The sequence below is a fragment of the Nicotiana tabacum genome, chromosome 12, assembly GCF_000715075.1.
Source record: "Nicotiana tabacum cultivar K326 chromosome 12, ASM71507v2, whole genome shotgun sequence".
NCBI lineage: Eukaryota > Viridiplantae > Streptophyta > Magnoliopsida > Solanales > Solanaceae > Nicotiana > Nicotiana tabacum.
This window is the reverse complement of record NC_134091.1, coordinates 1705896-1774451: the sequence shown is the minus strand read 5'-3', so window position 1 is coordinate 1774451 and position 68556 is coordinate 1705896. Positions and strand designations below refer to the sequence as shown.

General features: G+C 37.2%; 2 protein-coding genes across 2 annotated transcripts; both read right to left on the bottom strand.

Annotated features, from left to right (window-relative positions):
- Positions 1-28939: 28939 nt before the first annotated feature.
- LOC107830857 (glycosyltransferase family 92 protein RCOM_0530710-like) lies at positions 28940-30991 on the bottom strand. Its single transcript, XM_016658527.2, has one exon. It carries the CDS (start codon positions 30968-30970, stop codon positions 29270-29272), a length of 1701 nt encoding a protein of 566 aa, XP_016514013.2. The 5' UTR covers positions 30971-30991; the 3' UTR covers positions 28940-29269.
- Positions 30992-32230: 1239 nt separating this feature from the next.
- On the bottom strand, positions 32231-37192 carry LOC107824075 (uncharacterized). The gene is made up of 9 exons (XM_016650793.2): positions 36740-37192; positions 36088-36124; positions 35881-35959; positions 35726-35771; positions 35554-35652; positions 34537-34605; positions 34130-34460; positions 33902-34056; positions 32231-33361 (listed from the first exon to the last, which is right to left on the bottom strand). The coding sequence occupies exons 1-9, from the start codon at positions 37082-37084 to the stop codon at positions 32492-32494; spliced, it is 2031 nt and encodes a 676-aa protein (XP_016506279.2). The 5' UTR covers positions 37085-37192; the 3' UTR covers positions 32231-32491.
- Positions 37193-68556: the final 31364 nt, after the last annotated feature.

The following is a 68556-nucleotide window of genomic DNA, read 5'->3' as shown; positions in this document are numbered from 1 at the left end:
ATAACATAAAACTTACATACAAATTTTATACAAAATTTATACAATATGTCTTTTGTATATTTTGTATCTGATTTATACATAGTAAAAACAAATTTCATACAACTAATTATATATTATACAATTTATCTACAATTTTCGTATATTATTTCTACTAAGTTATATACAACTACAATATAATACCACTTAAATACAATTTTTATACAATGTTGTTCAACTTTCATACAATAGGTAAATGAATAAAAGAAAAATAAATAAACAACAGTCTACAATTTTTCTACAATTTCTGCAATATAATGTATGTCATGTCTTCTTCTTCGAGTTTCAATTTGAAATTCAGCCAAAACCAAGTTTAATCTTCACCAAAACCCCTCAAAATTGAAATATAAACTCCAAACCATATTCTCAATTATTTTCAACAACACTCAATCCAAACAAATAATGATTTTTGAAAACCCAAATTTGAATTCAAAGCTTCAAAGCTTTTAAATGGCTGTCAATGGTGGAATTACTGCTCTCTTTTCCTTTGCTTTGTATTACTGAAATTTGGGATTGAGAGATAGAGAGAGACGTAGAGAAAATTCTCAATTCTTTGTAACAACATCCAATCCAAACAAACAAATGTCTTTTGAAAACCCAAATTCGAATTCAAATTTCAAATCTTTTTAATGACTGTCAATGGTGCAGATTTTCGCTGGTTTAAAAGAGGAAATTGTGGGGTGTGGTTTAATATGTGAGTGAGATAGTTGTAAAATATCTGAAAGAATATTTAATTCCCCGATATTAGCGCCCCTAAATAAGGAAGCCTACAGCTACAATGATTCCTTGTTTAATAAATTGTCTATATTTTGTAGAAATACTATTAGCATGGCGGGTAATATACAAACTATGAACATATTTGGTAATATAGTTTTCTATATGGTACAGGAACGAAAATTTCCCGCTAAAAAATCATTTTCCATTGATTGCCAATGCTTGAGGTTGGCCCAAAAATAACTTGGGAAACTTACACGAATGTCCCAAATAAATCTCAACTTACCAACCTCTAGCCATTAGTCATAAACTTACTAAAACTAGTCAACAAAAATTAAAAACCAAATAATAGGGTTCTTTCTCTCAAAAAATCACATACAAAAATCGCCTTCCATATTTTTAAGCGTGATTAGCAACACTAGATACAAGACGGAAAGAAAATTTCATGGATGAGGTAGCAAATAAGGTGATGAAATACAAAAATATATACAATATTCCAAAAATCTAAACAAAAAAGGAACTTTTTCAATGGGTATAGTTGAAATTCATTGAAAATATATAGATAAGTCAATATACAAAATTTGAGGAAGATTGGAGGTGATTTGGACTGGTTTTGTATTAAAATTCATAATTAAATCGAGTTTAAAAAAGTCTTCTGCGACACATGTATCAAACATGTATCACGCATGTATCTCACACACAGGTATACATGGATATACATGTGATACATAATTGATACAAATATGATACATATGATACACAAATGATACACAACGTGATACACATATCATTTTTTCATGTTCAGTTTTTACTTCGAATTTTCAATTCAAACCACCTCAAAACTTCACCAAATCATCCCAAAACAGAAATTCAAGCTCCTTAAGTTGTCCCCAATCTATTCTAATAGCACCCACTCAAAACAAAGCAAAAATTTGATATTTTTTTGCTACAAATCGCTAATTTGGCTAATATTAGTAATATTTTATGAATTGGCCAATTTTTGTAATGAACTACTTATAAATGGACGGTAATTTCCCATATAAATTTAGTTTGGATCTTTGAACCAATAAGAGCAAAAGATCGAGCTAATTGGCCCAAATACTTATTATTTTGCAGCACAATCTCCTTTAAGTAAGGGCCCATTTGGGAATGTTGGAAAACAGGAAGGCGTATCAATCCACACTGTATTGCGTATTGACAATATAGCCTTTTTTCACTATATAGCCTTTTTTTAAGGCTGTTCTCTAAATTCTGTCTTATTTGCAACAACAACCACAATACACCCAGTGTAATCACATAAGTGGAGTCTAGGGAGGGATTGAAAAAAAAAAGAACTTAATGGATCGAACTTGAACTCCGGGTAACTGGATCGCCCCGGCGGGGTCACTCTGACGCAGAGGGGCAACAAGGAGCGCTAGCCGGAACTGGACAATGGGTGGGTGTCCAGCAAACATTCCTTAGCTAAGAAGGATTCATTCACCGCAGCTTAATTGAGTGATTCCTTCTTTCTTCCAACTTTGAAAGTACCGATAGATAGGTTCTGTGACATGGACGCCCAGCCCAACTCGGTCGGTCGGTTGGCCCACCTAATAGATGATGAGATTCTCGATCGATTTGATCGAATAATCGCAGACCTTACCTTTATATTGTAAAAGATAAAAATGCTATTTTCCATAGACGCAGTTTTATTTTGTCTTAATAGAATTGGTCAATTGGACGGATCTTTCATTCTGCAGACAAATTTAGTCCACTAGATTAACGGGAGACAAAATTGAAATACTAGCCTCAAAAAGGCCATTTGTCGGAATGCCTCAATAAGCTAGTAGTCCTTTTTTGTATGTTAGGAAACAATTGATTTTTATTTAATATTTACATTAAATTAATAGATTCTTATAAGACGTCTCTTATATGTAAGTTATCACTTAATCATAATTAAATGATATGTAATATCTTCACAATGTAATTTATGCCCCAAATAGGAGTTAAATTTACTTGGTTTAGCGCAAATAGGGGCATAGATAAGTGCTTTCATGTCTCCAAACGGAACTAAACGGAAGAGATAGATAGACTATTGTGTTTTTGCCCTAATAGTTCTTCACCTTGTGAGCAGAGGCGGAGCTAGAAGCCCGAGCCGAATCTAACAATTTTTGTTCAAATAATATATTTGTATTAAAAAGTTCATTGTATTATTTGTGTTAAAAAGTTCATTAAATATGTACAAATACTAATTTTATAATACAATTATTAATATTTGAAATCGTTATTTGAAAATTAAGAATCCATAATATTGAAATCCTAGCTCCATATATGTTGGGCTGAGTGGAATTTCTCCCAATAGTCGAGACTTGAGGGAAATTAACTTTTTGTGCAATCAAAGGATAGTATCCACTTTTGAGAGAGTGAAGTGATCTAAGGAGGAAAAAGTTACTACAATATTTATTTTATTCCTACAAGTTAGCACAAAGTTAGTAGGAATTTGCAACTTTGTGTGCAATTGAAGTACCCTTGTATTGCATTATATACCTTTTGTTCTTTGACTTCTTTCCTTCACAAAACTATATTGTTCAAATCATCAGCCATTCCTCGTGGTCTTCCTTAACTTTGTTGACATATTTCTTGTAATTTTCTTTTGTCATATACAATTATGCATTATAAAAATCCGATGTATGTTACATTAAGAAATATGCTTTTATTTAATTAGAACCAAGCTTCTTGTCAACTACTACAACTTACTGAGTGGCAAAAATAGTTTCTAATTTGACTTTTAAATATGTACAATAACAATAATAACTACGTCTCAGTCCCAAATAGGTTGAGGGTCAATGATATAAATCCTCATTATTTTCATTTAACTTAACTCATAACATCATGTTTACCCTTAAAAACGAATAACAATTGAATTTATATGTGGTTTTAAGGATATGTAATTTAATTCAATACAAGTAATTAGTGGCGTTAGATTAAGCAAGTGAAAGATGTAATAAATGGCCAAATTAATGATAAGAGTGATCCCGGGCTCGGTTAATGGCTCAATGAAGAACCTGCCTTCGATCCCGAGCTTGCACTTATGAAGAACTTATGAACAAAAATAAGAACTTTAAATAGAGAATGGAGATAAATTGCCTTGGTATACGTGTTACAATGTGTCCCGTGAATAATAAGTTTTTTTCTTTATATAGTAGGGGAGTTTCACCCTAAGTACAATTTTAAGAAAGATAAAAATCATATGTTTCACCAATCACTAATTTTCTGCCATACAAGACGAGATTCACGACGTGATATCCAGTTGGGCACGGATATCATGGCCCTTTGTTAGTCGTGTGCAGCTGTTTGGTTATGTTCTCCGAAGTCTTGAGGCTCAAACCGGACCCGGGGGACGTGGTCCCGGTGCTCCCTATGCTCCCAAGGGCAGGCGTTCTGCTCGAGCCCCGATATGAGGAGCTCCTCGCTTTGACTCTGATTCCTTACGGTTACGTTCCTGCTCCATTTGTCTCACTGGGAAACTGGGGTGTTCAGAGGGCACGGTTTTACCCGTATACAGATAATCCCTTTGTTTCTTAGAGAGTAGGTTTACCGAAACGATGAGAAACGACATATGCTTTTCCGATTCCTTCTTCAATACGTCGTAATAGAAATGACAAAGAAGTCAAAACGTCTCGTCAGTCGTGTTGTTCTGACTTGAAACACGTGTCAGCCATCGGCAAGTTACCTCTGAATGCGAAGCGACACGAAATTTCTATAAAAGCTTCCATCCTTCGTTCTTTTTTCACCTTTTGACGAAGCTTCTACCTTCGAGTTTTCAAGATATGATCAACATTCTTCAAATTTTCATATCTTTACCCCAGTTCTTCAAGATTTCTCAGTAATTTTAAGGTTTTTGTTCTTCATCTTCAAAACCCATTTTTCCACGACTTTGCATTCTTTCCTCAAATTTTCAGACACTCCCCTAGATGACTGTGATGACCCAAAAGGTCATCACTTGTTTTTTAAAGTAAATTATGTATTCCGAGGCTTTAAAAACCTCTTTCAGCATCACCTCGATTCGGACGCGTAGCCGTAAAGCTATTATGTAAAAATCTGTGAAAAATATTGAAATTTTAACTTAAAATGCATTTGAGTTGACTTCAGTCAACATTTTGAGTAAACGGACCCGGACCCGTGATTTGACTGTCCCGGACGGTCCATGATTTGACTTTTTCAACTTACGTATTTTTCTAAGACCCATGAACAGATGATCGAATAATATGACATATGGAGAATCAAGAACATAAGCATCTCTAGCATTTCTATGAATAATCATTTATGGAAATTGTGCATTTTCTCGTTTCGTTTGTATTGTATGGATCATGCCAAAAGGAAAGAAGGGATAGCCTTAATATACCTGAGCAGATTCTCTAGACAATCCCTCTAACCTACGTCAATTGTAGCAAAAACATAACGGCAGATCGAAGTAGGGGAGAATCCGTATGATATTTTTGAGAAATATTGCACCGTATTCCCTTAGAACCGCAAAATCCCATTGCTATTATGCTAAATAGTTTTGTATGAATTTATTTTTATTGAAGAACTCGCATTACATGTATATACATGTTCTTGCTGAAGCAAACTCACGTTACTTCATCTCACTATGGAAAAGAGTCAAAATGAATCTTGTTTTTGAATTCCATCCGTACTTAGCAAACCAATCTATACCATTTCATATTGTGGGAAAAACCTTTAAGATCATGGTTTGTGGTCCCAATTTCTTTGGGATGACTTAGCCACCAAAATCCCTTAAATTTTGCCACCTAATTATATGATGTAAGAGTTACACTTTGGCTTTGATGAAGACTCATTTTGCTGCCACGTTGGTTAATGTAACATCCACCCTAATAATTATCCACCAATATCTTGATTAACTTGTTAAGCTCCCACTAACCAATAATTAATCAATTATCCACATAATTAAAAATTATCTTAAATTATTTATAATACTACTCACTTTTAACACACTTCATGCACCTTACTATCATGGTCATATGGTACCTTGTATGACACTAGTCCATAAATATATGGTATTAACGCTCGGCCCGTATTTTATCCTAACATGCCAAATTTGGACAAAAATTTATTTTCTTTGACTTGCTTCCCCTCTTACCTTCACGAATTTACTCATCACTTGTTTGAAATAACGTAATCCTTATAATATCCAAATAACTTTTCCTTGGACTAATGTCAATTACCTTACGACAAATTCAACGTACAATACTACATGGTACAACATCATCGTAATTTAATACTATGAAGCATAACATCATCGTAATATAATACTGCAAGGCGTAATATCATCGTAATATAATACTACAGGACATAATATTGATGTAATACTAATATTGCGGGGCGTAACAGTTCCTACCATCCCGAAGGATGCCCGAGTTTTTTATGCTCCCGTGGGAGTAGCAAGCTACCTCCGATGCTTGTGACGGAGAAGGACCAGACAAAGATGAATGAGGTGGACGTGCCATGACTTTTCAATGAGGCACAACAGGCGCTAAATTGGGTAAGTCATCATTATGCTCCTTTGAACTTTTACTTAGGTTTTGATATTTCTCTTGTTTTTTCACCCTTTTGCAAGCCGAGTACATCATCAGGAGAACTTCCTTCAATACTGGGCTGAGGTTAACCAGCTCGAGCTTGAGGTTAAGAAGCTTGCCCAGAAAAAGGGATATGTACAAATATCACAACGAGCAGCAAGAAGGGGCCATTATGAACCTTCAGGCCAAGATGGACGGGGCCCAGAAAGAGGAAACGAATCTTAGGTGGGAGCATGCCGACTTGGTCGAAAAGGTAAAGGTTTTCGAAGTTAGAAACGAGGAATTAGTCGAAGTGGCTAACAACCAAACTTCGTAAGTCCAACAAAAGATCGACTAGATTAAACAGCTCCAAATAGAGATGGGTGAGGTCCAAGCCATGGCCGACGGGTGGAAAAACAAGATGGGTATGTTGGCTCGGAGAAGGAAACCGCATAGGCGAAGCTTTCTTCGGTAGAAGTTCAACTTCGGGTGGCGAAGGAGAAGGCTAATACACGGGCTCAGCAAAATGAGGACCTCCCAGCGTGACTGGGCTCGGCCATCACTGAACAGGATTCCCTTAGTAAGGAGCTCGAAATAACAAGGTCCAGGTTGGAAGCAACCTCGACTGATGCTGACGAGATGGTGGCTCAATACAAGGTCAATGTTGAAGCAGTCGAGGCTCGCTTGAAGACTACTGTAGAGTACGTAAGGCGGCTATCCCGAAGCGAGACCCTCGAAGAAATTCATGCCCGAGGCTTCGACCTATTTGTCGAGATCAAGGAGGCAAAAAGACTTGAGGTTGAGGCCAATAAGCTAGTTGAACCCCGATATGAAGAGGGCTCCAAAGAATCCGAAGGCCCCAACGGTTCTGGTGACGAGTCGGGTCTAGTGAAGATCAGGCATAGATTCCTTAGGATTTTTTTGTTTTTGTATCATGTACATATATTTTGTTGAGGCTGTTTTTGTTGGGCCTTTGTAAAGATATTCCGGAATATATAAAAAATTTCCCTTTTGGCAATTTTCAAGTTTATTATCTTAGCATCTTTTTACAAAACCAAATATTTCTAATGCCTTAGCACAGAATCAAACGTAGTAATAAATTATTTTTCAGGGTTCCGAACAAAACCTGTCCTAGATGCAATTTTTGCTCGAAAACTTGTGAAAACTCGGAGTTGCCTTTTACAAAGGGCAACCTTTGAGCAAGTTTAGAATTTTGTTGAAGGCCTTATGAAAGATTACGGGTTTTGGACGTCTCCGAAGCATTTTTAGGGTGGCCGTAGCCTTTTAGGTTTAGGCACTGCCTAATAGGCTTTGTGCCTCCGGGTTTCGATAACCCGAGCTGCCTGTACTAATTTCAGATAATATTCCCCGGATGGGGTAGCCCTTGGGCTCGATAGTCCCCGGGTAGGGATAGCCCTTAGGCTCGATACTTTTAAGAAGCAAAAGCATGTATTACCAAGGCACAAACATTCTTTTATTTATGTGTGTAATGTATAAGATTGTATGTGTGTAAAAGCTTGTATTATGGCTAAGGTGGCCTACGCGGGCATAGTTCACTTGACCGTTTGGCCCTTACAATAAATCCTAACCACCGAGCCTAGACTGTTCAAGCACAAAGCTTCCTTCCTTGTTGAAAATTTTGACCCGATGGTGATGGCCTCCATTATTCAAGGTCGATCTCGGGAGGGCTCAGATACTGTTGATGTGATCATTGATTCCGATTTAAAACCAGTCTTCGATTCTAAGTTAGCACAATTTATTGTTGCCTCGTTAAAAACCTTGTTAGAAAACCCATTTGGGACAAAACCGGTTCAAGGAAAAAAGAGTGAAATGCGTACTTTTAGAACTAACGACCACATTCTCCTTTGGTCATTGCCTGAAAGTGTTAGTCCGACTTGAAATATTTATAAAAAAAGTGAATGAGATCGTACCTTAGCAGTAGTACTGTTTTAAATGTGTCACGTTCCAGTTGTTCGGCAGTTGTGCACCATTTCCTGATTCGAGTTTGTATGAACCTTTACCGGTAATACCGATGACTCGATATGGTCCTTCCTAATTCGGTCCCAGGTTCCCTTTGTTCGGGTTCTAGGTGTTCATTGTTACTTTTCTTAACACCAAGTCCTCGATATTGAAATGTCGGAAGTTGGCTTTTTAGTTGTAATATCTTTTTATCCGATGTTTCTGGGAAGCCAACCGGACTAGGGCCGTCTCGCGCCCCTCATCCAATAGTTCCAAGCTCGTGTTCATGGCCTTGCCGTTTGATTCTTTGGTCGCATTTTGGAACCTGAGGCTTGGGTCTCCCACTTCGATCGGTATTAGCATTTTGGCACCGTAAACAATGATAACGGGGTGGCTCCGATGTTGGATTTCAAAGTTGTACCATAAGTTTCCTCTGGCATCGGTCAACCTTTTCTTTAAATTTTGAAGTATGGTCTTATTTGTAGACTCTCCTTGTCCTTTTTCGCTAGGGTGATATGGTGTGGATAGAATTTTTTTGATCTTATGGTCTTTGAAAAACTATCTTACCTTGTTGTCGATGAACTATTTCACGTTATCACATACGATCTCGGCCGGTATCCCGAACCAACATACTATGTGGTCCCAAATAAAATCAATGACTTCTTTTTATCGGACTTTCTCGAACGCTTGAGCTTCAACCCACTTAGAAAAATAGTCAATCATAAACAATATGAATTGAACCTTACTAGGTGCCCATGTAAGGGGGCCGACAATGTCCATTCCCCACTTCATGAATGGCTAAGGTGACAAGACCAAATGTAGTAGCTCTTCGGGCTGATGGATCATCGGTGCAGGCCTCTGACAGCCGTCACATCTTCGTACAAAGTCCCTTGCATCTTTCTCCATGTCGATCTAGTAATAGCCGACCCTGATTATCTTCCGAACCAAAGACTTTGCCCCTGAATAGTTTCCGCAGGTTCCCTCATGAACTTCTTTCAAGACATATTCGATGTCTCCCGGCCCCAAGCATACAACGAATGGGCCATCGAATGTTCTTCTGTACAAAGTACCTTCTGACAAGCTAAACCTGGCCACCTTCATGCACAGAGCTCTCGATTCTTTAGGATCCGATGGCAACTTCCCAGTTTTCAAGTAGTCTTATTTCTTCAGTCCCAAGTCAAACTTGTTGAGTTTATTTCAGCATGGCCTTCTTCCACTACTGATTTCATGAGTGTACGACCGTTCCTAAGATGAATTCATTTTCATCAACCGATGCCTCCAAAATAGTCAAAGCATCGGCTTTGCTATTTTGATCCCAGGGCACGTGCTGTAGGGTCCATTCCTTGAATCGAGGTAGCGTTACCTGTAATTTGTCCAAATGCTTTGCATTCATTCCTCTTTTACTTCGAATGTCCCATTGACTTGATTACCACAAGGAGGGAGTCGCACTTAGCTTCGACCACTTCGGCCCCTAGGCTTTTGGCCAGTTCGAGACCTGCAATCATGGCCTCATACTCGGCCTTATTGTTAGTCAATTTTACAATTCTAATAGATTGCCTAACTACGTTACCCGTAGGCAGCTTCAACATGTTGCCGAGTCCGGACCCCTTTGCATTCAAGGCACCATCCATAAATAGGGTCCAGATTCCTGAGGAAGTTCCCGAGGTTAACAACAATTCCTTTTCAACTTCGGGTATTAAGGCTCACGTGAAGTCGGCCACGAAGCCTACTAAAATTTGAGATTTGATGGCAGTCTGGGGTTGATATTTGATATAGTACCTACTAATTTCTACAACCCATTTGGCCAATCGGACTGAGAGCTCGGGTTTGTGCATTATGTTCCTTAGTGGGTGTGAAGTTACGACACATATGGGATGGAATTGAAAGTACGACTTCAACTTTCTGGAGGCGCTTAGCAAAGTGAGCGCTTATTTTTCTAGGTGAGGGTACCTTGTTTTTGCCTCGCCTAGAGTTCTCCGAACGTAATAGATAGGATATTGCGTGCCTTCCTCTTCCGGCACTAAAACTCCACTTACCGTTATCTCGAATACTACTAAGTACAGGTACAACTACTCGTCTTCCTTCGGAGTATGGAGCAAGGGTTAACTCGAAAGGTAGCGTTCGAGTTCTTCCAAAGGTTGCTGGCACTCCGGGGTCCATGAAAAGTTATTCTTTTTCTTCAATAACGAGAAGAACCAATGTCTTTTATCGGATGACCTCAATATGAATCGGCCTAGGGCGACAATGCGTCCGGTCAGCCTCTGAACGACCTTGACACTATCCACCACGGTGATATCTTCTATAGCTTTGATTTTGTCAGGGTTGATCTCGATCCTTCGATTGGACACCATGAATCATGGACCCGATTTCAAATGCGCATTTCTCCAGGTTCTACTTCATATTTTATTTCTTCAGTATGTTGAAAGTTTCCTACAAATGTTTCAAATGGCCCTCTGCTCGCAGGGACTTAACTAACATGTCGTCAATGTAAACTTCCATTAATTTTCCTATTTGTTCATTGAACTAGTTTACTAAGCGTTGATAAGTGGAACCAGTGTTTTTTAGTCTAAACATCATTACGTTATAACAATAGGTGCCAAATTTAGTGATAAAGGAAGTTTTTTCTTGATCGCCTGGGTCCATCCAGATTTTGTTATACCCGGAATAGGCGTCGAGAAAGTTGAGTACCTCATGCCCACCCATTGTATCGATCATGCGATCTATGTTAGGCAAAGAAAAAGAATCCTTGGGGCAAACCTTGTTCAAGTCTTTGTAATCTACAAACATTCTTAATTTATTTCCCTTTTAGGCACTAGTACTATGTTAGCCAAACAATCGGGGTACTTAACTTCCTAGATGGAACCTATTCTAAGGAGTTTGGATATCTCGTCTTTGATGAATGTATGATTTCGGACTGAGGCCTCCTCTACTGTTTAACCGTGTGGAACTTCGGATCCAAGCTTAACTTATGAGTGGTTACTTCTAGCGAGATCCCTGTCATGTCTAGATGGGACCAAGAGAAACAATCTAAGTTAGCTAAAAGGAAACTAATGAGTTTTTTCCTATGCTTGGGAGTTAAACCCGTGCCCAGGTATACCTTCCGATCGGGCAAGTGTTCGATCAGCGTGACTTGCTCCAGCTCCTCGACCATCGATTCAGTGGCATTGGAATCGTCAGGGGTGATGAACGACTTAGGAATTCCGTAATCATCTTCCTCGCCCGCTTATTGCTTCTATGGTTCGGTCGGGGCCGGTGTCGGTGATTGCTATTTAGTTTCTTCCTAACCGGCTCAGGGTTCTTCGATGTCAAGAGTGCTTAAATTAGGATCACTTCATCGACTGCGAAAATTTCTTTTGCAGTCGTCTATCCTCCGTAAACCGTCTTAATCCCTCCTGGTGTAGGAACTTCAGTTCCTAGTGTAGTGTCGAGGGTATTTCCCTCATGTTGTGAATCCATTGTCACGCCCCGGCCTCGGGGAGCTCGATCGGAGCTCAACCGAGATAACCCGACCGAGCAAGACTGTACAATACCTCCTACCCGAACTCCCTCATAATTAAGGAGAAGATCTATTTCATTAGTTAGATAATGAGGAGGATCATGTGAACATCATCAATTCATTAATATTAGTTGCATCATTTTAAGTCTCAATATATATATATATATATATATATATATATATATATATATATATATATATATATATATATATATACATTCATAGTTTGAAGTAGTACAAATATAACATTACTAGTTTGACCTTCCTAACGCACACATACTACCCATACTATGTCTACGGATCCTCTAATACATATACAAAGGAGTACAATGACAGTGCCGACAACAAGGCCGCAGCTATACCTCAAAACTAAATGCACAAGGAGCAAAAGATATATGAACCTGAAATAAAGGGGGCTCACCAAGTCAGTTGGGAAGAGAATGCACCGCTATCACTGATCAAAGCCGCCTGTTGTGGAACCGCTTGCATCCATTAAAGATGTAGCGCCCCCGGCAAAAGGGGCGTTAGTACATGTCGAACAGTACTAGTTTTAAAATCAAACACCCTCTTCAAGGATTGGAAGTGCAACATGAATGTGAAGAATCATGGAAACAATAGTAGATCTTAAATAGCCGTTAAAAACCATAGAAAATTAATTTAAAGCTTTCAATAAAATTTATAAATTTCAAGTTGGGAATCCTCTATATGACTTCTACCACAATGCCACAATATCTACACAAAGCGGCCCCGTCGCCTCACCCCAATGTGTGGGGGTGGAGGTGTATTCACAATCCCAATCTCTACATAAAGCGGCCTTACCTCAATGTGTGTAGGTGAAGGTGTATTCATAATCACAATCTCTACACAAAGCGGCCCCGACGCCTCACCCCAGTGCGTGCGGGTGGAGGTCTGTTCATAATGCTACACTTTAGATTCCCAAAACGATAATAGTTTATACAAAATATTTCTCTTCCAATCAACCGTTTGGCACCTTTGGCCTTAACAGTGTAAGTTCATAAGATTTCACAATATGAGAAATAATAATTTGATCACATTGATTTCGTACAAAATTTTCTTCCCAAAAGGGGTATAACATAATTAAGTCAAAATAGAAAATCATTAACACATGAGGGTTCAGACATGTTATGCAATTTGAGAATCAATTTACTAGCTTGAATATACCGCCTCAATAGTGTTTCAAGTTTGAACTACACGATGGAGTTTTGTATGAATTTGGGAATTCCGATACTAGAAGAAGAGTTTAGCCTTCATACCTCGAAAGAGCCTTCCATGGTGTAACAACAACGTCCCGACACTCCTAACGATGCCAATCTATAGAAAATGGGAGAATTACAAGCATGAATTGAGGAATTCGAATGGCAAGTGTTGTTACAATGATAACCCACCCTTTCCTCAACCAATTCAACAACAAAACCACCCAAGGTTGTCCAACAAATTCCCCACCATCCCTATTAGATCATGCATGTGATATGTCTACTCTCATCACTCATAATCAACCCAAAATTCAAAATTGGAATTGGGGGAAGAAATTCTTACCTTATAGAAACCCTAGAAAGTTCCTTTTGATGAAATTCCAAGGCTTGATCCAAGTTGAGTAGTGAAATCCTTGAATCCCCCCTTTCTCTCTCTAAAATAGCCCTCTCATCTCTCTGAATATCAGATAAACCCTAAAAAATGACCCATATGGCTAAATAAAATGAAATGATGTTAGGTTATAAAATTAGAAAAATGAAGCCCCAATATAGATCTGCGGTTGCATGTGCGACCACATAACACTTCTACGGTATGCAAAATGGACCGCAAATGGTCCTCCGGAACTAGGCACTTCTGTGCAGGTCTGCGGTCCATAGACCAATTTTGTGGTTGCATAATGGACCGCCGAACCTCCATATGAAATTCCTCATGCTGGATCTGCGACCGATGTCCGGCCCAAGAAATGATAATGCAATGAATTATTGACCGTAAAATAACTTCCAAAATTCGCCCATTTCTCTGCTTCACTTTGCGACGGATGTGCAGTCCACACATCAATTCTGCGATCCGCAGAACAATTCTGCGGTCGCATAATAGACCGCAGAATCGCCCTGTTCTGCAATCATATTGCTTCAACTCCGAACGCCTTATTCAAGCATCAAATACATTACTCTACCTCGGCACCACGAAACCCCAAATTTTCGGTAAAATTCTTACGGGGCCTTACATCCATGGCCTTCCGAATAGAGCATTATATCTCATATCCCCTTCAATCACACAGAACTTTGTTTCCTGAATGGTCCTAGCAGTGTTCACCAGCAGGGTTGTCTCCCATTTAGTAGTTTCGCATAACATGTTGAATCCGTTTAAAACTCGGACTATAGGCACTATTTGGTCTTATAGACACAGTTGTTCCACGACCCTCGATCTAAGGATATTGGCCGAGCTACCTAGATCAATTAATACACGCTTAACTCGAGCTTTATTATGAGTACAAATATTACCAGCCTATCATTATGTGGTTGTATGATGCCTTCAGCGTCCTCGTCATTGAAAGATACGGTCCCCTCCAGTATGTAATCTCGAGTTCGCTTTTCCCTTGTAATGGACACCTTAGTGCGTTTTAGCATTGGCCCCTAGGGGACGTCGACTCCAATAATGATCATGTTAATGACGTGTTGAGTTCCTCTTGCTTGGTCTACTTGTTGGAGATCATATTCCAGAAGTGATTTTTGGCTCGATCATTCAGAAATTCTTGGAGGTTTCCGTTATTGAGTAGCCGGACCATTTCTTCCCTAATTGTCGGCAGTCTGCGGTCTTGTGGCTGTGAGTTCCATGATATTTACACATTAGGCTGGGGTCCCTTTGGGCAGGATCGGATTGCAATGGCCGAGGCCATTTGGTATCTTTAATGCGTCCAATGGCAGATATGATGCTAGCGACATCGACACTGAAATTATATTCCAATAATCTTGGTGCCTCCCTGGCCCCGAATGGCCTGCTAAAACCGTGTTTATTTATGACTACCCGACTATTGTGGCCTCGATCGTTCCTTGTTTCACTCATCGCAAGATTACGTCCGGACCAGCCAAATGGTTTCCAAATACTCCATATTTCATTTAAAACTTAAGTTAAACTATGTTTTTAACATAAAGCTGATAAAAGGTATAAAGTAAAAAATCAAAACAAAGCGGAAAATACAAGCCCGACTGCGGGTGTCACTAAGTCATGAGCAAAATACTTAGAGGAATATAAGGAAGGAGAAGGTGGGACTGCGATCGCCAGGCACCTACCTCGCTATCTCCAAAGAAATTCCACAACTGGAATGATTAGCAACCGCTACCGTGGCCCGAGATACCTGGATATACACACAAGGTGCAGGGGATAACGTGAGTATACCAACTCAGTAAGTAACAAGTCCAAATTATGAACAGACAGGTAGTGACAAACCAAACCTAACAGGTAGTACCATTTAACTATACAAAAAAGTAGGCATGCTTGCAGTTCAACTAAAAACTCAACGGTAAATAAATACAGTCTGAATAATACAGAGTATAAAACTCAGGAATACTCTATGTACCAGTGCACATCTAGCATGATCAATGTTCCATGTACCTCCACTCACAAGTGCTCAACCACTCGATACTGTATATGGTCATCCGGCCCAGGGAAGATCCATCCCGAAATATATATATCACTGGCCGCAGTCATCCAGTACTGAGGAAGGCCATTCCAGCCCTATGTAGAAGATCCATCTCCATGTATAAATACTTCGGACAAGATCCATGTCCAGGGACGATCCATCCCTCAATATCATTAACTACGTTCACTGGGGGCGTGTTACAAACTCTGGAGGGGCTCCTACAACCCAAAAGCTATCATAATCAAGGCTAAGGCATGATAAATAATGCAAGAACAAGACTAAGTATAGAATATCAATGAAGATAATGATATGACAACAAAAAATGACCTCTCGGGTCTCAACAGTATCAAAGTGAAGCCCTAACAGGATATCTAGCGTGTTTTCACAGCACATTTACTTAGGCACATGATAGAAACATAGATATCAACAAGAAAGAGTCACTAAGCGGTGCCATGGAATGATCCAGGCCACATTTATCACGGTGCACGCCCACATGCCCGTCAATTGGCATTTGCGTCATCTCAATAATAATCATAGAACACATAGTTTGGGGTTTTGAACCCTCAGAACCAAGTTTGGAAGCGTTACTTACCTCAAGCCAAGCCAAACTCTAGCCCGCGACACCCTTGCCTCTCGATTCGGCCTCCAAATGCCCCGAATCTAACCAAAAATAGTACATAACCATCAATATATGCTAAAGGAATGAAACCCATATGAAAATTATCAAATTAACTCAAAAACCCCGAAATTGTCCAAACCCGACCCCCGAGCCCACATCTCAAAATTCGATAAAAATCACATCACAAGAATCCTCATCCTCCCACGAGTCTATACATACCAAAAACATTAAAATTAGACCTCAAATGATCGCTCAAATCCCCAATTTAAACTCTCCAAATTCCAAGCCCTAATTCCCCAATTTTTAGCCTTTAAATCCTACAAATTCCATGTCTAATTAGTTAGAAATTACCATAGAATTAAGTATTGAGTTCAAAAACCTAACGCCCAAGTGTTTCCCTTCAAATCCCTCATCAATCACTCTCAAAAAGCTTCAAAACCGTTCAAAAATGGTGAGAAATAAGTTGAAAATCGCGAAGGTGATCTTTTATACTTTCTTCCCAGGCATCTTGCACCTGCAGCTCCAATTTTGCATCTGCGGACCGCACCTGCGATTTTTCACTTATGGGCCAACCATCCGCACCTGCCCCCAAGACTTCGCACCTACAGACTCGCAGGTGCGGTAAATATTCCGCTCCTACGGCTGCCTCCATGCACATGCGATACTCGCACCTGCAGTCCCCAATCCGCAGGTGCGGAAACAACAGAAGCAGCAATTTCTGCAACACAACTCCAAGTCCAAACTTTTCAACAACCATCCACCATCCTGAGGCCCTCGGGACCTCAAACAAACATGCCAACAAGCCACATATCACCATTCAAACTCGTACCAACCCTCGGAACATTCAAAACAACACCGAAACACCAAATCACCCTCGGATTCAAGCCTAAGGATTCCAAAACTTCCGAATTCCGCAATCGATCAAAAAGTCTATCAAACCTCATCCGAATGATCTGAAAATTTGCACACACGTCCCAAATGACACAACGGACCTACTCCAATTTCCGAAATTTCATTCTGACCCCAATATCAAAATTTCCACTACCAACCGAAAAACGCCAAAATTTTTATTTCGCCAGTTCAAGCCTAAATCTACCACGGACCTCCAAAATACATTTCGATCATGTTCCTAAGTCCCAAATCATCTCATGAAACTATGTGAACCATAAAAACCAAGTTCCAAGATCATTTACTCACAAGTCAACTTCCAGTTGACTTTTCCAACTAAAGCTTCTCAAAAAGAGACTAAGTGTCTCATACCTCTCCAAAACTACTCCGAACCCAAACCCACCAACCCAATACTACATAATACAGCTGAACAAGACATGAAAAAGCAAAAATGGGGGAAATAGAACGGTAACTCATGAAACGACTGACCGGGTCGTTACATCCTCCCCAACTTAAACAAATGTTCGCCCTCGAACGAGTCAAGAAACATACGTGAAGTCTCAAATAGGTGAGGATATCTGCTCCGTATCTCTCGCTCGGTCTCCCAGGTAGCCTCCTCTACAGGCCGACCTCTCCACTGCACTTTCACTGAAGCTATATCCTTTGATCTCAACTTTCGAACCTGACGCTCCAAAATAGCCACTATCTCCACATCATAAGTCAGATCACCATCTAACTGAACCGTGCTGAAATCCAAAACATGAGACAGATCGCCAATATACTTTCGGAGCATAGAAATATGAAATACCGGATGCACACTCGATAAGCTGGGTGGTAAAGCAAGCTCATAAGCCATCCTCCCCAATCCTCCGAAGCACCTCAAAAGGCCCAATAAACTGAGGACTCAATTTACCCTTCTTCCCAAATCTCATAACAACCTTTATGGGCGAAACCTTCAGTAGAACCTTCTCCCTAACCATGTAAGACACATCACGGACCTTCCTATTAGCATAACTCTTTTTTTTCGACTGTGCTGTACGAAGCCGCTCCTGAATCACCTTCACCTTGTCCAAAGCATCATGTACCAAAGCTGTACCCAAAAGCCTAACCTCACCCGGCTCAAACCAACCAACTGGAGATCTACATTGTCTCACATATAAAACCTCATATGGAGCCATCTGAATACTCAACTGATAACTGTTTTTATATGCAAACTCTGTGAGCGATAGAAACTGATCCCATGACCCTCCAAAAATAATGACACAAGCGCGCAACATGTCCTCCAATATCTGGATAGTGCGCTTGGACTGGTCGTCTGTCTGAGGGTGAAAAGATGTGCTCAACTCAACTTGAATATCCAACTCTCGCATCATGGCTCTCCAAAACTATGAGGTAAACTGAGTACCTCTATGTGAAATGATAAAAACTGGGACACCATGCAAGCAAACAATCTCTCGGATATAAATCTCTGCTAATCGCTATGAAGAATAGGTAGTACACATAGGAATGAAGTGCGCAAACTTAGTCAGCCGATCCACAATCACCCAAATAGCATCGAACTTCTTCAAAGTCCATGGGAGTCCAACTATAAATCCATGGTGATCCGCTCCCACTTCCACTCTAGAATATCTATCTGCTGAAGCAAGTCACCCGGTCTCTGATGCTCATATTTCACCTGCTGACAATTGAGACACCGAGCTACAAATCCTATAATATCCTTCTTCATTCTTCTCTACCAATAATGTTGTCTCAAATCCTGATACATCTTCGCGGCACCTGGATGGATAGAATACCGCGAGCAATAGGCATCCTCCAGAATCAACACCCGAAACCCATATACATTGGGCACACATATCCAGCCCTACATCCTCAATACTCCATCATCACCAATAGTGATGCTATAGATGAAAATCCCTGAACTAACCGATGGTAATAACCCGCCAACCCAAGAAAGTTATGAATCTCTATAGTTGAGGATGGTCTGGGCCAACTCTAAACCGCCTCTATCTTCTTCGAATCAACTTGAATACCCCCATTGGACACTATGCGCCCCAAGAAAGCCACCGAACTAAGCCAACACTCACATTTGGAGAACCTTTGCATAAAGCTTCTCTTCCCTCAATCTCTGCAATACAACTCTCAAATGCTCTGCGTGCTCCTCTTGTCTATATGAGTACACCAGAGTATCATCAATGAATACAATGACAAATGAGTCGAGATAAGGCCGAAACATGCTGTTCATCAAATGCATGAATGCTGCTGGGGCATTGGTCAACCCAAAAGACATCACAAGGAACTCATAATGACCATATCGGGTCCTAAAAGTTATCTGAGTCCCTAATCTTCAACTGGTGATACCTTGAACGGAGATCAATCTTGGAGAACACCCTCGCTCCCTAAAGCTAGTCGAATAAATCATCAATACGAGGCAAAGGATACTTGTTCTTGATTGTGACCTTGTTTAACTGCCTATAATCAATGCACATCCTCATAATTCTATCCTTCTTCTTCACAAATAGAACAGGCGCACCCTACGGCGACACACTAGGCCGAATAAACCCCTTATCAAGGAGTTCCTGAAGCTGCTCCTTCAACTCCGCCTGTGCCATATGATACGGTGGAATAGAAATGGGCTGAGTGCCCGGCACCAAATCAATACCAAAAATAATATCCCTGTCTAGTGGCATACCCGACAGGTTTGCAGGAAACACATCCGGAAAGTCCCTCACTACCGGAACTGAATCAATGGTAGGAGTCTCTGCACTAACATCCCTCACGAAGGCCAGATAAGAAAGACAACCCTTCCCAACTATCCGTTGGGCCTTCAAAAATGAAATCACTCTACCAGGTACATAATCCATCGAACCTCGCCACTCAATCTGTAGCAACCCCGACATAGCCAATGTCACTGTCTTAGTATGACAGTCCAAAATAGCACGGCACAGAGTTAACCAATCCATGCCCAATATCACATCAAATTCAACTATACTGAGCAACAAGAGATCCACTCGGGTATCCAAACCCCCAATAGTCACCACACACGATCAATATACACGGTCCACAACAATAGTATCGCCCACCCAAATAGATACATGAACAGATGAAACAAGAGACTCGCGGGGCGTATCCAAATAATGAGCAAACTATGATAACATATATGAAAAAAGTGGAACCAGGATCAAATAATGTAGAGGCATCTCTGTGGCAGACTGAGACAATACCTGTAATCACAGCATCTAAAGCAATAATATCTAGTCTAGTTGGGAGGGCATAGAAATGGGCCTGACCACCACCTGATCGACCTCTCCCTCTAGGGGGGCCCCTAGCTGACTAACCTTTACCCTAAGCTGACTGAGCGGGTGGGGAAGTAACTTGTGCTAAAGTCGAAGGCTGATTCTCTACTGAGATGAACCTCCCGTAAGACGGGGATCAAACCTCTTAATATGACCCAAATCTCCACACTCAAAGCAACCTCTCCCGGCAAATGGCGGTGGGGACTGAAGGGAGCCCCGCGCACCGGGATGCCCACTAGAAGAACCAGGCATAGATGAGCCCTGAACTGATGGTGCCTGAGTCGAACTCTGAGCTGGAAGGGCACTGAGAGATGAGTGACCCTGATGTGAACTGTGAGAACTGTGGCCAGATGATCTACCACGGTGGCCCAAATGGGTTGGCTGAGCATGACTGAATGGACGGCCTCTACCGCGCTGAAATTAACCTCCCGAAGGAACACCACCAAAACTACCAGATCCTCGAGGCCTCTCTCTCAACTCGCCCCTGGCGGTGAACCGACTCTATCTTTCGAGCAATGTCAACCACCTCCTCAAAAGAAGCACTAGACACCCTCCCTCTAGTCATAAGAATCCATAGCTGATAACCGAGGCCATCCACGAATCTCGTGATCCTCCCCCTGTCTATAGGAACCAACCAAAAAGCATGACGGGCTAACTTAGAGAACCTCATCTCATATTGCGTCACAGTCATATCATCCTGATGCAACTTCTCGAACTGCCTGCGCAGCTCCTCTCTGCGGGACTGTGGCACATACTTCTCCAGGAAGAGAGCGGAGAACTGCTGCTAGGTAAGAGGCGCTGCACCAACAGGCCTACGTCTCTCATAAGCCTCCCACCAAGTGAAGGCAACTCCAGAAAACTGAAAAGTAGTAAATGAGACCCCACTAGTCTCCAGAATACCCATTGTACGTAACATCCTCTGACATTTATACAAGAAACCCTGGGTATCCTCGCCTTCTGCACTACTGAAAGTCAGAGGCTAAAGTCTACCAAACCTCTCTAATCAACGCTGCTCGTCATCAGGCATAACTGGAATTACATAATCCTGAGCAGGTGCAACCGGCTGGGTTGGTGGTGCTTCCGGTGTCTGCAGTCGTTGAACAACCTGCTCGGGTGTATGGGTAGCGGGAGTCTGAGTGCCTCCCCCGGCTTGAGAAGTAGCTACTGTAGTAGTAACTTCTCTGAGTAAGACTGGTGCACACGGTCAGAATCTGAGCCATGGTCTCCTAGAGACCCGGAATAAAAATAGGCACCATCGGTGCCTAAGCTAGTGCTGCTGGAGCATCCGCCGCTGGAGCTTGATCATGAACTAGGGCATCGGGTGGATCTGCAAGTGCTGTCCTAGCTGTTTTACGGGCAACACCCCTGCCCCTGCCCCTACCACGGCCTCGACCGCGTCCTCGGCCTCTAGGGGCCCCAACTGGTGGTACTAGTGGTTGTTCTCCTGACCGGTAGCACGTGTCCTCACCATCTGTGAGAGAATAGAATAACAGAAGATTAGTATCAGAATCAACAGATTCGCACGATGAGAATTCAAGAATGTGAAGTTTTTCCTAAAGGTTCTACAGCCTCCAGAGGATAAGTACAGACATCTCCGTACCGATCCGCGAGACTCTACTAAACCTGCTCATGACTCGTGAGACCTATGTAACCTAGGCTTTGATTCTAACATGTCACGACCCAAAAAATGACCCTGTCGTGATGGAGCCTATCGTGAAACTAGGCTAGCCAATTGGTTTCCAAATACTCTATATTTCATTTAAAACTTAAGTAAAACCATGTTTTTAACAGAAAGCCGATAAAAGGTATAAAGTAAAAATCAAAACAAAGTGAAAAATACAAGCCCGACCTCGGGTGTCACTAAGTCATGAGCAAAATACTACAACTATTCGAAATAAACAAGACTAACATAGTATAAGAGTAGCCAAAAAGTACACTAAGAGGAAGATAAGGAAGGAAAAGGCGGGACTGTAATTGCCAGGCGGCTACCTCGCTATCTCTAAAGAAAGTCCACAACTGGAATGATCAGCAACCGCTACCGTGGCCCGAGATACCTGTATCTGCACACAAGGTGCAGAGGGTAATGTGAGTACACCAACTCAGAAAGTAACAAGTCCAAACTATGGACTGACAGGTAGTGACAAACTAAACCTCAACAGGTAATACTATTTAATTGTACAGAAAAGTAGGCATGTTTGCAGTTCAACTAAAAACTCAACGGTAAATAAATACAGTCTGAACAATACGGAGTATAAAACTCAGGAATACTCTATGTACCAATGCACAACTAGCATGATCAATGTTCCATGTACCTTCACTCACAAGTGCCCAACCACTCGATACTGTATATGGCCATCCGGCCTAGGGAAGATCCATCCCGGAATATATATATATCATTGACTGCAATCATCTAGTACCGGGGAAGGCTATTCTAGCCCTATAGAGAAGATCCATCTCTAGATATAAATACTTCGGGCAAGATCCATGTCCAGGGAATATCTATCCCTCAATATCATCAATTACGCTTACTAGGGGTGTGTTACAAACTCCGTAGGGGCTCCTACAGCCCAAACGCTATCATAATCATCAACATAACCGCTGCGGCGTGCAGCCCGATCCCATATACTATCACTCACAACCAGGCTCTCGGCCTCACTCAGTCATCACTCTCCAATCTCACACACACGGGATCACAATGTCATGATACTAGCCTAAACAATGATATGATGTGCCAAATAACAATAATCTAGACTGAGGCATGATATATAATGCATGAACAGGACTGAGTACAGAAAATCAATGAAGATAATGATATGACAGCAAGAAACGACCTCTCGAGTCTCAACAGTATCGGCGTGAAGCCCTAACAGGATATCTAGCATGTTTTCACAGCACATTTATTTAGTCACATGATAGAAACACGGATATCAACAAGAAAGAGTCATTAAGCGGTGCCATGGAATGATCCATGTCGCATTTCTCACGGTGCATGCCCACACGCCCGTCACTTGGCATTTGCGTTACCTCAATAGTAATCATAGAACACATAGTTCGGGGTTTCGAACCCTCAGAACCAAGTTTGGAAGCGTTACTTACCTCAAGCCAAGCCAAACTCTAGCCCGCGACGCCCTTGCCTCTCGATTCGGCCTCCAAATGCCCCAAATCTAACCAAAATCAGTATATAACCATCAATATACGCTAAAGGAATGAAACCCATACAAAAATTATCAAATTAACTCAAAAATCCCGAAATTGTCCCAACCCGACCCCCGGGCCCACATCTCGGAATTCGATAAAAATCACATCACAAGAATCCTCATCCTCCAAGAGTCTATACATACCAAGAACATAAAAAATTGGACCTCAAATGGCCCCTCAAATCCCCAATTTAAACTCTCCAAATTCCAAGCCCTAATTCCCCAATTTTTAGCCTTTAAATCCTACAAATTTCATGTCTAATTAGTTAGAAATTACCATAGAATCGAGTATTGAGTTCAAAAACCTTACCCCCAAGTGTTTCCCTCTTCAATCCCTTTCAAAAGCTTCAAAATCGTTCAAAAATGGTGAGAAATAAGCTGAAAATCGCGAAGGTGACCTTTTATACTTTCTGCCTAAGCATCTCGCACCTGTGGCTCCAATTCCGCATCTGCGACAAAATAGCTGCACCTGCAGTTTTTCACTTAAGGGCCAAACATCCACACCTCCGATTTTTCACTAGGGCCAAACATCCGCACCTCCGGTTTTTCACTAGGGCCAAACATCCGCACCTGCGGTTTTTCACTAGGGCCAAACATCCGCACCTGCGCCCCAGGCTTCACACCTGCGGACTCGTAGGTGCGGTAAATCATCCACTCATGCCCATGCACCTTCGATCATCGCACCTACGGTCCCCAATCTGCAGGTGCGGAAACAACAGAAGCAACAATTTCTGCAACACAACTCCAAGTCCAAACTTTTTGACAACCATCCAAAACCATCCCGAGGCCCTCGGAACCTCAACCAAACATGCCAACAAGTCACATATCACCATTCAAACTCATACCAACCCTCGAAACACTCAAAACAATGTCGAAACACCAAATCAACCTCAGATTCAAGCCTATGAATTCCAAAACTTCCGAATTCCGCAATCGATCAAAAAGTCTATCAAACCTCATTCAAATAATCTAAAATTTTGCACACACATCCCAAATGACACATCGGACCTACTCCAATTTCTGAAATTCCATTTTGACCCCGATATCATAATTTACACTACCAACCGGAAAACGCTAAAATTCTTATTTTGCCAATTCAAGCCTAAATCTACCACGAACCTCTAAAATACATTCCGATCACGCTTCTAAGTCCCAAATCACCTCATGAAGTTATCCGAACCATAAAAACCAAGTTCCGAGATCATTTACTTACAAGTCAACTTCCGATTGACTTTTCCAACTAAAGCTTCTCAAAAAGAGACTAAGTGTCTCATACCTCTCCAAATCACTCCGAACCCGAACCAACCAACCCGATACTATATAATACAGTTGAACAAGACATAAAAAAGCAGAAATGGGGGAAAAGGAGCGGTTGGTCCTTCGATCTTTGCTATATTGTTGATACCGATCTCTGTTCGGTCTTGGTTTATGATCGATGACTATTTTAGATCTGTCTCAAATTTTGACAGGATACACTGATCTGGTGGGGGGCCGAGTTGATCATCTTCGACTCTAATTTTTAATTGGTACGTATTATGGACGTCGGCCCAAGTTATCTCCAGGTATTCTATATAATTCTATTTCACCTGTTGCGAAGCCAATGAGCTTTGGGGGTTAAGTCCTTGGGTGAATGCCCGAACGGCTCAATCATCTGCGATCGGAGGCAGATCCATTCATTCTACTTGAAACCTCGACACGAATTCCCTGAGCATCTCGTTATCTCTTTGCTTTACTTTGAAAAGGTTTGATTTCCCGGTCTCGGCCTTGATGGCCCCGGCATGTGCCTTTACAAAAGCACCTGTAAGAATAGCAAACAAATAAATAGAAGTAGGGGGTAAGTTGTGATACCATATCATAACTCATTTTGACAAGGTTTCTCCGAACTTTTTCAGCAAAACATATTTGATTTCGTCATCTTCTAAGTCGTTCCCCTTGATAGCACACATGTAGGAGGTCACATGTTCAGTTGGATCTGTTGTTCCATTATACTTCAGAATTGCGAGAATACAAAACTTCTTTGGGATAAGCTTCGGCGCCGCGCTCAAAGGGAAAGGCTTTTGGATAAATTTCTTTGAATCCAAGTCTTTCAATATTGGGGGTGCTCCTGGGATCTGATCAACCCTGGAGTTATAGGTCTCCACTTTTTTGTCATTGGTTTCGATCTTCTTTTCCCCCGATTCCACCCGATTCGTCAGTTCCTCGAGCATCTTTATGATTTAGGGATTGGTTCTGAGTTCAACTTCACCTAGACTTTTCGAGGTTCGTTCATTTCTTCGGGTGTTTTCTCGTGATGGCTCGGTCTCAACTCTGCTGGGGGCGCATCTTTGGTTCTGTTATTGGGCTATCGCCAACTGTTGAGCTTGTAACATTTCGAAGATCACTCGCAGATTGATCCCATCACCTTCATCGTCGTGCGTACCCTAGGCTACCAATCGGGCTCCTCGACAAACGTTGTTTTCTGGGTCGGTAGGCAAGTTAGCGTCGATGGCCACATGGAAGTTGGCATCGATTGGGTCCACGACCAGGACTTTGTTGGGATCAGCAGGGAGAAACTCATTGCTGGGCACTATATATTATTGTTCTCGCCATGGTGTCCACACTCATCATCAATGTTCAAGTGAGCAGATTGAAAGTTTGATATTCTTAAATTTATCTGAAATTAAAATCTCAAAAAATTAGCGTATAGCAGAGTATGTTACAAAAATTTGTATCAAATTGCCAGTATTATTCTTAGCGCCACGGTGGGCGCCAAACTGTTTAACCTTAAAAACGGATAATAATTGAATTTATATGTAATTTTAAAGATATGTGGTTTAATTCAATACAAGCGATTAATGGTGTTAGATTAAGTAAGTGAAAGGCGTAATAAATGGTCAAACCAATGATAAGAGTGATCCCGGGCTCGGTTAATGGCTTAATGAAGAACCTACCTTCGATCCCGATCTTGCACTTATGAAGAACTGATGAACAAAAATTTGAATAACAGAGATAAATTGCCTTGGTATACGTGCTACAATGTGTCCCATGAATTATAAGTTTCTCCCTGTATATAGTATGAGAGTTTTACCCAAAGTACAATTCTAAGAAAATATATTTTTTTTATAATTAATATACGAATTGAGTGCAGTAGTTTAAGTTGGAAAGCATAACATATTTTTTTTAAAATGCGGTTTAATTTAAAAAATAGAAGCATAAACATACTTGAATTATATATATAAATAATTTAGGGATTGGTTCCGGGTTCAACTTCACATGGACTTTCCGAGGTTCGTTCATTTCTTGGGTGTTTTCCCAGGATGGCTCGGTCTCAACTCTGCTGGGGGCACGTCTTTGGTTCTGTTACTGGGCTATCGCCACCTGTTTAGCTTGTAACATTTCAAAGATCACGCGCAGATTGATCCCATCACCTTCATCGTCGTGCGTACCCCATGCTACCAATCGGGCTCCTCGAGTGTGTTAAAGTTACTATTGAAATAATTTTTAGTTTTTATCTGTATTATATTAGAATGGGTTTGATAGGAATGGATAAACTAAATTTAAACAAGCAAATGAAAAGCAACATGACAATATAATAATATTTAATTTGAATAATATAATAGCAAAAATAAGGTTCAAATAAAGAAAAAAATCAAAGAAAAACTAATGATAAAACTTATTTAAATTGCGATGAGAAAGTTTTTTTTAATGATAAATAAGTCACAATGTGGATAAGGCCACATAACTCAAGTCTAATAGATAAAATATAAATTAAAAATATTAATAATGAAAATATGTTAGAGATAATGTGAAATTATTTATAAATAATTAGTTTAGAAAACAAAATAAAGTAAATATAAAATACCTAAAAATATGACTAATAAATTTTAAAAAAAAATAGAGAGAAATATTTTTTAATGACATAAATATATATTTCAAGATTTAAAAACTTAAATATCTATTTATATTATATTAAAGGATAGTAATAGATAACAATATTAAATAAAGTGACAAGTTAATGAAAAACTACATAAAACCTGATAATACTACATATTAGATAACATAATAGCAAAATTAAAAATATTTAAAATTTAAATATTATAATTAAAAAGAAAAGATTATTTCAATTTGAGATCAGAAGTTTTTAAAATCCCGGTAAAATAATAATAATGGAAAAATACCCGGTTAAATCTCATTAATGGAAAAATTATGATAAGAACGCTCAAATACGGATAAGACCGTGAAATTGAAGTCTTATTAAAAAAAATAAGAATCTGAGAATAAATTAAAATTTTAAAATACAAATTAAATGTCTAATACAAGTAATTTTACTGAAGGAAATTAAAAATTAAATTTGTATCTTAAATATAAAAGAGAGAAAATTCAAGTGCATGTAATACAAAATATAATTATAAGAAGACTAAATAGAATTTGGAACATAATAATCAAAGAGGTTTTGTATTAAAATTTTAGACTTAAAGGTTAAAATAAAATGTGATATTATTTTTGGTTATAGGTAAAACATTGATGTAAAAAACTAATTAAAATTTTGTAGTTGGGAAGAGAATGTATATAAACAAAAATAGAGATAGTGTGAGGATACTTATACTTTAAGTTAATTTAAGATAAATAAATTAAATAATTAAATATTACTTAAGAATATTAGTGATAGATTTAAATGATAAAAGAGTTTAGAGTAAGAGGATAAAAGTGTAAAAATACATTAAATTTCAAGAATAGAAGAATTTATATTTATTGATGACTATTAAAAGGATAAGCAAGACATTAAGACAACTGGTAAGCTAATAAAAGATCGTATAATAGTATAATAATAGTAAACAATGAATAATATAATAACTATAAATAAAGAACAAAAGAAAAAGGAATTTGTATAGAAATGTGATGAATAAGACTTATTTGATTTTGAGATAAAATAAAGTAATAGTAAGAATTTTGTTCAAATAATATGAAATCTAATGTGGTCAAATAAGGCAGATCATTATATGATATGTTTTGTATTCTTTACTATTTGACAGCAAAATAAAATGCAAGTACTAAAATCAAGGGGCTGAGTTGTTACAAATATAGAAAAAAACAAGTTGTCCACTCCGAGAAATAATTTCATGTCTTGCTTCTTAATTAATAGTAAATACAACAACAACAACAACAACAACAACAACAACAACAACAACAACAACAACAACAACATACCTAGTATTATCTCACACCGTAGGATCTGGGGAGGGTAGTGTGTATGCAGACCTTACTCCTACTTTGTGAGGATAGAAAGACTGTTTTCAGTAGACCCTCGGCTCAAGAGAACATAAGCGCCACAATAATTAATTAATATTTAATGATTACATATAATTTTTATTTGAAAAGTTTATATTTCAAGATTCTTTGCACATCATTCTAATAACTCAAATTACAATTTGATATATTTTGTGTCCGCGCATTGCTCGAGTACCAATACTAGTTTAGTATAATCTCACAAGTATGATTTAAAAAGAGTAGTGTATACGTAGACTATCCATATCTTTAAAAGATAGAGAGGCTGTTTTCGATTAACCCTCGGCTCAAGAGAGATATATACTACATTATAGCAATCTAACATTAATCTTATGCTCTTGAAGAATTCAAGAACAAGTGGTCTCTCCTATCTATCCCACTAACTACATCTAAACAAATATATATCAACCTACACTAAAAGAATCAAAAGAACAAAAATTGCAGAGAAAAAAATTAAGAATCAAAGAAAATCTCAATTTGAATCAAAGAAATATTACAGTTCTCTGCTACCTTCTATCTGGTAAATTCTAAAGTCATAGCTAGACAAGACGTATTGTAACAACTCAATCCACTAGTAATATTGTTCGCTGCATTCGTCGATTCCCCATATGGTTCATCTTTGCCAAGGCAAACTGTACTCAGATGGAGCAAGGGATTCAACTGCAAACCATCTCCATGTCAAATCTTTTAAACCATTATCATATACCTCACAGAACTTCCTCTGCCATCCTTTTGGCTCAACTGGACTATACCCTAACCCGGGGGTTCGATCATTCGAACCAAGGTTCAATGGTTTAGTCCAATCCACAACATAAGCTGACACCCTTCTCCTAAATTTAGCCTTAAATTCAGGCCAAGCTTGATACTTATAATGATTCACCACCATCTCAACAACATTCAATTTCTTCACATTGTACCCTGGCTTCAACTTAAAATGATGTATCACATTAAGCAAAGAATAATCTACAGCATCCAAAAATACTATAGACTTGTGCCTATTCTCCATTTTCCTCCTACAATTATACCCTTGTACCACTCCCTTTACTGGATGTACCTTCTGTTTCGACGGTCCAAATTCATAACAAGGAATGCTAATTTGTGCAACATTTTTCTCGGTCGATTTTCTAGACCCCACTTGTGCGATTACACTGAGTCCTTCTGAATTCAGTAATGTAGAAGGTAATAGTAATTGTGATGGTTGAGTTAAATTTGACCAAGATGGAGAGTACACAAATTCATCTACATCAATGTACATAATCCATGAGCATGAATCCTTAGCAAAAATGGCACTATGGGAAAAACCAGCTTCTTGCGTTTTTGGCCATAGCCAAAAATAAGTTTGCACATTATAGCCATCTTCAACTAGCTCTTCAACAACTGGAGCTAAATCATCATCACTTCCATTATCATATAATATAAATTTCTCAACTCCAATTTTAGAATGGTATAAAACCCATTCTCTTAAGAATTTAGCCACGTTGTACACCATAGTGCAAAAACAGAGGTTAGCTTTTTCAGGGCTAGCAAGTTTCCGTTGTGGCGAATAATAGGCTACTGTAGGGACCACAATAGGAGTGGGTCCTACAATTTCAATTGACACTTTGATTGGCATATTAACGGCGAAATCCGGCCGTTTACAACGGAAAACTTCTTGTACTGAACTTGTCACGGCGGTTTTAACGCCGTCGCCGAAAATACAGGTGAATTCTGTGGGTTCTCTGTTAATGCCTTGATGATTATTTAACCCTTTAACGAATAAAACGACATCGTCATCGGTTGTGAGAGAGTCGTAGACGAGAAAACTCCACCGTAACAGCTCCGGCGAAGGTGAATTCCGATAAGAAACATTAGCAGAAGAGCTCGTCAAAATGGGTTGCGTAAACGGCAATCTCCGACGAGCCCGGCTAGGAAGTTTGCAGTTGAAAATGGACCGGACCGGAAATGGAAGCTCACCGGCGGGAACAACCGGAGATTCCTCTCCGGTATCAAAAACACAGAGAAAACTAGAATTATTATAATGGGTTTGTAGAGGGGAAAAATCAGGTGAAACGATGACGTAGACTTCCCAATCCGGCATGAGAATGGAAACAGAGGGAATTATAGGGAATTTTCGAGAAGGGGTATTAGGGGAAGAAAAATTTTCATGAAAAAGAAAATTGGGTGTGGTGGATTTGATAGTAGTATTGTGAGGATTAATAATTTCGTTGTGATATGCAGAGAAATCATGGCGAAGAAAATGGTGATAGAAAGTAGCGAAGAAGAGGAAGCAAGTGAAAATGTAAAGGAAGCTGGAGCGAATTACTTTTCTGGCCATAGTTTGTTAATGATGAAAATGATGGTGGGATTTTATAATTGAAGAATATATAGTAATTAGTATTAATTAAATACATTAATAATGGTGGAATATGTGTTAACATACTTGAGTATAAGTTGATGAACTCGATTAAGTTACCAACATTCCTGTTTAGGTTAGTAATCTCTTTTGAATTCAAAGTTATAGGAGTTGCAGAATGGTATTTCTTGAGGTCTCTTTTTTTTTTTTTTTTTTCTTGGTCTGTAATTAACATATCACTTAATTGACAAGAGGGGTTGCTCTGACGGTAAGCAACCCCCACTTCCAACCGAGAGGTTGTGAGTTCGAGTCTCCCCAAGAGCAAGGTGGGAAGTTCTTGGAGGGAAGGATGCCGGGGGTCTATTTGGAAACAGTCTCTCTACCCTAGAGTAGGGGTAAGGTCTGCGTACACACTACCCTCCCCAGACCCCACTAAGTGGGATTATACTGGGTTGTTGTTGTTGTTGTTGTTGTTAATCTGTCTCACTTAACCATTGGTTAATTATGTTGTGTTTGGATATAGATTTTGGCAATTTTTTTCAAAAACAAATTGAAAACGTTCATGAAATTTGATCAATTTTTGAAAAAAAAAAAATTAAGTTCCAAAAACTGGTTTCGACCAGTTTGAAATTTTTTCTTCCACTAAGAAAACTTCAATATTTTTTCAAGTAAAATGCATTTCCAAACACAACTTCAACTTTCAAAAACTATTATTTAACACAACTTCAAAAACTCTTTTTTCCAAGTTTCAACTAAAACTAATTTCAAACGCTAGCTTAATTACTCTATATATTGCAACCTTAAAAATGTCACTTAACTATAATTAATTATAATTTGATTTTAGTGTGAATTCTAAGTAAGTTTTCCATATATTGAGTGAGGGAGGGATGTACTTAATATAATGTGGATTTGGGTAGAAAGGTTGTTTCCTCCAATGCCCCGAAAATTTAAGGGTTCCTCCGCAAGGTTCGGCCACGGAGGGTGAGTCAGGGCCTAAAATCAGGCCGAAAGGCGTAGTCGATGGACAACAGGTGAATATTCCTGTACTGCCCCTTGTTGGTCCCGAGGGACGGAGGAGGCTAGGTTAGCCGAAGAACGTAAGGTGTCCCTGCTTTGTCAGGGTAAAGGGGGTAGAGAAAATGCCTCGAGCCAATGTTCGAATACCAGGCGATAAAAGCTCAGCTCAAGAAAAACTACTACTACTATTTTGAGTAACATAATTCAGTAAATGACAACAGAAAAAGAAAAAAGGAAACTTGATTCCTTTATGAACAAATTAAATGTGAACGTCTGAGTATCAATTTGTAACTATTAAAAATGTACCAAGGACTAATTTCTGTCTTAAAGGAGCGAGCAGCCCCCATGTTACTCTAAAAAATTGGAAACATAATCTGTACAAACTTTTTCCTCAAGTTCCTAATACAATGAAGCCCTCATTCCAGGTCACTGTCAATCATAGCGACCTGTGTTTTCTGGTTCACAACCAACAGGGCTAAACAAAAATTAGAGTTGTAACGCTAAATCTGGCTGCTGTGAGGAACCGATTTGTAAACTAGCGCTAGGGGAGCCCGGAGGCTGAACTCTTACATTCAGGTCAGGGGGAACTGACATTTTGCTCCTCTGCTGACCCAAAGATGCAGGCCATGATTCACCGGAAACCCTCCCATTCTGTTCTGTACAAAATTCAGGATTTTTACCTTGTGGTAATGAATTTCCAGAGTACAATGTTGCCCAGCTTTCTAACAACTTATTTTCTGCTGAAGTGACATGGTTAGAAAGTGCAGAATGAAAAGATGGATTATCTCTTACAGGAAGCGTTCTGAGCACTTGATTAGGCCTAGATGCCTCTTGTAGGCCTGACTCTCCTTTACACATGGAAAACCTTGACAGCTCCGCCTGCTGTGACGAGTCATGCCCAAACACGTCAGTGAAACCGTTTCTTGGCTGAAGAAGAGCTTTCTGCGGAGCTGGGCAGGAGGTAGACACAGGATTTGCCCACGAAAATCCCCCATCACCACAACCCTGTCTGGTTAGCTCATTTTGACTATTCAATCTCTTGACAGCTTCAAAGATTTCGGCAGAAGGCTTGCACATTACAGCAGAACTTAATCCAGGAGGTGACGGTGTAACGGGTCTACTAGAATGGCGATCAGCTGCTGAGCTATCTAACAATGATTTCTGGATCTCAGCTGAAGAAGTCAATGGCTCTATTGGACCTCCACCTTCTCCCACCCATCCAGGACCAAACTTTACTCCAGCAGGCAAAATATGATCCAACTTCTTAGAAGCCACTTTCCAAACAACAGGCCCAAGATTTGCAGCAAATCTAGCAAGGCTTCTCGCATAAGCATGTTGCTCGAAGTGAATACCAACCTGTAATTATAATCAGATGACACTGTTGGTCTTGGTAAAGTAAGACAAATGTAACATCTCAGCATGCATAAGGGTTGGGTTGGCGGGCAGGATTTTCTTTTCATTTGGGGGGGGGGGGGGGGGGGTAGGCAGATGATGAAAAACAGAGACACAAAAGAACAATAAGAAATCAGGTAAGAAATTGGTCAAAACCCTGTCACACCAGATCAAGTATTGGAATCTTTAAAGTTGTTTTAACTTATCCAGACCTATCCTATATAGTGTAATGGAAACACGACATGTCGATGGCAACGTAGTCTATGTAAAAGCAATCTAAAAATGAGACAAATAGAATGGAACAGTATGTAGAGAATATTGTACTGCCTTTCTTGATTTTCATCAACAACTTTATCTTTGTGTAAGTTGGTTCTCATTAAATTTAGTCCTAAAATGTAAGTTTTAACAGAAATAGAAATGAATAATTTGAATACAGCCCTGTATTCCCTTCTCATTGACAGCCATGAAAAAAAAAAGGAAGCAAGGTAAGCTCTCTGTACATACAGCCATTAACCGTTTCATATCTCCGTCAATATTCGACAAGAGAGATGGTTCACTACAAGTAGCCGAAGGATGGAATTGCTGGTATGTGTCCCGCCTGTTCTCATCAATAGAAAAATGTTTCTTTCCATACTTCATGTCAGCCCTCAAGATATTAGCTGCACGAAACAAGATAATTAGTCGTTTTTCATTAAAAAATGGTGTAGAGAAGTGACTGTGTTAGGTTTAAACCTGGAAACTCAGTATTCCAATCAGTTTCAGAATAACTTTCGCCATTACGAGAGCGATGAGCCAAGAATGCATCAGAGGAATGAAACTTTGAAGGCATAGGCCCCTTTCTTACGTTATAAGAATTAGATCCCATAGCTTTGTCATCCCCACTAGCAAGAGTAGCACCCGAAGAAATCTCAGTGAAAACACGATCTAGAGGTGAATTTTCAACCGACTTCTTTAGGTTTTTGCCTGGAGGACGACCTCTACGAACTACCTTAGGCTCGCCATCCTCTCCTTCATGCCTCAAGTTTTCGAAATCTCTTCTTGCCAGCTCTTGAATGGTTCTTGCCTACAAAAGGAAGAGTTAAGGACAAAGTGGAGACAATGAAGAAATAACAGAAGGGCTAGGGAGATGCTAAAGATACCTGCCGGTGGTAAACAGTATCTGGGGCGTTATACTGCATTGCATTTGAGCATATCAAGAAAACATCAACCTACATGAATTACAATAATGTTGGAGATCAGAGTTATATTCAATTATACTCCAATAGCAATTTTTGAGAGGTGCAAACAGGAAGAAAATCCCACCGCACCGACCAAAATCACAGCTGAATGATATTTAAAATGAAAGAGACAATTACCACAAATGAGACTATGACACAAGAAATATGAAAAGATCTCTGCATAAACTACACGAACTTTACTTTATCCAGCGAATGTGAAATTATTTTTACTACAACATAAATTTCCAAACACTTCAAAACTTCCTGCATTGAGACTTGTGTATATGCCATGTTATTTGACCTTCTTATACTTTTCTCTTGACCTTTTTTTTTCCTTTTTAGATAAGGGTAAAATTTTATTGAAGATGAAAAGAAAACTAAATGAAGAGAAAGAAAAAGAAACGAGTTCATTCAGGTTCAGTTTTTACCAAGGGCATCGCAACAAACACAAAATCTCTAAAAAATAAAGTTTTCCTGCTCTAAGAGAACACTGAGCGACACTAAACTTAGCCATCAAAATCTAAAAATAAGTATCTCTGCCGTATCTTTATAAAAACTCACCTAGCCCTCCATCTTCTCCTATTACAAATGTTAAAAATAAATGCCCACTACTCCTACTCTTCCCTAAAACTTTAAAATCCAAATATTATGCCCACAACAGTGCAACATCGAACTGAGATATAAAAGATCCTTACTCCTCATTTAGCTACTATACTTTTCTTTGGTTTTCAACAAATTCACCAACCATTTAATAATACTCAAGATAACCGAATCAAATTCTACTAACAGGAAAGTTAAGGGTGCTGTTCTCAGCTCAAGCTGCATTTGCAGGTACTTCATATCAGTAGACAATAAAAGGTCTCATCCAAACTGAATCCATTATAATCCAAATACAAGGAACTGTGACTACAAATTCCAGTGTGGCAATCCGTAACTTACCTCCAACTCTTCCAGGTTTGAGTAGAGTCCTCCATCAAGTTTCTTCCTCACGGTTCCGAAATCCATTGGATGCTCAATAATCTCATGATAATCAGGTAGCTGCAAATAAATTATTTCAATATCTACAGAGGATATAATTACCATCATACAATTCACCTCTACAGAAATGTACCTCATTTGGATCAACTGGCTCGGAGAATACGCCATAAGTATCCTTCCTGCATTTTAGTATTGAAATAAACTAATGCTTAAGTGTACCACGGAACCAAAAAAAACAGCCCAAGTACAAGAAATATAAAGATATCCACTTAAGTAGAAAAAACATACTTTTGAAGCCTGTCAAGAATGAACACCAACAACTTTTTGTCTGGCAAAGGTGTTGTGGGGCCTGACACCAATGGTGACCCTGACCACAGAATAATTGTCAGCAATTAGATATATATAAAAATCCAATCTTTACTAAGAATTCCCAACAATTTCTTTTTCCTTTTCCATCAATTTTGAAGAATGGAAAAAAAAGGCTTGGAATTGAACCATGTCCAGTGTCCGTCGCTATCAAAAGCTTCTCTTCCTGAAAATTTAACACAAGCATATGGTTGTTAGCTCAATTATTATAAACTTAAATTGGAGTATATTTAAAAGATGGGACATAAAAATTGAAAGTTACAGTAAAGGGGTCGCCTTGAAGTTGATGATGGAGCTAAATAGCTCCACAAAAAGCACATCAAGTACAAGTGAAATACACAAACAACTGAAACTAACTAAAAAGGACAAAACTTGCAACTTTCCCAAAAACTGATGCATATCTAGTTTGCACTTATAAAGTTTGATTGAGCATAAAGAATAAAAAAACTGCAGAGAAAAACAAATAAAAGAAGCAAAACAAGAAAAGACCATAATTCAAAATTTTAAAATAGAAAAAATTACTACTACTTTTTATGGAGAAAAATAGAAGATAAAAATGCATAAAGGGTCGGTGACTGAGTCAAAAAAAATGCAGATCTTGAAAGTCATGAAAAAAAAAAAAGGAACGTTGTACTTACGCGCCAAATTCCCAAAAAAAATAATTATAGAATCACATCGAGAAACAGAAACCTCAAAAATAAAATCCCTCCAGCTTCTTCTTTTTCCCAAAATAGAAATACATTAAATAACTCAGCTTGAACTTTAAACGAAAATTGAGCACCTGATCAGAAACGACGTCGTTAGATCTAAGATCAACGGAGCTGATTTTACTTGTGTTAATAACAGAGGCTTCGCGTTCTTCAGGTTCGGAATCAGAATCTGAATTGGAAGAAGAATTATCCAAATGTTGTTGATTATTATTCGATTGGGGCAAACGAACAACGAGCTTGACTTTCTTCTCTTTCCTTTCATCCTCATCGTCGTCAAATTCCGGTGGCGGAGAATTCGAATTTGAATTAGGGTTCCGTCGAGAAGAACGGCGAATAACAGAGGATTTATTAATTTCCCTTTTGGAAAGATCTGATAAAGATGGCCTACCTTTCTTCTTCTTTCTCTTCATTTCCATTGTTGTTGTTGTTGTTGTCTCCGTTTGTTGTTTCTATGGGTACTGCTCCTCTTGTTGGTATTTTTACCTTACCCGTTTCCAACTTCTTCTTATTTTCTCTCTCTTCAAATAGTATTTGGATTTTCTCTTTTTCTTTTTCTTTTTCTTTTTCTAATTTAATTTTTTTTTTGTCTTGTATTTTCTTGGCGAAATGGCTTCCTAGCAACTTAAACTTGTCGGGTTTTTTAAAGCCGATACATAAACTTATAACTTTCCCATTTGAACACTCGAACTCGTTTTTTCCATAACTAATAAACACATCTGACCATTGACGATGTGCGCGTGTATTACACATACGCATACATGTCCATCCAGTCAGCAAATGACCAATGGATGTCTTACACGTAAGGGCGCGAAAAGTCAAGCAGCAACTCCTTCTCTTTGACTGCTTTAGCGTTCTTCTTCATCAACAATGGCTATCTGCTTTTCATTATTTTGTTTCACAGGTGGCTTAGCTTGATCCTTTTCCATGTTACTCTTTCGTTCCTTTTCCTTCTTTTCTTCCAGCTTTTTTATTTCAAAGATTCAACAGTTAACAAGATAGTGCCCAATTTCCTACAATGTTTGCAGAATTTGGGTATGTTTGCAGACCTTCAATTTCAATCACTCGCTTATATAGAATAAAATTGTAATCTTCATCAGTGAAGCTGAGAAACACATTTAATTTATCATAAACTCCAATTTTTGCAGATCCCTTCAAAGGGAATTTTTTAGAGAATCTTGGCCTATAATTCGGGGTCGGGTCTTCAGAAATCGACCAACAATTGTCCTCTTACATTGAGCCGCCATGATGACATAGTAGTCTCTTGTTTTGAAGATCACTGCCGGCATACCGTTGTGTGTCGTCTTTCTAGCTTGGAATTTCAGAGAGAATCTGAAGGCCCTCCTTATTGAAACTTGAAATCCCCCAGAATCTCTTCTTCTATGCATAATGAAAACATGGAAGAAAACATTGCAGAATTAGGCCCTCCTAATTTCCCTACTTTCCACCATTTTCACGGTCTGAAAAATGAAAAAAAAAATTGAAAATGGAGCTTCAGATTTTTAAAAATGGAGGAAGGGGGTATTTTGTACAATTGGGCGTTGGGAAGGGGGTTTTCACGCTCATGTGCGTCGTGTTCCTCACGCGGGTCTGCTGATTAGGACCAACTGACGCCACATGGGCATGGTCAATGGTCAAATGTGTTTATTAGTTATGAAAAAAACGAGTTCGAGTGTTCAAATGGGAAAGTTATAAGTTTATGTATCGGCTTTAAAAAACCCGACAAGTTTAAGTGGCCAGGAAGCCATTTTGCCTATTTTCTTTAAATTTAAATTTTCGAACTTATATGAGAGAGTGAGTAAATGAGGAAATAGATGGGGTAACTTAGTGGGCATTTGGACATAAGAATTATAAAATTTCGGAAAAAGTTAAGAAAAAAATTCAAGTGCAAATAATAATTGAAAATTAGAGTTATGTTTAGATATGAATATACTTTTGGGTTATTTTTAAATTTTTGTAAGTGATCTGAAATAAAAATTTAAAAAATAATTTTTTGAACTTTTTAAATTTTCAAAAAATTCCAAAATTCATGTTCAAGTGAAAATTAAAGTTTTATGGCCAAACACCTATTATGGGCCCCAAAGGATGTGTAAGGATGAATAAAGTTTCCTAATAATTAATGGAAGATCGTAAAATAAAAAGTTACAAGTAAGATTTGGAGTTGCTTGCTAAGCGAATAAGTTAGTCAAATAAAAAAAAATTGGTTTTTGATCCTAAACCAATTGTGAAGGGAGGACTTATCATATATTGTTGATCTGATGCATACAAGTGCTGCTATATGCAATTTAGAAAATCTTAGATCAACACATGGAGTTTTGTTCTCATAAGCAATGGTTTAGCCATTAATAGGAGGTATTCAATGCTAAACCAGCTTGGATATAAACCAGCATTATCAAGATGAACTGTCGTGATTTCGTAATCTGAAAATTATGCTCTTAATCGAGAAAAGCAATTCCAAATGTCAAACTGCAAGTTGACAATAATTACACATGTAACCATCTCATATGTGCACCTATAAGTGGTTCACATGATAGGTGAACGGGCCCATATTCACCTTTTATATATTTCAGAATCAGGGGTCTTAGTCCCAACTTTAGCTGGTATAATCAATTCATTATGAGAACAAGCAACACATGAGAATTCCTGAAGAATCTTCTAGTTCTTTAGTATATGCTTGTCTGAATTCTCAAATAGCTCATTTAAAAATGGCAAATGAAAACTTCAAGTTTATCATGTCATGTGCTATCTCTTAGTAAACTTCTGGTTTACTATGGCATAAACTTTTGCTTTAGTAAACTTCTGGTTTACTGTGATACATGATATAGTACAAATTAAAGAATAAGGCGGGTAACTTCTCACATACATATTATTTTGCCCCCTATGATTGTGGAAACATGAAGATTATCAATCTTCCAATCATTTGTAGTCTCAATATGATAGTCATTTGTATTAGTAAATTTCAGGTTTACTACAACATATGTTTTGACCATAATCATATAATATGAATGACATATTTGTATATAAGCTCTTCGAGAGCCTTCATTTATTATCCACAATCTAATATTTATCTGGAACTACTGGTGTATGTATTCTTTAGGCAAACATTTAGCTCTTCAGGAGTTGTTGATACATTTTGTACTATCAAATATTGCTCAGACACTACTAGTGTCATGAGAAAAAATCACAATCAAATAAACAATGTAAAACAATTGTTTAAGCACACGAAAACTCCTCTTCATAATATTTTTCCACTTCAGGAGGCAATTTCAATTGTGTTACTTCTTCAGGAGCAAATTTAAAATACGAAATATTGAGTATATATTCTTTCAATTATATTAACTCTTCTAGAGGTGAATTGTAATGTATTCACATTAAGAGCGCGTTCATATTTACCCGACTTATTAGTATTGTCATATTCACTTCAGGGAATGGATTAATATTATCAAAAGTTCTCATCCTTCAGGAAATCGAACATAATTATCTGAATGCGCATTAATCACCTCAAATTGTGATGCATCAACTTCTTTTAAAATATTTACTACTTCAGGAGCAAATCGAGGCGTGCATTTAATATAGAGAATATTTATGTAACTTATCTTGAATTGTAACCATAGAAAGCTTTAATTATCACTTCTGGTAGTCATAGTCATATACCACTTCTGGTAGTTAACAAAATATAATTACAATGAGATATACGAAATATAACCACTTCTTGTGGTTGTATATTTCTTGCAAACTCTTCTAGAGTTTAAGTTGATCTAATAATGTTATACATACTCTTCAAAATGACATAAACAAGATATATTATAGTAAACATCATTATCAAATCATAATATTTCTTTATGTACAACAATTACATAACTATACTATCTATTACAAATAAAAATTAAAATATTTACACTTCTACAGATTCACCACCGATTACATGACTTGTTTCTCCTTCTGGGAGTGCAAGGTAATCAGTTACATCCAAATGCATGAAGTCTAAATTATCTTCAGAAATAAAATTTGCTTCAACATTTTTCCCTGTCTTCTTTAGGGAGGCTTGATAAAGCTCAACCAGGTGCTTTGGCGTACGACAGGTACGTGACCAGTGCCTTTTTTCTCCACACCTATAGCATGCATTTTTTGCATTTGGTGCTTGCACCGCTTCATGCTTTTGTTCCTTCCTTTTCCACTGTTGGTGGTGAGGAGTATTCTTTGGTGCATTATTATTACCATGATTAGAGTTTCTTTCCCCGACCACGACTATGACCACGACTGGGGCCACGACCTTTTTCACTTTTAGCCTGGTGAAACTTCGTCTCATTCACTTCAGGGAATGGACAAGAACCAGTAGGCCGGCTTTCATGATTTTTCATTAATTGCTCATTATGTTGCTCGGCTATAAGAAGATGTGAGATAAGTTCAGAATACTTTTTAAATCCCATCTCTCGATATTGCTGCTGCAGGAGCATATTCGAGGCATGAAAAAGTGGTGAAAGTTTTATCCAACATATCATAATCAGTAATATTATAACCACATAACTTCAATTGGAAAATAATTCTGAACATAGCAGAATTATACTCACTGATAGATTTAAAATCTTGTAGCCTTAGATGAGTCCAATCATATCGTGTCTGTGGAAGAACGTGTCTGTGGAAGAACGACCATCTTCAGGTGGTCATATCTATCTTTCAAATTATTCCACAGTATGACTGGATCTTTAACAGTAAGATATTTCATTTTCAGGCCCTCATCAAGGTGATGGTGTAGGAATATCATTGCTTTGGCACGGTCTTGGTTTAATGCCTGATTTTTGTCTTTGATGGTGTCTGCCAAACCCATCACATCAAGATGAATTTCAGCATCAAGCACCCAAGACATGTAGCTTTTTCCCGATATATCTAGGGCTACAAATTCAAGTTTAGAAAGATTTGACATTATTTAGGAAAAGAAAGTTCTTACCTCAGATACTCTCAAAATATTTGCTCGAGATGACAGAGTCTCGTGCTGATAACGCGTTATAAAATAAAGACTATAAAGTAAAGACAAGTATAGAGAGAAACTGATATATTATTCGAATTCAAACTAATGTACATAATGAACTAAAATTTCTTCTATTTATAGAAGAAAGGAAGCTGATGTGTAAGGTGCTAATATACCAGATATGGATAATCTTCTACCGGGTATAATAAGCTTATCCTTTCAGTACCCAGTTATGGATAAACATTACCCCCGGTAGAAGATTATCCATACCGGATATAATAAGCTTATCCTTTCAGTACCCAGTTATGGATAAATATTATCCCCGGTATAAGATTATCCATACCGGGCATAATAAGTTTATCCTTTCAGTACCCAATTATGAATAAATATTACCCCCGATAGAAGATTATCCATATCGGGTATAATAAGCTTATCCTTTCAGTACTCCGTTATGGATAAACATTGCTCTCAGTAGAAGATTATCCATATCTGGTATAGTAGCAGCTTACACAACAGCTTCCTTTCTTCTATAAATAGAAGAGATTTCAGTTCATTATGTACATCAGTTTGAATTCGAATAATATATCAGTTTCTCTCTATACTTGTCTTTACTTTATAGTCTTTAATTTATAACAGTTTATAGTTTTTAAAATTAATTACGCATTTGGTGAATATCAAAATTACTTATAATAAGGGGTCGTTTGGTTTGAAGACAAGTGAAGTTAGGATGATTACTATTCCACTCCCTGACAGGTATAAGTTATCCCGATATTATTTTTAATCTTGGAATAACATAACTCAGGATTAATAACCAAACTATAGATAAGGCGGTACTAAATTTTTATCCCATGATTATTTTTGCTTATCCATCATACCAAACGATCCCTGTAAACTGTGTTTATAAGCTAAAAGTCATAAGTGATTTTATAATTTATAAGCACTTTGGTTTGACTAAGTCTTTTATAATTTTATCCTTACTATATTTGTAATCTTCGAAATACGCTTCTAAAAATATCACTTTTAATTATCTCTGTATTCTATTTTTGTCATTCGTTCTTTTATGTAAAAATACTTTTAATTATTGTCACACCTCCTTTTTACCCTGCGCTCGCAGGGGCGTAAGAGAGTTTTTCCAATTAAAGGACAATCGAAACGGGATTTATTTATTTAATTCAGAGTCGCCACTTGGAAGATTTATGGTGTCCCAAGTCACCGATTGAATCCCGAATCGAGAAAAAGATCGACTCTGTATTACAGTTCGCGAACCAGAAATCCGGATAAGGAATTCTTTTAACCCGGGAGAAGGTGTTAGGCATTCCCGAGTTCCGTGGTTCTAGCACAGTCGCTCAAATGTCATATTCGGCTTATTTATCTGATTTTAATACATGTTGAACCTATGTGCAAATTTTAACTTTTTACCGCTTTTATTATTTTTTTTTTAACGAGAATTGCAACGTCGTGAAAACACATCTCGAACCACGTCACATCAATGCACTCGTGGTTATTGACACATTTTGACTCCGTTGAGATTTGAATTTGGGTCACATAAATGTGCACCCAAGTTTAAGAAAGTAAATTATTAAAAGCGCGTCTAAAATGACTAGCGCGTTATTATCTTTGGGGAGGGCCGTGAAATTCACTAAACGGCCCACCCCGAATTCTAATTGTTTCATTTTAACCATTTATTAAGGGCCCCGCAATTTATGTATTTTTGTTTTGCGAGGCTCGTCTCATTTATTATTTAAAAGGCAAACCTAAAAGCGACTATGATTTGCTATTTTTATTTTTTGTCTCTGAAAAAATAAGGAAAAAACCCTAATTAATTAATACGTCAACAACCTTACTATGAGAAAGGTTGCCTTCAACATTGGGCCTGCAAGGACGTTTGCAGCCCAACGAGCCCGGGGTTCGAGCCTGGACGGGAATATCGCAACACGAATCTGGGCGGCCCAATCAGCTCCAAACGAATCATCTGATGGCCCAGACCCAAACAGTACTTTATTTACATTATCAGTACTGAACTAGTACTCGAATAACTTGGTATTTTAAACTATTGGGATACGGAAGTGAACTATATGAAATCCGGAGCTATTTGAACTTATTTTTACAATTATTGAAACGAATCAATGCTTAAGAACTGTCATAAAAAAAATAAACTAACACTAACCACTTTAATGATTCACGATTTCCTAATAGAACTGCTGAAGGACACATTGAGACTAAAAACCATTCAAGCCTATTTTATAACTACTGAAATTAAACATTCAAGGTAGGCCTTTTAACTAAGGTTCTAAAAGAACTACTGAAATCAAGTTACGCTATACAACTGTAGTAAACCATCCAGGGAAATTTTGGCAGTCTACTACAATCCCTATACAGCCTGGTCATATTTAAATTACCTGTTGAGAATGAAACAAAACAGCCGCTCCAGGTTTTATCTTATACTACGCTAAACGGATTCACAAAGTTCTTTAACACGAAATTAACTATGACTAGTCATGAACTACTCTGTACCATGAATTTGGCTACAACCAATACTCAACAGGTGCAAGAATCAGTTAACAAGGAATTAACTACAATTGGTGATTTACTGGGTAAACCAATCCAAGAAAACTAAGCTATAAGAGTCTATAATCCAGTTATTGCATAGCCCAGTTCAGTTCAGCCAACGCAACTATAAACAAGAGGCTAAACATCCTTAACGAACAAAACATTCAAATATACAAATCAGAAAACTGAATTAAATTAAAATCTTCATGCTTCAATTACAAGTTCATCCTTTACATTTCAGCTTCACAATTATTGAAGTCAAGTTGTGTACCTGGAATTGGAACAAAAATAAAGTAGAAGAAAGATCAGCAGCAGCAGTAATACGAGCAACAATACAACAGCAGTTCACAGCAGCAATTTGAAGTTCCAAACAACCACAAACAGACTCAACCGAGCTAGAGTCAAGCCAAGATTCAAGCTTTCCAGTCTTTAAGCTTTAGAAATTGATTTTCAAGACCATTTCTAACTGATTAAAGACTCTCAAAAGTGATCTCTGAAACTTGAAGCAGAGAGTTTTAAAACTGTTTATGATTCTCAGGGAGCTGGACTGGACTATTGGCTGAGAATCTTGAAAAAATTAATTAAGGCAACAATAAAAACTCTCTCCTTCTCCTCAGATTTTTTCCTTCTTCTAAGGTCTGGCCAAAAGAAAAACCCAGCCCCCCGAGAAAAAAGGATCCCCTACTCTGTCCAAAATCCCCCCCACTTATACCCAAACACTGACCTTGCCAGCTCTCAAGAGCACTTAGGCAGAATTTTTTTTAACTAATTCTGCCCATGATCTTCTTTTAGTACCCCACTAGAGTATGTTTTCTCCATTACCCCTTGTCTTTTCCTTATTTGATGTTCAAACAGGCATGGACAACATATTTTAATCAATCCCTTTTAAGCCTTACCCTACCATTATGTTTTGTTCCCCATTAGCACTTAAACGAATGCATTGATTTAATGTTACCTTAGCACTTACTAGATAGAACACTTAAATCTAAAGTTCAAATTACCCCCTGATGCCCTAAACTATTATCCTACATGAACCCCTTTCAATCTATACCAAACCCTTCAGCTATAACCAATTCAAACTATCAAATTCCTAACAACTGACTCCTAACTCAACTGGACAGATTACAAAACTTCAGATTTGAAAGACTAGACCTCCTGATGACCAACTAGGCAGGTAATCGACAGTATGAATTGCAAAAAAAGGGAATTACACATTATCAAAAAGAGTTTAAAATTTAAATTTGAAGTGATTTGGAGTAAATTTGAGCAAGATTTGAGTTAAATTTCAAAAAAGACGCAAGGAAGAAGACGAAGTCAGTTTTTTTGTATAATTATGTATAATATTGTATAATAGTGTATATGAGTGTAAAGACACATCTTATACACTATTATACACCTTTATACAAGCGTATGTAGACGAACTTTTTTCACGATTTTCAGTTGCAATTCTTGTTCAAAACCAGTCCAGATCTCCATTAAATGATTTTAAATTTTATATACAACCTCCTTATACTATTTCTAACAAGTCTAAATAACACTCATTCCAAATTTCTCACAAAATCAAATTCGAAATTTAAACCCACATATTTAAGCTTGTTAAAAATCTAATTTTCACCACCCAAATGAATTTGGTTTGTTGAATTAATATTTGAGTCACAGTTACTGATTTGAAAATTAATTTAAAAGCTTGAGGAATCTTTTTTAAAAATTAAATAGTAATTTTGAGAACCTATTGGAGTTGGATGTTGAATCTTAGCCTATTAATTTTAGGCTAGTTGGTTGTAAATTGAAATATGGGCAATAAAATTGAAAAGTATAGAGCCCAATTGTTCTAATGTGAAATTTTCCCTTAATTATTTATAGAAATTTTTCATAAAGCACTATCTTTTAGTAGTAATTAGCCATCTATAGATACCATTTGCTATATTATGGATTATAGATACCTTTTCTGTGGTTATAAGATGTATTTGATGTATTTAAGCTATTGTATTCATGAATACAGTAGCAAAAATAGGCGTAAATCAGGGAAGTCCAACTAATCAGTTGTTGTATTCGAGTGTATTCGACTATATTCATGGAGTGAAACATGGGATTACAGCTGGACAAATTATTGTATTCGACTGTATTCGCGGAGTTAAATAGGGGATTACACTATTTTTAAAATGGAAAGTGAATCAATTAACATAATAGACTCATAATATAACTCAACAAACTCAATTATAACACAAAAAATTTGTATTTTCAGTTATAAAAAAATTCTCAACCGAAAAATACCCCAAAAACATAGCAATCTTCAGAGAAATTATATAATACATAAATTATATTAATTAAAAAAAACTATGAATACATTCGTGGCACATAGCGAGACAGTGAATACAATGAAATACATAGAATACAGCGGGATACATTGAAATATAATGAAAAAAAAGACAATGAATACATTGGAATACATGGAATACAACGAGATACATTGAATTACAATGAAAAAAGATAATTAATACAATAAAATACATTAAAATATATTAACAGAAAATCAAGTTGCTCAGCCCTAAACTCCGTTCTCAATCCACCGATATCCATGCCCCCTTTCACACGAAAACCACTGCCGCCAAGACTATAGTATTCTGTATAGTATTCCAGCCATATAGGATTTATTAGTAACTTGTTTGAGAGAGAGAAATTTGAAAGTAAAAAAGCCACCAAAAGTTAATTGAGAGAAAATGCCAACACTGACGAAGTTATTCACGATAGAAGAAGCCTCTCAGCACAATACTAAGGATGATTGTTGGGTCGTTATCGACGGGTAAAATACATCGTCGGCCTGAAGAGGGGGTTAGGGTGACTCAACAAGGAAGGGGGAAGTGGTCGTCGGCCGTATCTGGTGGAAAACAGCCCCTGTTAGGGTTTTTAAAAGCAGGGAAGAAAAAAATCGGGAGAAAAAGAGAAGAAAGAAGGAGGAGAGAGGAAAGAGAGAATGGGATGGGGAAAGAAAATGAGATGTATTAAAGTAGAGAGAAAAAGAAAATAGTGTAACTGATTAGCGTATTTAGTAGCTTAGAGCTAGGAGCTAACCAAAATTGAATATTTTGCTATAAACCTTAAAAGGTATCTATAGAATATAATTTTTTTAAATAGTATTTATTTAAAACAAATAGAGTGTTAACCTTTGCTAAGGTAAAAATTCCTTATTTATAGTTTAGCTTCAGCACTTGAAGCTTATCAACTACTTTTAATTCAAACAGATTTTCTCAGATTTAACAAATCTTAAGCGGTGCAAATTTAACTTAATCAAGCTTTATACGATACAAATCTAAATTAACTGAATACAAAAGCAAGTATGGCAAGAAAATAAAAATAAAATATAAAATATAAAAGAAAAGTAGACGCGTGACCGACGCGTTATATTATGATGGCGAAACGACTGTCTTCACCTCCTTACGCGCGTTATAACTCGTGATGATGCGTTTTCTTATTTTTGTTCCTTTCTTATATATTGTTTAATTCTTTATTTTCCATATTCTATAGTTTTCCATATTCTATAGTCATTCTAGTTAGGGCTGTGCACGGATCGAATCAGATCGGATTTAACATATTTCGGATTCGAATTTCGGATTCTAGAAAATGCAATCCGAATCCGATCCAAATTATATCAGATCGGATCGGATTTTAAAGTTTGAATCGGATCGGATATCGGATTGTATTATTATGCCTCAAAGTTAAACTAATATGTATATTTTCTTTGTAAAAGAGGCAATACATTAAGAAAAATTCATGTTTATGCAATTATGAGAGTACTATGGTGCCAATATAGCTAAATCTAGCAATTGTAAAGGTAATAACTTGGAGGTTGATGTAAATTAAAGTGTAGTATTTATACATGTCCTAATAATTTCGGATTTCGGATTGGATTAGATTAAAATATACCAATCCGAAATCTGATCCAATCCGAAATCCGAAATTCAAAATTGAATGGATCGGTTCGGATTTCGGATATTCAATTCGAATGAACAGCCCTAATTCTAGTACTAGTATTATATGCGTGTGTACCGAAAGATGTTTTGAGTTTATTTTTACAGTAGATATTTTACCCATAAAAACTTTAAATTTTCAAAAGAAGACTAAAAGTATAAATAGAAAATAATATTAGGAAAGTCACACGTAACGCTAGATTATAACTTACCCACACTCAATTTTTATTCTTAATCATAATTAAATCAGTATTGGGACCTACAAAACTGGACATAGGCATGACATATACTTCCAACTGCTGCAAATGATTAACAACTTTAGCTTAGCTAATTAGGGTTCGTTTGGTATGAGATATAAGAAGGTATAATATAGGTATAAAAATATAATACCATCTTAATACTTTGTTTGGTTAGTAAATCTGGTATAAGTTATTCCATGATTAAAATTAGTATTGGGATAACTTATACCTTATAGAGTGTGAGGTAATTAGTATCGGGATAACTTATACCTTCTTATTAGAAATTATACAATTGTCATTTTTAATGCAACATACCAAACAATGGATAAAAAGCAATACCAGAATAACTAATCACAACATAACTTATCCCGACATAAGCCGTATTATTTTGTTCTTGTGCAGCTCTTTTTGGTACAAATCAAGCTTAATATTTGCTTCTCTACATATTTCGATCAACTTATTAGATTTAAGGTGATTTGTGTATCTATTCCAATAATACATTAATACTATTGTTCCGTGCCATTATGGAAGAAGATCCGAGTAAACCTACCTTGTCTCTTCAAGAAAGCTTTGCTTGGTAGGCGTTGCCTACTCGGACAATGCATTAAGAATTCGAACTGCGAAAATTCAAAATAAAAAATAAAGTCTCTCTGGTTATCAAAAATGAAAAATTGTCGGAGATTTCGTGCGATTAGAAATTAATATAGATATAAAGAGCTTCAAGAGGAACGTCGTTTCGATCCAGTCCATTCTTGAGGAACTTTTTTAAAAGTACGAATGACGGAAAAAAATTAATCCACATCCAATATTGACATAAATTAATGAATACAACATATAAAACTCGATCAGTAATGCCTCGTGAAACTCTTCAAAACCTCCTTGTCACATTAATGGTAATTTAACAAATCACATTCCACTTGTACCATATGAACTCTTCTTCCAAATGAATATAATTTATTCCCGTGTAGAGGTGGCAAAATGGTTAAAAGAAAATAATTATTCACCCATATTATTCATTAAAAAATGGGTTGAATAATAAACTTTTTAAAATGTATCGAACATGGATAGGAACCGTATTATTCACTTAAAAAATGGTGAACCAAATGAATAACCAATGGATAACAAATGTGTTTAACTTTTACATTTGTAAAGTCTTAAATTGGGGATTCCTTAAATTTGGGAGACTAGGAATTCTCCCATAAGTGATCATATTCAAGAAGCCATGGATAATATGGATATTCATATTATTCGCCGGATAACCCGTTTTTTATCCGTCTCAAATACGGATCGGGTAGAATAATTTTATCCGTTTTTTGAACTATCCGTTTCGACCCGCTCATATCCGCCCCGCCCCGCCTGTTTGCCACCCCTATTCCCATGTAAGAAGGCTAAATTTTCAGCTTGCAGATTTTTCTTATGAACTAAAAACTGCCTATGTAAGCATTATATCATTTGAAGTTCATTGGCTTCAGCTTTGGTAAAACAAAAAGGAGTAAAGCACCAACAAGAGAAGAGTATTTGGTCCTTTTTCTTGTAGCCTTCATATTGGTACTGGGCTCAGATTCATCTTAGCCCAAACAAAATTGGGTGATTTGCACAAATAGAATATTTTGAGTGTCACTCTTGTTTTTTTGACCGTGCTTGTCTTATAGGCTCTGGTGGTAAGCAACCCCCACTTCCAATTGAGAGGTTGTGAGTTCGAGTCTCCCCAAGAGCAAGGTAGAAAGTTCTTGGAGGGAAGTATGCCGGGGGTCTATTTGGAAACAGTCTCTCTACCCTAGGGTAGGGGTAAGGTTTGCGTACACACTACCTTCCCCAGACTCCACTAAATGGGATTATACTAAATTGTTGTTGTTGTTGTTGTTGTTGCTTGTCTTATAGACAAAACTATGAGTTTAATAAGTATTGTCCATCGTTTGCTCTATGGGCAACACTTTTGACCTTAAAAATTTGTGTGGGTCAAAAGATCAAGGCCATCAATTTTCAAGGTCATTGTGTGTAATTTTAAGAACAAAATTATACTATTTGTTAATGTCTTTTAAATATGGGCTCTCTAAAGTAGCGGAAGTGATACCTGTCACACCTCCTTTTTCCGACCCTGCGAAGGGCGTAGGAGTTTTTTCCAATTAAAGGACAATCAAAACGGGATTTATTTATTTATTTCAGAGTCTCCACTTGGGAGATTTAGGGTGTCCCAAGTCACCAATTTTAATCCCGAATCGAGGAAAAGAATGACTCCATATTACAGTCTGCGTACCAGAAATCCGGATAAGGAATTCTGTTAACCCGGGAGAAGGTGTTAGGCATTCCCGAGTTCCGTGGTTCTAGCACGGTCGCTCAATTGTCATATTTAGCTTATTTATCTGATTTTAATACAATTATGAACCGATGTGCCAATCTTAACTTTTTACCACTTTATTATTATTAATATTTTTTTTAAAAAAAAAATAAAAAATTAAAATTGTGAACATCGTTTAAAACATGTCTTTGGATTACGTCACATGAAATGCACCCGCAATCCGGAACACATTTTTATTCAATGTTTTAGGATTTAGATTTGGGTCGCATGAAATGCGCATCCGAGTTTAAGAAGGTAAAATTAATTAAATCGCGCCTAAAGAGTCTAGCGCGTCATTATCTTTGGGGAAGGAAGTGAAATTCACTAAACAGTCCATCCCGAATTCTAAATACTCAATTAAATATTTATTGAGGTCCCCGCAATTAGTGCATTTTATTGGGCGAGGCTCATCTCATTTTATTTTTAAAAGGACAGTCCTAAAATGCCTACATTTTTTATTGAAATTTGTATCTACAAAATAAAGGAGAAATATCTTAATTTATTTACATGTTATTACCTAGTTACATTATACTAGACATGTTCTCAGTTTGTCAAATTAAAAAAAAAAACATAGCAATTCTAATTTTAATCCTAGACCATTTATATGCTGAAATTAACCAATATTATTTAACTAAATAAATTTCTACTAACTTCCTACTGGATGACCTATTCGTTTGATTTTTTATTCAACGGAATTACTACACCATTTATTTATTTTTAGGCAATAGATGTAGATAGTTCATTTGTTAAGCTATCGTCGAATGTTCCACTATATGTATTAAATATCTACATGATTCTGATTTTTTTGCAAACTACATAATTTATACATACAAATAAAATTCAGAATATAATTAAATATAATTCAAAATTTCAACTCTTCATTTTTTCGTATTCATGCTTCATATTTCGGATTACAATAACCAGCATGTCAGTTGTGTACCTGATATTGGAAGCAAAAGAAAATGAAGATGAGAATCAGCAGCAGCAGTAAAATCAGTACAACACAGCAACAATAGCCCAACAACAGTAACAACCCAGTAACAGACCGGTGGAGTAGTAATCCAAAAAAAACAAAAGCTTCAGCTTTTATGAAACAACAATCAATTCTGATTTCAAACAACAAAAGAAAGCAGAATATTTTTTTTAGTTTTTTTTATTTGAAAGCTTAAATATTTTTCGGAATTTTCTATCTCTTAAATGTTCATCCCTTTTCTCTCTTATTTTCAGATTTGTTTCTCTCCCCCGTTTTTTTTTCTGTCTGTCCCCCTCTATTCTGATTTCAAGACTTCTTATAACCCATCCCATAAATCTTTCCATTAATTAAAATCAACCCATTTTCTCTACCAAACCCATTATCTTCCCACTCATCCCCATTACATTAAATAAACATATCACACCACCCCATTATATTTTGTCCCCCATGCTTCATATAAAATAATGCAAGATTTCCCCTTTAAATTAAATCTTGTCCCCCCTTTATGTTAAACAACTATATCACAAACCGCCCCATTTCATTTTGTCCCCCATGCTTCAAATAAACAATTTCAAAATGTACAATTCCTAAACTACCCCCTCCGACCTTACTGAAATTACCAAACTACCCCTGAACGTACTACAAATTTACCAAACTACCCATCAGCTATAACACATCAATTAATCAAACTTAACCAAAATATAGACAATATGATCAATTTCTAACAATGTTCAAACAACAATATGAACACGGATGAACATCATAACAACAATATCACATGAACACGATTTTAACAACATTTCAACAACAAAGCACATGAACGTGATTTCAACAACATTTCAACAACAAATCACATGAACACAAATTGAACAACAAAGAACAACTAAAATTTGATTGAACAATATTTTAGCAACAAGCAATCCTATTTTCGGATTCAACAACAACAACAAACAAGTATATTTTGATTTCTAAATTCAATAATATTGAACTTAAAATCAACTACTCTAACAACATTACAACAACAATTCCTATATTAAACTTTATGAGACAAATTCAAGAAATAATCACAAATGGTAAACAAGAAATCAAACTATACAAAATTCGAATTCAAGATCATCCAAACAAAGTATGAACATGAATGAATCTATTTTAACACAACAAACATGACGGATTAAACGATTAAATCAATATATTTCCTTTAACACAACTAAATTCTTTTTAGACAAATAACAAGATTGACGAATAAACAATTATGAACTTAAGATTGAACTTAACAATATTAACAATTTCCAACAATACATAAACACATGAAACAAATTGAAGAAATAGTTAATTAAATTTCAATTTGAATCTAACAAACATCAAACTAACAAATATTCACTTAAACAATAATACAAACATGAAATGAATATGAAAACAACTAATTAAACTTCTATTTTGAAATCTGAAAATTAATTTAACAAAGCACATGAACATGAACAAACTAGAAAAATGATTTCAACGATGAACAACGAACAAAACAAGAATTGAATTCTTTAACGATTTTAACTTCGAGAAATATAAAAACGAAATATGGACAAAATAAAACTCTAAAACAACTAACCGGAGATGAATCAACGAAGAACATTGATTGTAAACAAATCTGTCCGAGCCTCGACCAAAGCTCGAACAAATGACGACGAAGACGAAGAGAAGATGAAGGCAAAAAACAGCAGCAGCGGCAAGCATGTTTGGTGAAGGTCGACGAGCTGTTCGTCGTCGATGGAGCAGTGGAAACGCAGCAACAATGGAGGACAAAAAGCAGCAACAATGGAGGACAAAAAACAGCAGCAATGGAGGACAAAAACAGCAGCAATGGCGAAGAGAAAAGGACGCAGCAGCAACGACATGGATGACGCAGAAACAGCTGCGACGATGGTTGTTTGGATGCGACGAAGATGGTGTAGCTACTGGGAGTCATTGCTGCTCGTCATGGCTGCTCGTTCATGGCTGCTTGGGGCTGTTTGAAGTCGTCCATGACTGGACGTGGTGAAGAAGACGACGAAGAAACAAGGGGGGGACAACCATGGATGTCGAAGTTTGAAGGTGGTCGTTTGGTTTTAATGGCGGACGGGGGTCGATTTGGGTGGTCCGACGAGGGGTTGTGCGTGTGTGAGTGTGACGTTGGGCAGCCATGGTTGAGCTTTGAGGGGGAAGCCATGGATGACATTGGAGAAACTTGAGGAAGAAGAAGAAGATAGGAGGGGGGCAGATGACTTCTTAGTCTTTTTAGGGTTTTTTCTTCTTTTTTCTTTTGTTTTGTGTTGTAAAATGTAAGATAAAGGGGTTTGGGTCTTTTGGGTTATGGACTGGGTCGACCCAGTTTGAAATGGACTGGGTCATAGGGAAGATTGGGCCATTTTTTGGGCCTATAGCTTGAAATTGAAGAAGAGGCCCAATTCCGACTTTCTTTATATTTTCGCTCTCTTTTCTTCTTTTATTTTTCTAAAACTAAATTATAAAAATACTTAAACTATTATTAAGAACTAAATTAAGTTATAAAGGCGCAAATTAACTCCCAATAACAATTAACGCACAATTAAGTATTAATTAAGCATAAAATTGTATATTTGGACATTAAATGCTAAAAATGCAAACGATGCCTATTTTTGTAATTTTTAATTTTTGTAAAACAATTTTAATTACTAACAATTGTAGAATTAAATCCTACATGCAAAATGCGACATATTTTTGTATTTTTTATTAATTTAGCGAATAAACACGCACAGACAAATACAAATATTTCTTCAAAATATCACAAAATATCACAAAATTGCACACCAAAGAAAAATCATTTTATTTTTGAATTTTTTGGGAGTAATTCTCATATAGGGCAAAAATCACGTGCTTACAGCTGCCCCTCTTTGCCCGGAGACACGAAGGGTTTTCGTGCAAAGATAAAGAGAGCGATTTTTGCCCATCTGAGTACTCCGTTGAAGCATTTTTTGAAAAAGATTTGACCGAACCTTTGCTTCAAAGGTTTCCTACATATCCTGGGCTAAACAGGAATCAGGTCAATATAGTTCGAGAAATTTTGGTAGCTGGGACTACCGTTGGATTGCAATGTTACTGTTGTTGCATGCTATTACTACTGCTTACCGATCTCCTTGTTACACCGTGCTTAAAAAAACAAGAAGCTAGGCTAGAGTACAATTTGTTTTTGTTGCCTTGCTTCCTTGTCTGCTTGCATTTCCTCCAGTGCTTTTCTTCTTTTGACACATGTACTTGAGTTTGTGTTGTGACCTCTTGTTGCAACCTTCTGTTTCCCAGTGTCGGGGAATTTTATTGTCTCCTGCTGGGGATTCCTATTGTAACCCTCTGTTTTATTGTCCTCTGACTTGATCTTGAAATGTATGCCTCTGTTATCTGGGCGGGCTCCCAACTTCAATACTTGAAAATTAAAGACTTGAAATGTAGGCCTCTGTTATTTGGGCGGGCTCCCAACTTCAATGCTTGAAATATAAAGACTGAAATGTATGCCTCTGTTGTCTGGGCGGGCTCCCAACTTCAACAACTGAAATGTAAAGACTGATATGTATGCCTCTGTTATCTGGGCGGGCTCCCAACATCAATAACAACTTTAGAAATAAACGTCATTCCTCTCTTCAGGCGGGCTCCTGACTTCAACCAATACATTGCCATTCCTTTCTTTAGGTTGGCAATATTTCAACAATTTTTTTAAAAAAACGCCTTTCCTCTCTTCAGGCGGGCTACTGACTTCAACAACAACTTTGAAAATAATCACCATTCCTCTCTTCAGGCGGGCTCCTGACTTTAACCGATACATTGCCATTCCTTTCTTTAGGTTGGCAAGATTTCAACAACTTTTAAAAACGCCTTTCCTCTCTTCAGGCGGGCTCCTGACTTCAACAACAACTTTGAAAATAATCGTCATTCCTCTCTTCAGGCGGGCTCCTGACTTCAACCAATAAATCACCATTCTGTTATTCAGGGGGCTCCTGACTTCAACCAATACTTGAACTGTGTGTCTCCGTTCTTCAGGCGGACTCCTGACATCAGACTTGAAAAGTATGTCTCTGTTCTCCAGGCGGACTCCTGATTGCTAAATTTAAAATTGAATGTCTCTATTCTCCAGGCGGACTCCTGACTTCAACAACAACTTAGGAGGAAATGCCTCTCCTATGGGTAAAATAAACTTAGGAGGAAATGCATCTCCTATGGGTAAAAAAACAAACTTAGGAGGAAATGCCTCTCCTATGGGTGAAACAAACTTAGGAGGAAATGCATCTCCTATGGGTGAAACTAAACTTAGGAGGAAATGCATCTCCTATAAATGAAACTAAACTTAGGAGGAAATGCCTCTCCAATGGGTAAAACAAACTTAGGAGGAAATCTCCTATGGGTAAAAACAAACTTAGGAGGAAATGCCTCTCCTATGGGTAAAAACAAACTTAGGAGGAAGTGCGTCTCCTAGGGGTATAACTAAACTTAGGAAGAAATGCATCTCCTATGAATGAAACTAAACTTAGGAGGAAATGCCTCTCCTATGGATGAAACTAACAAACTTAGGAGGAAATGCCTCTCCTATGGGTAAAAGCAAACTTAGGAGGAAATGCATCTCCTATGGGTAAAACTAAACTTAGGAGGAAATGCGTCTCCTATTGGTTTAACAACAACTTAGGAGGAAATGCCTCTCCTATGGGTAAGACTAAACTTAGGAGGAAATGCATCTCCTATGGGGTAAAAGTAAACTTAGGAGGAAATGCATCTCCTATGGGTGAAACTAGACTTAGGAGGAAATGCCTCTCCTATGCGTGAACCATTTCCTCCTTCCTGAATTATTTACTTACCTGTGTTGTCTTCCCTCAAAACTGCTGGGGATTATTTTGCTGGGGATGACTTTTCCTTTTATTCCTTACCCACTCTGGGTTGCCCGAAACTCTGTCGAGTATGCTTCTACATCTCGATGATCCACTGGGGATAACACTGCTGTGGATAACTCTGCTGAGTAAATATGTTATCTTACTCCTTCCAAAATTACTTCCTTTTGAGTAGGATGTTTCATTCCTCTGCAAACTACTTCCCCCTTTTTCTTTCTTTTTTCGTTTTTTTTAAATGAAAAGACTGAATGTATTCCTCTGTTATATGGGCAGGCTCCCAACTTTAACCAACAAATCACCATTCTATTTTTCAGGGGGGGCTCCTGATTACTTAAAATTTGAATTGTATTCCCTTATTCTCCAGGTGGGCTCCTGATTGCTGATACTTCCATTGTATTCCCTTATTCTCCAGGTGGGCTCCTGATTGCTGATACTTCAACTGCTCTTCCTTGTTCTCCAGTTGGACGCCTGATTGCTAATACTCCAACTGCTCTTCCTTGTTTTCCAGGTGGACGCCTGATTGCTGGGGATAATACTACTGGGGAAGTCTCCTTTCTTCCCCTCCTTCAAATTCAAATTTTATTTTTTTACACTGCTGGGGATAAAAGTGTTATCTTCTCGGGATAACGTTGTTGAGGATAACGCTGCTGGGGAATTTTATCCCTTCAAGTCGATGATTCATTCTTCTGGAAGCTGATCGGGAAGATAATGTCTTTTTGCTTTTCTGAGCACAAGTGTCATCCCTTTATTCTGTCTGCTGGGGAATACTTCCTCCATTTAAACTTATTATGTTGGGGCAACACTGGTTCAAACACCACTTCCCTTGAGACTGGTGCTATCTTTATTCTTCCTCGAATGGGTACCTGACTTCCAGAAAATTTTCCAAATGAAAGGAAAATTTTCTGCCCCAGTTTGACAGTCTCCCTTATGGCATGCATTTCTGTCATCAATGCCATTTCCTTTACCTGTTTCAAATCAAACAAAATTTGTTAGTTTAAAACATGGTGGTTGGTTGTGATACTCCTACTGGGATGACTTTTCCTTTTCTCCTTCCTTGCTCTGCGTTCCACAACTTGTTGGGGATGATATTATTTGTTGGGGATAATCCCTTTCTGCTGGGGATATCCCTCTTCTTTTGTGGCATAGCTCGGAAACTGGCATTTCCCCGACCTTTTAGTCTAGTATGAATTTCCCCAAATCATGCTCATTGTTCTTCTTGCTTTGTTCAACGGGCCTTGGCCTTAAGGTTTATAACCTTTGATTTCGGCAAGGGTATCCCTCTTGACACTTGTCAATCCTTTTGTCAATTCCCTTTTGCTGGGGATATCTTTTTTTGACACTGGCCTCGCGTCTTTTCCTCGCTGACTATACCACTTGGATGTACTAGTCAGATCTTGTCTTGCATAATTGGAAAGCTGATGGCATATTTTGAAGTCAATTCACACTTGTTTTGACCAGACAGACTCTATTGGGGAGTTTTTCTATGAAAGGAAAAAGATAAAAAGGGAACAGAATAAAAGACAAATGAAAAAGATGACTCTGTAACAAAAGAAACTATAAATAAAAACCAATCAAACACAAACACCGACTCTAATGGTCATGGCATGCATTTGTGGCCTATCTTCCGTCGTCAATCGTCTTTCAAGACCTTCAATTGGAAATTCCCCATCTGATTCTCAATCTTATTCGACTTGTAGTGCCCGAAGGGTTTTCACTATCAAGTCTCTCTCATTTTGGTTTTTCTCTCAGCTTTCATCGCCTTATGGTGTCCGTGAAGATTTTCACCGATAAGACTCTCTCATTTGTGTCACTTTCCAGCTGGGGATTTGGAGTGTTGCCGGTATGACTCTCTCTGCTGGTGATTAGAGTCCTTTCTGCTGTGGAACAGAATGTTATGTTCACCGGTAAGACTCTCATTCATCTGACTTGGCATCTTTTGAAGACTTATCAGAAGGTCTTTCTTTGGACCGTAATGTGGGTTTTTTGGATAGGGCTAGAAAGAAAGGGTATTAAAGGCTCAGTAAAAAAAATAAAAATCAATTTTGGGTTCAAAGTTACAACATTCGGAACTAGATTTATTTACAACGAACGCGACCTTTGCCCCAGTTTCTTGCGTGGGGATATTTTAATTGATTTTTTTTTATTTTTCAAAACTATGACCGAGCCGTGAAGCGCCTACGTATCCTCTTTGAGGAATCAGGTCAATCGTAGTTCTCAATTCCTCTTTTTGACTTTCTTTTGTTTTTTTTTTCATTTTTCTTTTTCTTTTCGTTTTTTTTTTGATTTTTTCTTTACCTTTCAGGCTCGTATTTCCTAGTCATTGCTATTGATTCCGAACGAGGGGTATGAAAGAAAATAAATAAGGCTCAAAAGGGGTAACGAAGGATAAAGTGTTTAGGTAGCAGAATAAAATGCCTTCGTCATTCCAGTCTTCAAAACATGCCAAGTGCAAACAACACAATTGAACATAGATTTATAGTCTCTTCCGATGGTGCTGGACTTGACAATTATGTTAAACACTTGCTTTTTCATTTGTCATTTCTAAAGCACTGCTGGATGACACTCTCACTCTCATGCACGACCCTCATGCCAATTTGGCGAATCTTGCATTTAACGGTTTTCTTTATGTTTTACTTGCCCCAGTTCCACATGACTCGGGCTTCAAATAATCTCAAACCGTTCTTATTTCCTTTAAATGCTTTGATCACCTTCCCAGGGTTTTATGATTAATTTTATAGACTAGGCCCAAACTGTGTGCGCATGTCATGTCCCTAGAATCGGCATTGAACAAAAATGACAAAAGGACTAAATAAAAAGATGACTGGAAATAATAAAAGACCGGCTTTTGTATTAGACTTCCGGCGAGATGGTTAGAAAAACAAATAAAACAACAAGAATAAAATCTTAACACACCCTTAAAAAAACTTAAACAAACTGATATGACAAACTGGAAAGATAAGAAGGTTTGATACAAGACAATATTCGAACTACAACCCTAAGGATAATCCGGACAACAGAAATGACAACAAAATAAGCCACCAAAAGCTTCTCTCTTGCTAACCAAGGAACGGAGCGTCCTCCCACTTTATCAAAATTGGCATCTTAGCCACTGAGCTTTGCATTAATATTGTCGAGACCATTGCCAACTTCAATATCATCAACCTCAGTCAACGAGGCCTAATAGGATATGAGTGCTTCTGTTATCAGGCTTGATCCCCGCAAAGTGTGCTTCTGGGTCTTGTATTTACGGCTTACCACAAACCAACCACCTTAACTTTGTTTGTGATTCAAAGCGAAACAGGTTAGAATGGACTCTGTCGGTCCCCATTATTAATAACATCTTTTTTTTTCTTTTCTTTCTTTTTTTTTCGATTTTTTTTCATTCATTTTCTTTTTTTTTCGATTTTTTTCTTCTTCTTTTTTTTTTATCATTTTTTTTCTTTTTTTTTTGTTGTGGTCGAATCTTATGGAGATTGCCTACGTATCATGACCCCGCATGAATCAGACCCTGTGTAGTTCGGACCAAATGAAAGGTAACAACAATAAGACACATTTTTTTTTATCAATTTTCATAATAAAATAAACTGGGTTTCAAAGGTTGAAAGATGACCAACAAACTCAAAAATCAAACAACCCATATATTCTAGCCAAAAGATTTATAACCTCAAAACAAAAAGGCTAGCTTCCTTTCCCCGTTTGATAAATGCAACCAAACGGCTATTTTTGCAAATGTGCCCCCTTCCAAATCTCACATGAATTTGAGGCCGGGGAGGATTATTTTATGACACTTTACACACTTGTCCATTCTTTTACGAAAATAACCTTTCGACAACTGACAGATACTCTAAGGTTATTTCGGCAAGAACGGTTCAAGACGCGGCCGAAGTTGGCTCGGCTTATTTTGACTAAAAAAATCCAAACGGTATTCACCTGACCGCTAACTCTTTTTTTTTCTTTTCAAATTATACTAAAAACCTGATGTTGCGAACACGGCCCTTCAGCGCCTCGGGGACGAAGATTTATAGGGCTGTGTGGGTCAACTAGACCAAAATCCTAAACATGACCCAAAAAGGTGGCTGTTTATGCAAAGTCAGCCTTCCGGCGTCCCTCTCGGGAACATTCGGCTATTTTTGACAAAACAGCATCACCCGACTTATTTATGACTCTTTTTATCATTTTTCGAATTAGAAAAGTCAATATTGCAAACACGGCCTTTCAACGCCTCGGGGACGAAGATTTTAAGGTTGTGTGGGTCAACTGGTCAAAATCTTAAAAATGACCCAAAGGTGGCTGTTTATGCAAAGTCAGCCTCCCGGCGTCCCTTTCGGGAACATTCGGCTATGTCTTCATAAAACAGCGTCACCCGACTTCTCTATGAAAAAATTAAAATTTTGACATGTTTTTTTTTTTGGCTATTTTAGCAAAAGGGAAGGTTGGACACCACCCGACTTATTCATGACAAGATTAAAATTTTTGATTTTTGGCTATTTTAGCAAAAGGTGGGGTTGGACCCGATGAGGGTTGCCTACGTATCTCACATCCGGTGAGAATCAAACCCGCGTAGTTCGAGCCTCGTGAATAAGTAAATGAACTAATATTTTTTTTATTGGAACTGTGAAAGAACTGCTCAAAGGAAGTATATATTTTTTTTGATTGATTTCTTTTTGAAAGAAAAACTTATAAAAATTCCTTTTCTTTTGATTTGAACTTTGAGAATTTCAAAAGTAAAAGGAAGTTTCTTTTCTCGAATTTCCATTTGTTTTTTTTTATTCTAAAGAAAAAAAAAATATTTTTGGAATTTTACTTTTGATAAAAAAAATGCTTCTAAAAAATATTTTTTGAAATTTGAATTTTCTTTTCAATTTTGAAAGAAGAATCAAAATATTTTCGGAATTTTTTTTCTTAAAAGAATTTTTTTTTTGTTTTATCAACAATGGAAAATAAAGATATTTATATTATTTTTTGCAAGACATATCTTTTGGAATTTTATTTCGAATTTTCTTGGCAAGACAAATGTTCTTTGCAACAAATAAAGATATATATATCTTTTGGAAATAAAAAAAACTTTTCGGATTTATATATATATATATATATATATATATATTTATATATATATTTGCGACAAATAATGAAAGACTTTTTTTTATTTTTTTTATTTTTTGCATTTTCATAAGCAAATAAATAATAAAAAAACCATTTTAAAAATAAGACTCTTTTTTATTTTCATTTTCATGGCAAGACAAACTATATATATTTTTTTTTCATGGCAAGACAAACTATATATTTTTTTTTTTGAAAAACAAAAACAGAACAACGACCTTTTTTTTTCTTAGCTTTTAATAAAACAAACTAAAAAGACATTTTTTTTTCATTTTCTTAAAATTTCGGCAGAGTTTTGACAGTATTTGGGCATTTGTTTTCTTTTCAAAAATAAACAATCAATTCCCTAACCGCTATTTCATTTTTTTTCAATTTCAAAATATTATTCCTGATATTCACAAGTCAGTCAGCACACAAGTCCGAATCAAATAAATGCGCAAGTAGTAGCAAGTAAGATGCATCAGGATGGTCATTTTCATTTTTGGTACACCTGTCCTAGACAGACCCAACCCCTGTGTTGGGCCTCCAAAGTCAAATGCACGTGATGCAAACAAACGTTCCTACTAGGGATCCGGCATGTGGCTTTGTTATACTAGGTTCAGATTCTGGGTGTTTGTTCTAGACCTGGCTTACCCGAGTGGACAGCTCGAGCCGAGGAGGAGGCGACAGTCCGGGAATACAGAAGCTTCACCGGCTTTGCGACTTATCCAAACCTCGTTCTAAATTGGGACTTGACACTATACAGAAAAGAAGTCGTACAAAGTACACCCTTCTTCATGATTCAGAAGACTCAGAGAGAAGATGGGTTTCGGCACAATTTATATACAGTTCACATAATATCAAAGCGGTAAAAGCATCATTTAGCACATTAGGCTCAAACACATGTAAAAATCAGATAAAACCAAATATAACAATTTATCTAAGCTCGAATTTCTAACCCTGAACCAGTGGTTCTGGGTTACAAGAAATTTCCCCAGCAGAGTCGCCAGAGCTGTCACACCTCCTTTTTCAGACCCCGCGAAGGGCGTAGGAGTTTTTTCCAATTAAAGGACAATCAAAACGGGATTTATTTATTTATTTCAGAGTCGCCACTTGAGAGATTTAGGGTGTCCCAAGTCACCAATTTTAATCCCGAATCGAGGAAAAGAATGACTCCATATTACAGTCTGCGTACCAGAAATCCGGATAAGGAATTCTGTTTACCCGGGAGAAGGTGTTAGGCATTCCCGAGTTCCGTGGTTCTAGCACGGTCGCTCAATTGTCATATTTAGCTTATTTATCTGATTTTAATATAATTATGAACCGATGTGCCAATCTTAACTTTTTACCACTTTATTATTATTAATATTTTTAAAAAAAAAAAATAAAAAAAATAAAATAAAAATTTTGAACATCATTTAAAACATGTCTTTGGATTACGTCACATGAAATGCACCCCCAATCCGGAACACATTTTTATTCAATGTTTTAGGATTTAGATTTGGGTCGCATGAAATGCGCATCCGAGTTTAAGAAGGTAAAATTAATTAAATCGCGCCTAAAGAGTCTAGCGCGTCATTATCTTTGGGGAAGGAAGTGAAATTCACTAAACAGTCCATCCCGAATTCTAAATACTCAATTAAATATTTATTGAGGTCCCCGCAATTAGTGCATTTTATTGGGCGAGGCTCATCTCATTTTATTTTTAAAAGGACAGTCCTAAAATGCCTACATTTTTATTGAAATTTGTATCTACAAAATAAAGGAGAAATATCTTAATTTATTTACATGTTATTACCTAGTTACATTATACTAGGCATGTTCTCAGTTTGTCAAATTAAAAAAAATATAGCAATTCTAATTTTAATCCTAGACCATTTATATGCTGAAATTAACCAATATTATTTAACTAAATAAATTTCTACTAACTTCCTACTAGATGACCTATTCGTTTGATTTTTTATTCAACGGAATTACTGCACCATTTATTTATTTTTAGGCAATAGATGTAGATAGTTCATTTGTTAAGCTATCGTCGAATGTTCCACTATATGTATTAAATATCTACATGATTCTGATTTTTTTGCAAACTACATAATTTATACATACAAATAAAATTCAGAATATAATTAAATATAATTCAAAATTTCAACTCTTCATTTTTTCGTATTCATGCTTCATATTTCGGATTACAATAACCAGCGTGTCAGTTGTGTACCTGATATTGGAAGCAAAAGAAAATGAAGATGAGAATCAGCAGCAGCAGTAAAATCAGTACAACACAGCAACAATAGCCCAACAACAGTAACAACCCAGTAACAGACCGGTGGAGTAGTAATCCAAAAAAAACAAAAGCTTCAGCTTTTATGAAACAACAATCAATTCTGATTTCAAACAACAAAAGAAAGCAGAATATTTTTTTTAGTTTTTTTTATTTGAAAGCTTAAATATTTTTCGGAATTTTCTATCTCTTAAATGTTCATCCCTTTTCTCTCTTATTTTCAGATTTGTTTCTCTCTCCCGTTTTTTTTTCTGTCTGTCCCCCTCTATTCTGATTTCAAGACTTCTTATAACACATCCCATAAATCTTTCCATTAATTAAAATCAACTCATTTTCTCTACCAAACCCATTATCTTCCCACTCATTCCCATTACATTAAATAAACATATCACACCACCCCATTATATTTTGTCCCCCATGCTTCATTTAAAATAATGCAAGATTCCCCCTTTAAATTAAATCTTGTCCCCCCTTTATATTAAACAAATATATCACAAACCACCCCATTTCATTTTGTCCCCCATGCTTCAAATAAACAATTTCAAAATGTACAATTCCTAAACTACCCCCTCCGACCTTACTGAAATTACCAAACTACCCCTGAACGTACTACAAATTTACCAAACTACCCATCAGCTATAACACATCAATTAATCAAACTTAACCAAAATATAGACAATATGATCAATTTCTAACAATGTTCAAACAACAATATGAACACGGATGAACATCATAACAACAATATCACATGAACACGATTTTAACAACATTTCAACAACAAAGCACATGAACATGATTTCAACAACATTTCAACAACAAATCACATGAACACAAATTGAACAACAAAGAACAACTAAAATTTGATTGAACAATATTTTAGCAACAAACAATCCTATTTTCGGATTCAACAACAACAACAAACAAGTATATTTTGATTTCTAAATTCAATAATATTGAACTTAAAATCAACTACTCTAACAACATTACAACAACAATTCCTATATTAAACTTTATGAGACAAATTCAAGAAATAATCACAAATGGTAAATAAGAAATCAAACTATACAAAATTCGGATTCAAGATCATCCAAACAAAGTATGAACATGAATGAATCTATTTTAACACAACAAACATGACGGATTAAACGATTAAATCAATATATTTCCTTTAACACAACTAAATTCTTTTTAGACAAATAACAAGATTGACGAATAAACAATTATGAACTTAAGCTTGAACTTAACAATATTAACAATTTCCAACAATACATAAACACATGAAACAAATTGAAGAAATAGTTAATTAAATTTCAATTTGAATCTAACAAACATCAAACTAACAAATATTCACTTAAATAATAATACAAACATGAAATGAATATGAAAACAACTAATTAAACTTCTATTTTGAAATCTGAAAATTAATTTAACAAAGCACATGAACATGAACAAACTAGAAAAATGATTTCAACGATGAACAACGAACAAAACAAGAATTGAATTCTTTAACGATTTTAACTTCGAGAAATATAAAAACGAAATATGGACAAAATAAAACTCTAAAACAACTAACCGGAGATGAATCAACGAAGAACTTTGATTGTAAACAAATCTGTCCGAGCCTCGACCAAAGCTCGAACAAATGACGACGAAGACGAAGAGAAGATGAAGGCAAAAAACAGCAGCAGCGACAAGCATGTTTGGTGAAGGTCGACGAGCTGTTCGTCGTCGATGGAGCAGTGGAAACGCAGCAACAATGGAGGACAAAAAGCAGCAACAATGGAGGACAAAAAACAGCAGCAATGGAGGACAAAAACAGCAGCAATGGCGAAGAGAAAAGGACGCAGCAGCAACGACATGGATGACGCAGAAACAGCTGCGACGATGGTTGTTTGGATGCGACGAAGATGGTGTAGCTACTGGGAGTCATTGCTGCTCGTCATGGCTGCTCGTTCATGGCTGCTTGGGGCTGTTTGAAGTCGTCCATGACTGGACGTGGTGAAGAAGACGACGAAGAAACAAGGGGGGGACAACCATGGATGTCGAAGTTTGAAGGTGGTCGTTTGGTTTTAATGGCGGACGGGGGTCGATTTGGGTGGTCCGACGAGGGGTTGTGCGTGTGTGAGTGTGACGTTGGGCAGCCATGGTTGAGCTTTGAGGGGGAAGCCATGGATGACATTGGAGAAACTTGAGGAAGAAGAAGAAGATAGGAGGGGGGCAGATGACTTCTTAGTCTTTTTAGGGTTTTTTCTTCTTTTTTCTTTTGTTTTGTGTTGTAAAATGTAAGATAAAGGGGTTTGGGTCTTTTGGGTTATGGACTGGGTCGACCCAGTTCAAAATGGACTGGGTCGTAGGGAACATTGGGCCATTTTTTGGGCCTATAGCTTGAAATTGAAGAAGAGACCCAATTCCGACTTTCTTTATATTTTCGCTCTCTTTTCTTCTTTTATTTTTCTAAAACTAAATTATAAAAATACTTAAACTATTATTAAGAACTAAATTAAGTTATAAAGGCGCAAATTAACTCCCAATAACAATTAACGCACAATTAAGTATTAATTAAGCATAAAATTGTATATTTGGACATTAAATGCTAAAAATGCAAACGATGCCTATTTTTGTAATTTTTAATTTTTGTAAAACAATTTTAATTACTAACAATTGTAGAATTAAATCCTACATGCAAAATGCGACATATTTTTGTATTTTTTATTAATTTAGCGAATAAACACGCACAGACACATACAAATATTTCTTCAAAATATCACAAAATATCACAAAATTGCACACCAAAGAAAAATCATTTTATTTTTGAATTTTTTGGGAGTAATTCTCATATAGGGCAAAAATCACGTGCTTCAATACCATGTAGCCACTTTTACTCATGTTATTTAAAATATATCCATAGTTTACAATGTATTTAAAAATTAGTCAATTCGCTCAAACTTCAGGATACGACGTCCTTAAATTTAAACCTCAAAGTTCAAACTTCAGGACATCGTGTCCTAAAGTTCAAAATTATGCCCAAAAATTTGAATGTTATGTCTAGAATTTTAAATTAGCAGTTCAAAAATTCAGGACACTTAGTCTTGAGTTTCAAATTAGCACCTAAAAAATTTAGGACACTATGTCCTGAATTTGAAATTCAGGATACTTAATCCTGAAATTTAGGTGAATTGACTAATCTTTAAATACATTGTAAATTATGAATACATTTCAAATAACGGGCTTAAAAAGTGGCTACTAGTGTACTTCACACCACATAATTATGACGGGAGAAATTCAAAAATAGCCAGATTTACAACTGATCGTTCAAAAATAGCCCAGTTTTAAAAGTAAATGAACTTTAGCCATTTTTCATGTAAAGATAAATCTGAGCGAAAACACTGTTCAAAACCCGGAAAATACGCTAGTATATTATACTGGAGTTCCAACATAAGTATGCTTGAACTCCAGCATATTATACTGAAGTTCCAGGATAAGTATGCTGGAACTCCAGTATAATATGATGGAGTTCCAGCATAAGTACACTAGAACTCCAACATAAGTACACTAGATGGAGTTCCAGCATAAGTACACTAGAACTCCAGCATAATATACTAGAGTTCCAGCAAGTATAATTGTCCAGTATAATATACTGGAGTTTGGAGCACCGGTGCTCCAGTCTCCAGTATATTATACTGGACTCAGCAAAGTATACCGGTCCAACATAATATGCTGGAGTTCATACACAGGTGCACCGAACTCCAGTATATTATGCTGGACCGGTCTCTGTTGCAGTAAAATAGTGGCTATTTTTCATTGACTCCATAAACGCTGACTATTTTTGAATGACCAATCCGAAAACTGGCTACACCGTGTTATTTTTACAATTATGACTGCCCAGTTGCACCATCAAGTTTCCTTTGCCCAAACTCGATTCTCTCTGTTGCGTTTACCCTATTAAAGGTCACGTTTCTATTGAATAAATATGAAAAATTACCTCATAGATTATTTTCTATTTGTTTAATTCAATCTAAAAGAACACGGTATAATATGCAGAATATAATATAATTTCAATATTAATTAACAATATATAATATTGCATAAATGCTGGTAGAAGCAGATAATATTACGATATTCGTAACAAAAAATTAAAATACTTTCATATTCTAAATTTGGCAAGTCCAGCTGAGATTGCTAATTCGACCTAACTTAAAAGTGCATGTAACTGTGTGTAACAATTTTAATTTCTGTTAGTGGGCAAGCACGTATGACACCTAAGCTAAAGAGCAAGCCAACTTGCTGTATTTAAATCAACAATTTTAGTGGTGTGTTATTTTTAAATGAATACGAAAAATATGCAAAAATACATGTATAGAAGTAGAATGAGACTAGAAAATAAATTAAATCATAACTGGCAGATGAATAGATGGAAAAAAATATATGCACATTTTGTTTATATTTTACACTTGCATGCAATAAACTCATTTACTTTTTTGGTTCGAAGTGTCGAGAGGTTTGAGTCTACGTTTTGCATTACTCAAGCCGACATTCTTGCTTCCGCTTCGTCCATCCGCTTCGTCCATCATTGTTCGTGCGTCACTGTACTTCAACTTGGTAGTTTTTACCGCC

Coding starts and splice junctions, on each gene's coding strand:
- LOC107830857 (XM_016658527.2), bottom strand. CDS start 30,970: ATGGCCAGAAAAGTAATTCGCTCCAGCTTCCTTTACATTTTCACTTGC.
- LOC107824075 (XM_016650793.2), bottom strand. CDS start 37,084: ATGGAAATGAAGAGAAAGAAGAAGAAAGGTAGGCCATCTTTATCAGAT. Junction 35,960..36,087: donor AGCGACGGACACTGGACATG/GTTCAATTCCAA, acceptor TTCTGTGGTCAG/GGTCACCATTGGTGTCAGGC. Junction 34,606..35,553: donor CAAACCTGGAAGAGTTGGAG/GTAAGTTACGGA, acceptor TAATTCATGTAG/GTTGATGTTTTCTTGATATG.